The following is a 70,430-nucleotide window of genomic DNA, read 5'->3' on the forward strand; positions in this document are numbered from 1 at the left end:
GCCGTACTCCTAACTACGGTACCAAACTTCACAATTAATCACAAAGCAATACTATTGCCATAAAAATCTTAGTTTAGTCATCAGTTTAAGTGGAGCGGGTATCCATGGCATTTCTTCAATTATGTCCCTATTTTACAAGTAAAAAATTGAGAACCTTTCATAATGTTGCCAAACAAAGACTCAACAACTTACCTGAGACTCCTGTCTCTGCCAGTCTGTCCCTGCCTATCTGTCAGCTCTGCTGTCTGTGTGCCATCTGTTGCCTGCTCTGCTAATGACATCATTGTGAAACATCCATTAGCATTACTTCTTTCTTATGAACATTTATCAACTCGTCTTTGAGATATTAGGCTACTAGATTCTTACTTTGCGTTTTGGTGTACTGAAAAATACTCTGATGTCCGTCTTTTTACTTTTTCTGCCTTTTCTACCTGGCTGGCTGGTCGGTCTAGCTGCACACAACACACATTTACACAACATAGTAACACTTTTCTAATTTTAATATGTTTGTTTCATATTGGCTGGCTTCCAACAATAGCTGAATTTGTAAAGCTGCGAGCACCAACTCCGTTTCTGTGGTGTTTGCTATAATCTTTAAAAAAAAAAGGTGAAATAAAATAATGTAAAAAAGTTACTATTACAATTAGCTTTTAGCTTTTGCAACGAGACCATTAAATATATTTGACAATGGTATAAGAGGAGTGTAAGTTCTGTTCAGTTTGGACTTCAGTTTACGCTAACCTTATCACAGGACTTTAAAGCACTACAGCTGCATGCTGATTTGAATAACTGACGATAGCAAAGATTCCATCTTTGACGACGCCACATTAATGGAATAGGTACTAGCTAGCTTGCTAGTTAATGTTTGCTTTATTTTGCCGCTAGCTCTGCAAATTCAGCTAGTGTGTGAACCCTGCAACATAAAATGTAACATTGCTATGGGCGATTGACTGGATTAACCTCACTCAGTTACGTACATGTGCTTTCAGACAGTAGATACGAACCCTCTATTACCTTGCCAGCTAAAAGAACTGGCAGTGATCAAACCATTGTGAGGCAAAGGGCGGGGTGGTCGCAATCTTTTGAAACTTAAAAAGGCTATTAAGTGTTATAATCAGCACAACTGCTTTCATTGCGTATTATTAATATTATTGAAATTAATAGTTATGTTACAGTGATAGATTGGGGGGAAATCATATTTTCCCCAGGATGGGGGGTCGTGTCCCCCGTCCCCTGGGATTTCCGCTTGACTGAGTGTACAAAACGTTTCCATTATGGACTGACCAGGTGAAAGATATGATCCCTTTTTTGAGGTACGCTGTTAAATCCACTTCAATCAGTGTAGATGAAGGGGAGGAGACAGGTTAAATAACGATTTTTGAGACTTGAGACATGGATTGTGCATGTGTGCCATTGAGAGGGTGAATGGGCAAGACAAAATATTTAAGTGCCTTTGAACGGGGTATGGTAGTCGGTACCAGGCGCACCAGATTGAGTGTGTCAAGAACTGCAATGCGGTTTGGTTTTTCACACTGAACAGTTTTCCGTGTATATGAAGAGAGGTCCACCACCCAAAATACATCCAGCTAATTTGACACAACTGTGGGAAGCATTGGAGTCAACATGGGCCAGCATCCCTGTGGATCCATGCCCTGACAAAATTAAACTGGTGGTGCAATTTAATATTAGGAAGGCATTCCTAATGTTTTGTACACTCAGTGTATGTTGCAGTACCGACACCAACTAGACTAGGGTATTAACCCATTATACTTTGAGCCACAAAAAGGCGAAAGGGGAAAAAAACTATAAATTGTCTTCCATCTAACCCTACACTCATTCAAACCCACCACCCTATTCTACTACTGCTTTACCCCTATCTGGTCCTGCAACGTGATCAAGACAAAGTAGATGATTGTGGACTACAGGAAAAGGCGGACTGAACAGGCCCCCATTAACATCGAAGGGGCTGTAGTGGAGCAGGTCGAGAGTTTCAAGTTACTTGGTGTCCACGTCACCAACGAACTATCATGGTCCAAACACACCAAGACAGTCGTGAAGAGGCCACGACAACACCTTTTCCCCATCAGGAGACATGGCATGGCTCCCRAGATCCTCAAAAAGTTCTACAGCTGCACCATCGAGAGCATCCTGACCGGTTGCATCACCGCCTGGTATGGTAACTGCTCGGCATCTGACCGTAAGGCGCTACAGAGGGTAGTGCGTACGGCCCAGTACATCACTGGGGCCAAGCTTCCTGCCATCCAGGACCTGTATACTAGGCAGTGTCAGAGGAAAGCCCAAAACATTGTCAGAGACTCCGTCACCCACGTCATAGACAGTTTTCTCTGCTAGTGCACGGCAAGCAGTACTGGAGTGCCAAGTCTAGGACCAAAAGGCTCCTTAACAGCTTCTACCCCCAAGCCATAAGACTGCTGAACAATTAATCAAATGGTCACCGGATTATTTACATTGACACCCCGTCCCCAAATTTGTTTTTTATACTGCTGTTATTTGCTGTTTATTATCTATGCATAATTACTTCACCCCTACCTACAAATTACCTCGACTAACCTGTACCCCCGCACATTGACTCGGTACCGGTACCCCCTGTATATAGCCTCGTTATTGTTATATTAGTGTTACTTTTTAATTTTTTTTGTTTATTTGGTAAATATTTTCTTCACTTTCTTGAACTGCACTGTTGGTTAAGTAAGCATTTCACGTTAAGGACTACACATGTTGTATTTGGCGCAGGAGACAAAATAAAGTTTGATTTGATTTGAAATGCATCGGCGATGTCCCCACAGCAGTGGTGGAAAAAGTACTAATGTGATGTGAGTAAAGTCTTTAATCAGGTGAACACCCTCAAGGCCCGATGGTATTCTAGGGTGCTTAGTCAGAGAATGCGCAGAACAGCTGGCAGGCATATTTACTGTAATTTTCAACCTCCTGATATCACAGTCTGTTATCCCCACATTTTAAGATGACCACCATCATTCCTGTTCCCAAGAACTCTAAGGCTTCATGCCACAATGACTACCGCCCTGTAGCACATGAAGTGCTTTGAGAGGCTGGTTATGGCACACATCAACTCCATCATCCTAGACACCATAGACCCACTCCAATTTGTATACTGCCCCAACAGATCCATAGACGACGCAATCTCAATTGCGCTCCACACTGCCCTCACCCACCTAGAATAGATGAATAAGGCTCAGCGTTTAACACCATTGTCCCCTCCACGCTAGTCACCCACGCTAGTCACCAAGCTTAGGACACTGGAACTGAACACCTCCCTCTGCAACTGGATCCTCGATTTCCCGACGAGCCGACCACGCTGTCCCTCAACACGGGGTCCCCACAGGGGTGTGTGCTTAGTCCCCCCCTGTACTCCCTGTTGACCCACAATTGCGTGGCCATGCACAACTCCAACACGATCATCAAGTTTGCTGATGACAGTGGTAGGTCTGATCACCGGCGACGATGAGACAGCCTACAGGGAGGAGGTCGGTGACCTGGCAGTGTGGTGCCGGAACAACAACCTCTCCCTCCCCGTCAGTAAGACCAAGGAGTTGATCATGGACTACAGGAAATGGTGGGGGGTGAGCACGCCCCCATCCACATCGACAGGGCTGCAGTGGAGCGGGTCGAGAGCTTCAAAGTTTGTTGGTGTCCAAATCACTAAAGACTTGAAATGGTCCACACACGCTCAGTCGTGAAGAAGCCGAGGCAGTGCCTCTTCCCTCTCATGAGGTTGAAAAGGTTTGGCATGGGCCCTCAGATCCTCAAAAGCCTTGGACTGTTCTCTCTGCTTCCGCATGGCAAGCGGTACTGGTGCATAAAGTCTGATATCAACAGGCTCCTGAACAGCTTCGTGCCATAAGACTGCTAAATAGCTAACAAAATGGCTACAAGGACAAATATGACCCTTCTGTTTTATTCTTACCACTGTCTCTATGCACACTCACAGGGCCCTACACACTTACACACACAAACTCTCACTCCATCATTTGCACACATACATTTAAACTGACTGTTTTTGTTCTACCTTGTTATTTGTAGTATTACATTGTTATTGATTACTGCATTGCTGGGGTTAGAGCTTGCAGGAAAGGCATTTCACCGTACTTGTCCATGTGACATTAAAATGTGAAACTATCCCCATCCCCTGGATTAACAGAGGTTTGCGCTAAACTAAAGGACAGAGCTACCGCACACAGGGCTATCACAGACAACCCTAAGGCTACAGCTGAGGACAGGAACAAGTACAAGCAGTCCCTTTATGACCTCCGCAGAGTCACCAAACTAGCAAAACAACAATATGGGAATAAGGTGGACTCATATCACAGATGCTCCGACGCCCTACAGTGCATTATGGATTACAAAGTAGGGGCAGAGCCTTCTACTCTGATAATACTTTTATTTCCTTTTTGACCCACATTCAAAAGTGTCACACAAGCATGAAGATGTTGTGGCAATGCCCCGAATTGCGGGAATGCCCCGAATTGTGGACAGCAGTTGCCCACTATTGGAAAGCTCTGCCTGTGGTTAGAAGTTGAAGTCATGTCAAATTTACACTGAACAAAAATAGAATGTAACATGCAACAAATTCAATGATTTTACTGAGTTACAGTTCATATAAGGAAATCAGTCAATTGATATGAATTCACTAGGCCATAATCTATAGATTTCACACGACTGGGAATATGACAATTTGCTTTGGAAAAACCTACGTAGCCAATGTCACTAGGTGAGTGGATGGTAGCAATTAGACTTGTTCTTTACGCGCCTCAAACTTAGCAATCGTGGTTACCTTGAATTAATGAATGTTGATCCGTAGAGTTGACTGTAGCAATCCTTTGTTTCTTGCGTTTTCTGGCATTGGTTTGATTGCGGTAGGAACCGTGATCTCTCCCACCACCCACCATACATTCAAACACCAAGTGTGTTTATAGATCACCTAATGTGTGTTTACCACCACCATTTATCTTCACCTAATGGTCTGGAGTGTAATTGCCCAAATATTACCACAATATAAAGATACACCCAAATTGGCTCCAACACTCCTGCCCCTAATTGCAACCAACAATTACCCAAAATCTTCCTTCACTTCTGTTGGTCAGAGTTCTTCACAGGTCCATCTGTACCCGGTTGGAGTAGACAGATCTTGGTAACAGGTCTGTCCAGTTCTCCTGTTCTAGTTTTCAGTCTCACAGACCGTACCAGACCCTTCTTGTCAGGGTAGGTTTCCAACACCTTTCCCATCAGCCACATACCTCTTGGAGCAGTAGGATCCATGATGACTAGTTCTCTCACAGAAAAACATCTCTTATGTTTGTTCCACTTCTGTCTTTCTTGTAACAATGGTAGGTACTCTTTCACCCATCGTTTCCAGAATAGATTACCCAAGTACTGAACTTGTCTCCACCTCCTTCTGGGGTAGATATCACAGTATTGAAATAGTCCAGGAGCAAGAAGTGGTTTTCCCCTTCAAAAGCATTAGGTGGTTTGGAGTGAGTGCATCAAATCATTTGGATCATCTGAGAGTTTTGTGATGGGACAGTCGTTCAGAATTGCCGCTGCTTCACACAAAATGGTATGAATTTAGTAGAGCACTTTCCTCACTGGACGAATAAGATGCTCCCACACTCCACCATGATGCGAACCAGCAAAACTCTCATCTTCTGTTCACCAACCTTCCCTTGATGACAGTGACAGACCACACAATCAGAAATAACTTTTCTGGAGGCAGAGTTGGAACTTGTGATCCAATACTTCTTTATATGTGTAGATACCGTAACATGTGGTTCCATCCAGCATCTCCCAGCAGCGTGTGTCCATCCAGCATCTCCCAGCAGCGTGTGAATGATCTGTAAGATAAGTTTTGGTACATGTTGATGTTTTGACAATATAACTGGGTGCTTCACCTCTTCAGGCATGGCCCTCTTCCCGAGTCTGCCTCCTACCCTTAACAAGCCATCTTCCAGCATAGTTTGAAGATGTCAGTTTCCTTTTATACCACATGTTCAGTTTTCCAATGCAGATATTTCAGCAGCGAATTGTTCCCTCTGACTGAAACGGATGATTGAGGTTTCAACCCTTGAGAAATCTGTAGTCAATAGTTAACCACCGAATGCAGCTCTGAACACCATCTCAGTTCCTACTTCCACTGACTGTACTTGGGAGTCATCCGCAGAGGGCAGTATTTCTTTACTCTTCTTCTGAGCTCTAGAAGAGCATCTCTGAGTTTAAAAGGCTTTGCAATGACTCCAATCTGAAAAGTAGATTAGTTGCACTCTCAGAGTTCTTCACAACAACAAAGTGTCAGGACCCGGTGCGAGAAACAGTCACTAATAATTGGCAGAACCCAGAAGATGAGGCAGACACAGCAGTACTAGAGATGGTGGTTTAATAAAAAATAGATATCTTCCAAAATACAAAAGAAAATCCACAAAGTGGTAAAAYCAGCAAGGGAAAAAACAAACCTCAAAAGACCAATCCAAAAATACACGAGAACAAAACCAGAGAACCTCTGGAAAATCCAACAAGAGAAAAATGTTCACAAAGGCTGGGGCTGGGTGCTAACATACAAACACTGAGCAAGGAACTAAGGAACACACAGGGTTTAAATACTAACAAGGGAATGACTTACAGGTGCAAACAATAATTAGGGCAAGAAAAACAAAAGGTACAAAAAAGGTGCAAGGGGGACATCTAGTGAACAAAACCAAACAGTCCTGGCCAAAACCTGACACAAAGTTCACCGTCAGGTCACGTTTATCTCTGGATCACCTGATGAGATTGGAGTGGGATCCAAGGCCAGCTTTGGCCATTCTTCCTCTGACTTCTTCCTCTGACTGTCAGACGACAAACTTCTGGAGGCCTCATCAGCAGGATTCTCCTTGATGCTGATATATCTCCACTGAGAGACTTGTGTGGCTTCTCTTATGGCTGCTACTTGGTTTGCCACGAAAGGTGTGAAATAGTCTCTTCTCACTTTCAATGTACTTCAATATTGTCATGCTGTTCATCCAAAAACTTGACTGTCCCAGTTGAAGTGACAACCCTTTCCTCAACATTCTATCAACTCTAACTGCCAACACAGCGGCCGTGAGCTCAAGCCTAGGAATGGTAGTCTGCTTCAAGGGAGAAACCCTCGCTTTTCCCAGCATGAATAAAATATGTACTTGTTTCTTGTTTACCAGCATTAAGATACAGTTCCATAACCATACTTACTGGCATCTGAAAAGTGATGCAATTCTGCATGCTCTGGCTTCCCAAAGTCTTCGGGCTTGATGCACCTTTTCACCTTGAGTTCTGTCACTTTCCCTAAATCCGACATCCATTCTTGCCATTGCTGTGAGACAGATTGGTYTATGTTGTTATCCCAGCTGATGTTCCTGCTACACAACTCCTATAGCAACAGTTTGAGAAAGCGTAAACTGAGATAGAAAGCCCAAGTGGTCGTATATTGAGCTGACCACCGACAAGACGCCACATCTTGTATATGGGCGTTTCAACAAGAGGTCTTGAATTGGAACGTGTCAGTCTCAACACACCAGCGCAATCCCAGAGCCCTTTCCACTGGTAAGTCATCTTTATCCAAACGCAGCTCTCTGGTCGCTTTGGATCTTCTTTCCTCGGGAATAGATGCCAACAACACATGGCTATTGCTAATCCACTTTAGCAGTAAGATCCTTTACCATCTGCATGGCTTCTTCTGAAGGTAGGGATTTCAGACAATCATCCAGAAATAAATGATAAAGCACAGTATCAAACACATCAGTCGCAAAGAGAGTCCTGTTGTCCTCAGCAGTCTTCTTCAGAGCATAGTTTGAGCAGCTTGGTGACGATGTCGCTCCAAACAAATGCACCGGCATCCTGTTCTCCACTGGGTCCTGTGTAAAATTTCCATCAGGCCACCACAAAAAACTTAGAAAGTCTCCGACACTTTCACTTGGTGGAACATGGCTTGTATGTCTGCCATTAAAGCAACAGGTTCCTCTCTGAACCTCGTCAGGACTCCAAGGAGAGTATTTGTGTCGGTCTGAACCTTGTAGCAGTTGGCTGTTCAGGGATGTTCTGCTGAAAAACTGACCCACAGTCAAACACCACTCTCAAGCTTTTCTTTTTGGGTGGTACACGCCATGATGTGGAATTCTTACCATCGTTGTGGTTAAACTAATGATCTGGCACAACCTCAGCATACCCTTTGTAAATAACATCAGTTAGAAAAGCTGTGTATTCTTCATGATACTTCTAATTTCTTTTCAACTTTCTCTTCAAACTCGGCACACAGTGTGTGTTCAACAATACAGTGACTGTTAGGCATGGTGATGTCACTCTTGAACAGCAGGACCATACAGTAATGGTCCTCTTGAAGTGAACTGAACAATCCATCATTTCCTTAAACTTCAGGTCCTCTCTTGATTTCTTCAGTTCTTCCTCTGTGGATTTCTCATTAAAATCATGGTTATATTGTGCCACCAACAACTCTTCTATTGTAATTGTATTTGAAATGTTTTATTGAATATTCGAAACATACAATATACTTGCAGTGAAGCCGCTCAACAACTACATCATACCAGTCATCCAACAGATTCCCATTCAGAGCGACCCACAGAAGCACCCAGGGTCAATGCCATGCTCAAGGGCATGTTGACCGATCTACCACCAGGCAAAAAAAAGTGAACCCGAACCCTCCAAGGTCCCAATACCGTTCCCCAATAGCTGTCCCTCAACCATTCGAGTCCCCTCCCACAGCCCCCCCCCCCCCCCCAGGAAGAAAAATAAAAAACAAAATTCATTCCATTCCCCACCCCCAAGAACCCCCCCCAATGCACCAACAACCAATGAATGAATGAACTAAAGAGAAAAAAAGGAAAAGACAGAAGAAAACAGCAAACAACAATGCACATTTTTTTGATAATAAATTTAAAACAAAGGACATCAAGGACAACTAAAATCATGACAGCAATACCAACTGTATATGTTTGTGTGCATGTCTGGCACTATTACATGTATGTGTGTGTTCTTGTATGTGCTTATTTGAATTAGAGTGTGTGTATATGCATGTGTACAAACACCTGCACGGCATCAGCCTCAGGCAAACCGGCATTAGTTATAAAAACACTGCCTCTTTGTAACGTTCTTCGTCTTCCTCGTCTGAGGTGGAGTAGGAGATATCGGACCAATACGCAGCGTTGTGAGTATTCATATTTATTTTGAATACTTGAAACAAACAAACAAAATAACGAATAAACTAACGAACACAAAACAGTCCCGTATGGTGACCAAACACAGAAACAGGAACAATCACCCACAACCCWCAATACAAAACAGGCTACCTAAATATGGTTCCCAATCAGGGACAACGACAAACACCTGCCTCTGATTGAGAACCATATCAGGCCAAACACATAGAAATAGACAAACTAGACATACAACATAGAATGCCCATTCAGATCACACCCTGACCAAACAAAACATATAAACATACAAAGCAAACTATGGTCAGGGCGTGACACACTTAGTGTCATGCAAATGTACTTTTTATTATGCTTTATTTTGACTTAAAAAAAACAAAAATGATTAAACTTTTATCTTTGACCATCATTCTATCTCCCACACAGCAACTCCACTCCCACTTGTCTCCAATTCCACATACCAACCCTCAGCTTCCCTCAGCCCATCCCATCTATCTCTGCTGGCCACCCACTTTGGGTTTCTACGCAACACATATATTTAAACTATGCTGTGATGTTTAACGTACAATTTCAATCTATCTAATCGAATAGAATCCACAGATTGTGAGTTGAAGATAAATACTTTTACTAAGAGTATTAGTAATTGACTGACCCGGTCTCTCCAGATCTCCTAACAGTACTATTTCTAGGGTCAATTTTAGATCAATGCTATGCATTTTCAGCCATTCCTGAACCTGAGACCAGAAACAGGCTACCTGAGGGCAATACCAAAATAAATGGTCTATTGATTCTGTATCCTCACAACAAAATCTGCAGAGCTTTGATGATTTTATGCCCCAAATATTCAACATTTTGTTGGTGGCAAGAATTTTACATAATCATTTTAGCTGAAAAGCACAAAGTCTTGAATCTCGCGTTGTTTTATATATCAACTCGTACCATGGAATCGGTACATCAAAAATCTCTTCCCAACTATTTTGAAATCTGTATGGCACAGTTGTCAACATCCTGGTCCTCAAATGAAACTGGTATACTTTCCTATTTATGCTATTTTTATTCCTCCGCCAGTTTTGATCCTTTATATTGGGCAGACAGACCAGTTCCCTACCTCCTCCCACTGCCACCTGCCTCCTCTATTTTTAGGGTAATGCTGTAATCAATTGGTTGTACTCTTGGATTGAGCAGACCTTTCTGTACAATTCTGATAACTCCATGAAGGACATAACTTTACCATTCCAATTTACAATATAATTTAAGAACAAAATACCCTTTTCAAACATCTTTCCCATAAATACAGGTATTTTATCAACCATAACATTTGTTGTAATATTTGTTCTATCTTTTCAGGGGGATGAAATTGGAATTGTAGCCAGCTCTGCAATGCTTGTTTGAAAAAGAGAGTTACTTTGAAAAAAGTATAATTTTCAATTAATCGAAAATGAGACATGGCAATCTGCACAAAGGCAAAAAGGCCATTTTTAAACAATGGATGAGCGTTTCTTAGTAATCTACTTGAGAACCATTTAGGGTTCAAATAAAACTTTTGAATGAGTGAAGCTTTTAGAGAGAGGTTTAGTGCTTTTATATTTAATAATCTCAACCCACCCAATTCATATTCATTATATAGATAGGCACGTTTTATTTTGTCTGGTTTAGCGTCCCAGATAAAGCAAAATATTTTTGCTCAAATGATTTGAAAAACAAATCATCATGAGTAGGCAGTGCCATAAGTAAGTGAGTAAACTGAGATATGACTAAGGAGTTAATCAGAGCAATTTTTCCATAAATAGACAGGTATTAACTCTCCATGGTTGCAGGATCTTGTCTAAGTTTTCTATTGAAATTCATTATGGAGAGCTTATTTATATATTTTGTGATATGAATACCGAGTATGTCTACTTCACCATCAGCCCATTTCATAGGTAAACTGCAGGGTAATGTAAAAGTTGTATTTTTTAAGTATCCAATACGTAATATTGTACACTTCATAATTAGGTTTTAGTCCKGAGAGTACAGAAAAGTTATCTTCAATGAGACATTGCAGGGATCTAGCTTGCGGACTTAATATAAAACTTGAGTCATCGGCATACATGGACACCTTTGTTTTTAAGCCTTGGATTTCTAATCCTCTAATGTTGTTATTGGATCTGATTTTAATAGCTAGCATTTCGATGGCCATAACGAATAGATATGGTGACAGCGGACACCCGTGTTTAACTCCTCTTGACAATTCAAAACTCTGAGAAGTAGCCGTTATTTACTATTTTACACCTGGGGTTGCTATACATTATTTTTACCCATTTTATAAGAGAATTACCAAAATTGAAAAAATCCAGGCATTTATAAATAAAATCCAGTCTTACTTTATCAAATGCCTTTTCAAAATCCGCTATAAATACCATTCCTGGCTTCTTATATGTTTCATGATGTTCTATTATTTCTAGTAGTTGTCGTATATTATCTCCAATGTATTGTCCATGTAAAAAAAACCTGTCTGATCAGGATGAACAATACTTGGTAAAACCCTTTTAATTCTGAGTGCTATGCATTTTGCTAGTAGTTTTGCATCACAACATTGAAGTGTAAGGGGCCTCCAGTTTTTAGATAGACTGGGTCTTTATATTTGCCATCTGGGTCATGTTTTAATAATAGAGAAATCAGACCTTCCTGCTGAGTACCTTTACCATGAACTTTTTCAGAATCTTGAGCAGCAGATAAAACAGCAGCAGCGGTAGTAACAAGAGAAGTTACTTTTTTATCCATATCTATTTCAATATAGACTTCTAATGAATCCCTTCCGGAACATGACACGTGATGAAGTAAGGACGTCAGAACTCATAGACAACTCTTCAATTAATTAATCACAAGTACGCCAAAGGATTGAACTTTCAATTGGCTTTGATTGCAATCCACAACAAGCACATTTCCCCCCCATTCCAATATTCAGAATCAAAGGCAATCAGCCCCTGTATTCACTTGCAGCAACCCAGTAGTAACCAAATGTTGTTTCGAACGTAGGCATATACAATAGACAATGAAAAAGGTACTCCCACAGGTTGTATTCTCGTGTCTTGCCTTTGGCTCCATTGGCATTCTACTTTGTGAGTTGGCGTTTTCAAACAATCAATCAATGAAAACGTTTCGGAAGTCCAGTGGTACATTAACATCCAAATCCAATGAACCCCAATCATTTTTTTGGAGAATAGGTCCTTACTTTTGTTGTGACAATTTGCTTCAGAAGAAATTATGATTTCTATATATTAGGTGAGTGAATGGTAGCAATTACACTTGTTCTTTACGCGCCTCAAACTTAGCAATAGTAGGTACCTTGAATTAATTCATTTTGATCCGTAGAGTTGACTGTAGCAATCGTTTGTATCTTGTTTCTTTGCATTGGTTGGATTGCCGTAAGAACCGTGAGCTCTCCCCCAACCAAACACCCACCATACGTTTAAACACCTGTGTGTTTATAGATCACTTGATGTGTGTCTACCACCACCATTTATCTTCACCTAGTGATCTGGAGTGTAATTGCCCAAATATTACCATAATATAAGATACACCCAAATTGGCTCCAACAGATATGTATCTGTTGATCACAGATATCTTTWAAAAAAGTAGGAGCGTGGATCAGAAAACCAATCAGTATCTGGCGTGACCACCATTTGCCTCATGCTGCACGGCACATCTCCTTCACATAGTTGATCAGGCTGTTGATTGTGGCCTGTGGAATGTTGTCCCACTCTTCAATGGCTGTGCGAAGTTGGATATTGGCAGGAACTGGAACACGCTGTTGTACATGTCAGTTCAGAGCATCCCAAACTTGCTCAATGGGTGATGTCTAGTGAGTATGCAGGCCATGGAAGAACTACCGTTCAAAAGTTTGGGGTCACTTAGAAATGTCCTTTTAAAATAACATCAAATTGATCAGAAATACAGTGTAGACAATTAAATAGTACCCACAAAACACCAGTCTCAACGTCAACAGTGAAGAGGCGACTCCAGGATGCTGGCCTTCTAGGCAGAGTTCCTCTGTCCAGTGTCTGTGTTCTTTTCCCATATTAATCTTTTACTTTTATTGGCCAGTCTGAGATATGGCTTTTTCTTTACAACTCTGCCTAGAAGGCCAGCATCCCGGAGTTGCCTCTTCACTGTTGACGTTGAGACTGGTGTTTTGCGTGTACTATTTAATGAAGCTGTCAGTTGAGGACTTGTGGGGCGTCTGTTTCTCACACTAGACACTCTAATGTACCTGTCCTCTTGCTCAGTTTTGCACCGGGGCCTCCCACTCCTCTTTCTATTCTGGTTAGGGCCAGTTTGTGCTGTTCTGTGAAGGGWGTAGTACACAGCGTTGTACGAGATCTTCAGTTTCTTGGCAATTTCTCGCATGGAATAGCCTAAATTTCTCAGAACCAGAATAGACTGACGAGTTTCAGAAGAAAGGTCTTTGTTTCTAGCCGTTTTGAGCCTGTAATCGAACCCACAAATGTTGATGCCCCAGATACTCAACAAGTCTAAAGAAGGCCAGTTTAATTGCTTCTTCAATCAGAACAACAGTTTTCAGCTGTGCTAACATAATTGCAAAAGGGTTTTCTAATGATCAATTAGCCTTTTAAAATGATAAACTTGGATTAGCTAACACAACGTGCCATTGGATCACAGGAGTGATGGTTGCTGATAATGGGCCTCTGTACGCCTATGTCGATATTCCATAAAAATATATATTTTTAAATCTGCCGTTTCCAGCTACAATAGTCATTTACAACATTAACAATGTCTACACTGTATTTCTGATCAATTTGTGTTATTTTAATGTACAAAAAATMTGCTTTTCTTTCAAAATCAAGGACATTTCTAAGTGACCTCAAACTTTTGAACGGTAGTATATATGTTTTTTATATAAATATATACATATTCACAGCTGTAACAATGATAAATGTCCATTGGGGGTGTGGGCAGGGTAAATGTTTGTGGGGGGGGGGGGGGGGACAGGAAGTCCGGGGGGCAGGAGGGGACACAGAGAGCAGGTTGCTGCTAGTGGCTATTCAGCAGCCTGATAGTCTGGGGGTAGAAGCTATTGGCCAATCTGACAGTTCTTGCCATGATACTCGTATACTGCTCGCGTCTGAGTGATTGAAGTGGGGAGAACAGGCCATGGCTCGGGTTGCTGAGGTCCTTGATGATCTTCTTGGCCTTCGTGCTACACCTGGTGTTGTAGGTGTCCTGGAGGGCAGGCAGTGAGCACCCAATGGTGTGTTCGGCTGAGCGTACCACCCTCTGTAGAGCCTTGCGGTCAGAGGCAGTTTCCGTACCAGGCCGTGATGCAGCCCGACAGTATGCTCTCGAWMGTGCTCCTGTAGAACACTGTGAGGGCCCTCGGGGACTGGTCAAATTTCTTCAGCCTCCTGAGGTGGAAGAGTCGCTGCCGTGCCTTCTTCACCACGGTGTTCGTGTGCTTTGACCATTTCAGCTCATCAGATATGTGTACGCCYAGGAACTTGACATTCTTTGACTGTCTCTATGGCGGCCTCGTTGATGAGGGTGGGGACATGCCCAACCTGGTTCCTCCTGAAGTCCACAATCATCTCCTTTGTTTTTCTGACGTTGAGGGAGATGTTGTTTACCTGGCACTGCACCGTCAGAGTGCCTACCTCCTCTCTGTAGGCCGTCTCGTCGTTGTTGGTAATCAGGCCTACTACTGTCGTGTCGTCAGCGAACTTAATGATGGAGTTGGAACTGTGTGAGGCCACGCAGTTCCTGGGGTATACAGGGAGTACAGGAGGAGACTGAGGACGCACCCTTATGGGGACCCGTGTTAAGGATCAGTGTGGAGGAGGTAGTGTTGCCTACCTTCACCACCTGGGGGCGGCCCATCAGGAAGTCCAGGACCCAGTTGCATAGGGAGGAGTTCAGTCCCAGGATCGTGAGTGTAACGATGTGAGCTGAGAGTCGGGAAGCGAGTTCAGGGAGTGAGTGTTTTTAATAAATAAACGCAAAACAAAACAAAACAAGAAACACGAACAACGCACAGACTTAACGCTGGAACAGAAACAATAACACCTGGGGAAGGAACCAAGGGGAGTGACATATATAGGGAAGGAAATCAGGGAGGTGATGTGTGCGCCATAACGAGCTGTCTGGTGACCTAGAAGCTAGAGAGGGAGCCCACGTGACAGTGAGCTTTGTGATGAGCTTATTGAAGACCAAGCTGTAGTCGATGAACAGCATCCTCACATATCAAAGTGTAGGCTATCATTGTCCTCACATACCAAAGTGTAGTCTATCATTGTCTTCCACTCGACTAAAGATGGATTTACTTCATATTTTGCAGACAAACTTTGTGTCTATTGTAATGGGCTTAGTCGTTAATTTACCATTATTAAACTATTACTAGTTATAAACATAGAGCCATTAAATAGAGAGCCGTGAAATAATATGGGACTAAAAAACAATGTCTAGAATTATTATCAGATTAAATGTGGGCTGTAGAGTTATATAACAAGGTGCAGGCAGGCTATTTCGTGTTGATTTACTTTTCATACGTTTATGTTTGGCTATATAGGCTTACTCATTTTATGTGAGTAGGGGGTGTTTATAATGATGGCTTCGTTTGGCATATTAAAGATGATCGTCACTAGTTACCACAGCCACAAAGTCATGAAACCCGTATATTTCAAAAAAATAAATAAAAGTTGATTAATTTAACCACGCTGTGTAACCTTATATCTAACCCTAACCTTAAATTAAGATAAAAAAATCAKATTTAAATAATGAATTATTAAGATATAGCACATTTTCTGACTGTGGTATCTAGGCGAATTCGTGTGCCTAGGAAGGACACACAATGGTAGCCAACGTTGTGGTCCATGGGCGCTCACGCCCGTGACGCAGGCACAGAGAAAGACCTTCGCAGCAGTATAGCAGCATCTTCAGCACCATTGCAGTTCTCATCTAGCTGAACCGCGAGGAAAAGCTTGAGATAATCGACAAGGCTTGTTTTGAGGTAAGATGAATATCATTCATGCATATACGATTCAAATTATTGGATATATTTCGTTTGATTGGATTTATTTGCGTCTGTGTTTTTCACAGCCCGTGTGTTTGTCTTGATACGGAGCCTAGAAAGATAGAGATGCTCTGGAACACTGTTCCGTGAAATCTCACGGGCAGATGTTTTTTTGCGCCCATTTTATAATATAAGCGCAAACATAAGACGTCAGCGAATTGTTATTAGATCAAATMAATAGTTGCACATGCCATGTGTACATTCCTCCTTCGGCATTTTTCTCATTGTTTGCCAGTGGGGCGTTTTTTTCTCGTTGTACACGCCCTCTGCTACGCACAAGTCACGAATTGACACATTTTCTCATATAGGCTTGTCAAAAGCTCTGTTATCATGCACGTTGTAGTGCGATGTGATATGCACATTTGCATTATTGCTCATTGCAACACTAATATGTTGTTTTTATTTATCGTTAATGACTCAAAAATACAGCTCTGGCCTATTGTTTTTGTCATTACTGTGACCCAGCCAAATGATCAAATGCTAATCATTCCATTACAATAGGGATTGAGTAGAATATAGAAATCTGTCAAGTTTGTTGGACCATTTTTTTCTCCTATTTTGCTATCTGAATGTATTTGCCTCCAAAATGTAAACATCTTGTTGACTCATATGAGCACTGTTGCATAAGACTTAGTTGTATAGAGTACTCATTTAATTAAACAAATAATGTGCTCATGCTAATTATACATCACATTTATACCAGGGAAAATGCTGTCTGTGACTGAGACTTCATTCATGAAACACACTACTGTCAGATCAGGGGTAGGAACTAGGAGGAGCAGGGCAACTCAGAGGAGCCGATGATGGCTGCCTTTACTGGACTCTGTTAGCAGTATAGTCATAATAGGTGACAGGTATTGCACTGCACAGGTATAGTTATCTGTCAGTCATCGGACGCTATATCATGGAAACCCTTTGTTTCAACATAATCCTTTTGAGATGTGAGGCAATGTGTTTTATCACCCATTTTGCAGTGGCTATTGATTCAGCAGCAAATCATGGGAAGCAGTAAAGAAAGTATATAATTAACGGAAGAAATAAAAGACATGTAGGAGCTTGTAGGTAAGGTGACAAACTACACAGGGACAGTTGCTCCCAAATCATCCAGGCTATGATATATCTTGGCTATGTATCTGTAACAGTATAACTTTAGTCCGTCCCCTCGCCCATTCCCGGGCTCGAACCAGGGACCCTCTGCACACATCAACAACAGTCACCCACGAAGCGTCGTTACCCATCGCTCCACAAAGGCCGCGGCCTTTGGGGAAACACTACTTCTAGGTTTCAGAGCAAGTGACGTAACTGATTGAAACGCTATTAGCGRGTACCCGCTAACTAGCTAGCCATTTCACATCCGTTACATATCCATCTTATGTATCCATATCCAAACACGACTAGGAATCCCCCTCAATATGATGCAACTGAAGGAAACAGGCAACTCGTAGAGTATCAGGAGGATGGTATCTGCCTGCGTGCGGGTTGTTCATTTGGCTTTGAGTACATGTCTGTATAACAGCAGAATCGGTCTCTGTTAATGAAGTTTCCCGAAGCTTAATGAATACAGCACAGACCACTGTATGGCCTCTGTTTTGCCTCCCTGTTTGCCCCCATAGTGCTTGGGACAATGAGTTGGTAGATTGATACAGTAGCACAGCTGCGCAATAGGATAAGGCTTTTACTGATTGTGTGATGAGCCCTCTCTCTTTCTCCTCTCTCTCTGGACTTCTTTCAAAATCCAAAAGGATTAGCAGAGGCATGGATGGACAATTTAGTCTGTGTATTAGATTACTTGGCAGCTAAATCATTTTACATGTGGTGTGCTCACAGTGCAGTCAGACTTTGGAGGAAGAAACCCTTGGACTTGACTAAAAAGACCCAATGAATACGCTATCATAGATTTTGTTCCCATTTCAATGTTGGGATAAATAGTGGTTCTTGGTTCTGTTCTAAAGGGATGTTTATTAACACATAACTTATTTTCTGACCCTAGATGAGAGTGTGAACATTTATTTTAGGATGGAAATCCAGTCAGGCCTATTAATGTTATAGGCCAAAGGGTCCATTGTGTTGTATATAAAATTGCATTCGGGTTGGCATACTGATACTATAGGGCTTTTACATAGATGTTTTATGGTTTGTTCAGCAGCACTTCAGAAATGAGTGCTACAATGTCCAACACATACTGCACAGTACACGCATCCCTGATTTCTCATAGTCAGGACGGATGTGCGAGATATGCTGCTGCATATATTATTTGGAAAATATAGCTCAGCCCATTAGCTGTCCAGTTCAATGATGGACATTAAGACTTAGCATTAGCATGCACTGAGATGGTACAATAAATTAGCCTGCCTGTTAGTCTGCCTGCTCCCTGAGTCTCCTCATCTCTTGTCAGTAAGTGCAGTTATCAGTGAGTCACTAGTGACCATCTCTCACAGGCCCTAGAGCCAAACATAGAGCCTGTCTGCTCTGAGAGGGGCATCTGCAAGGCATAGACTTGCCAGAGTAGATAGACTGTCATGGGAACAAGACTCTTATAAGCAACTACTTCATGTGACTCTTGGCTGAGTCACAGACGTATGACAACTGTTCAGAGAAACCTGCGATAGAGCTGTTTGTTTTGAAGTGCCACTCAAGGAATGTTTGTCATCCATCATCTTTTCCAGGCCTGGCAACATCTAGCAGAATGACTAAAGAGCAGACTGCTGAGGTGGAGGAGGAGGCCCAGCCTGCCTCTGAGTACCAGAGCCCAGTTCACGAGCCCCGGAAGAGGCCCATGGTCCACCCATCTGCACAGGCCCCCCTCCCCAAAGACTATGGTGGGTCCTAGGCCTCAYGCTCCAGGGGCCGTGTTCACAGGAAGTGTCTCATAGTAGGAGTGATTTTTAGATCATAATGAATACYATTATATGGACAGGGGTGACCTGATCTTAGATCAGCACTTTGGGACGTTTTGTGAATACAGCCCAAGGCCCTTTGTTAATGCTCCCTACTCAACACTGCTTTATATGTAACAGTGGATTTTGGGATCTGGGACGTGTGCTGCTGTAGCCTCGATCCACAAAGAGCCTTTCACCAAGCACAGACCACTGCCTGGTCAAAACAACCTCTGCAGATTCATAGAAACATAATGAAAATAATCAAATAATCAAATGTATATTATCATAAATAAGTGAACAAGGACTTTTATAGCATGTTATTGATTATTTTAGTAGATGGATCTTGGCTTTGGGGCTGTTATATGCAAACAGTATGATACTGCCGGACATATTCCACTCTATGCCAATGAATGTAAGTGTTTTCTGCAGGCTAGCGTGATGTAAAGCTTTTCATTTCAGTTTGCCCACAAGCTTCAATGCATCTATTATGATGGTGTTTTATAAAAAACAAAGTAAGAATGATTGTGTTATTTCAGTGCAATGTTTCCACTTTGATAGGGTTTCAATCTACCTCATGCTGCTTTTAGAAACAGTGCTTTCAGACAGGATGTACAACAGAGAGAACTCCATAAGTTATTAAATAGAGCGGACTAAGAGGCKTACTGAAAAATACAACCCGAAATACAAATTACATTTTTATAAAATAAAAATATGTATGATATTTAATGTCACACATTCAGAATGAGTCAATATGCTGTCTGGACAAGAACGAAAAATAGCAAGAGAGGCACATTTCATACTSCTTTCATGAGGAGGGTAATTCTCTTGTTGGCATTTTCCTTACCATTCCAGTCTTCACATTCTTTGACCCAAATGATCCTGCGTGTCTGGAGATCCTGCTGGATCCGAGCACCACCATCCCAGAGCTTTTCGCCATCATCCGTCAGTGGGTCCCACAGGTCCAGCACAAGATCGACCTCATCGGAAACGAGGTGAGTTACTGCCAGTAAGGACTTTCAGCAGACTACAGGCCTGACTACGGCTCACACAACYCTGGCAGAAACATACAGATATATGTAGAAAGCTGTAGGCCTAGAATAGGGATGGGCAACTTTGATTGGGTGGGGGCAACAAAYAATCTGAACTCATCATGTGGGGCGCAGTGGCTCACGGGTCTGCGTACCCACATTCATACCCACACATGCCGTCAGAGCCGGCCCTAGCCTTTTGGGGGCCTTATGTAAAATTTTGTTGGGGGGGGGGCCTACCTCCGAGCAAAACATTTTGCTTCTCTTGACAGCATTTTCAGTTTTAAAGTACATTTCTTGCAATTCTATACATTTTACCATAGGGTGTAGAGAAAATATTGCAGTTGCAAAGCAAGTTTGCTGCAATTCTACACATTTTGCCATGGGGCGGATAGAATATTTAGCAATTTTATAACTCATTTTATGCCATTCTACTCGTTTTGCCATGGGGCAGAGAGAAAACTGTGCAGTTTTACCACAAATTTCCTGCAATTCTACACATTGTGCCATAGGGTAGAGAGAAATGTTTGCAGTTTTTAGTATGATATCTGAGTGAGAGTGACTAAGAAAATCAGTGGGGGCCCCACGGTCGGTAATTCGGCTATGATTACTACAAGTTTACATAGCTGGCTAGACAAATTTACCAATCTAAAAAATGTTAGCTGACATGGGATAATTGAGTGACTGTCCAACTGATATCTCAGGAGAAAGACTGCTGATGCACAACCAAATTTGTACATTGTGTATTCTAATATTCTAACTCTCAACAACAAGATGAGATCCTGACTGAGTTCCTAAAAACTTGAGTGCTGAGTTTTTTTGTGGAAATTGATCCGCGAGCCTACAAAAGTTGCCCATCCCATCCCGTATCAGTATTGGTGTCAAATCTTCTGAATGTTCCAACGTTGAATTTGGCGTCCCACAAGGCTCAGTGCTTGGAACCATATACTTTTTTTCTTTATTTCTACTGTATATAACAGTCAGATACAGTATATTACTGCATAGTGCACCGAAGATACAGGTCTCCAACCAAAATACAATACACACAGGAAACAAAATACACCATGCTGTCATTAGTTGAAGAGAACATGGAACGGGAGGCTTGGTGGCTTTGGGTTCAGTTGGAGGCATGACTTACAACCCCTTGGGTTACCTTAGCAAAGTTGAGGCTCTACTATTGTGTTTTTTTTTAAACACCTTCTTACTAAGCATGTTGTCATATAAGGTGTAGTTTATGTTTCAGTTGATTRCCTTTATTTTGCTGTTTCTCAGATGAAAGTGCACAGCTTTAGCTCAGGACCAACCATTACTGCAGTGTGAGCAGTGGTAATGTGACCGTGGGAGCGGGAACTCTCATAACCCTGAAGAGGAAGAGTGATGAGGGTGGGATGTGAATCAACATAAAGTATGAATACTTCAAGTTTCAGACTAATTTCCTAATCCTACTGTCTTGGAGAGAGGGAAGATATGCCCCATAAAAACACATGTACACACATACAAATACACACTCTTAGTTAACTCGGTTCACTCTTATTGATGCAGTTTTAGTGTTAGGATTGATCGTAAAGTCAGCCTCAGTTCCTGGGTGTCCCCCGTGACGCCGTGATGGCTGTGATTGATGGCTGAGATAATAGGTCCTTTCCATTACCCCTCCAGGCTCTGCACTAAGACAGACTCTAAATCAGACCAGGCTGTCAGATATGGGCAAAGAACCACTCCGCTGCACTGTCAGTAAACAACCTCAGCCCTCTGGCAAATTTTAGAGTATTTTTATAAACAGAGATGCATTGACTTATCTACAAAAGGCTGTGTAGGTGTAGGCTTTTGCTCCAATCAAAGTTTTAACGCACCTGATTCAACCTAACAAAGTCCTAAATGAAGTTGAATCAGATGTGTATGGCTTTGGCAAGTACAGATTGGCCACCTCTTCTTTACAAACTACTTGGACAGCAAGGATTTCCACCAATATCAGTTACTACTAACCCCAAATTCCTTTTCGACAGTGCTAGCCTCGTGTTAGCACTGCAGCTACGGGGATTCATCTTATAGAATCCATGTTGAATCCATGTTGAATCATGAAAGTGTGCTTGGTGGTGTCCTCGTTAAGCCTCAGGAGAGGACCTGTCTGATAATATCATGTTCCTTCAGTTGGATTACATGTCTCTGTATGAAAAGGCATAATGTCAGTGCTTGAGGAGAGTGTGCTCATTTCGTCTCTCTTGATTGACACTGGTGGATAATGAACTGTCCCGAGATAGTTGCTAGTCTAGTTCAGGAATCAGGATGGGTCCTTTCTCACTTGTCACTCGGCACCCGTCACTGCTGTCTGCTGGCACCAGAGGAAAGAGGTAATTAACTGGAGTTTCACTGCTTCTTCAAATCTTCACCGTTGGGAATATGGCTTTACATAGCACATCTGACACTCAGCAAGACATTGACGGAGGTTATTCGACGTTGTAAAGGATGCCATGAATAGTTTGCTGTTATCTCCTATTGGTACTGTTTCCAATGTACCGAGTACAAGCTTAGATATTCAGTTGAAACAGCATAGTAAATGAATGTCACTTCCAGTAACGACTGCCATCATTTCAATATGTGTCCCTCAAATGTTTTACCTATCCAAAATGGATGCCAGTTCCTCATGTTGATGTATGCTACTCAGCAATGATAGCCTCTGATGAAGTTGCAATGCAGTGAAAATGACCGTAGTGCTTAATTCATGACTCAGCAGGATCTCATGACTCCCCATCATTAGACTTCACAAACATGTGTCGTCTGTGCGAATTGGGTGTGAATGGCTCATCCTGCTAATGTGGCTACGATAAGCACAGGAAGCATCTCTCAGAGAGATGAGAGGCTATGGCCCTGAGGTGGTGTGGTCTGTATGTGTGGTGTGTTCAGTGTTTCAAAAGGCATATGATACTAATGCTCTCTCTGCCTTTCCCCTAGCATCTCTCTCTCTCAGTTCACTGAACAGTTCTTGTCTCCTTTTACAGATCTTGAAGCGTGGTTGCCATGTCAACGACCGTGACGGGCTGACAGACATGACCTTGCTCCACTATAGTTGCAAAGCCGGGGCCCATGGAGTTGGTGAGACTCTCAAACCTTGAACTGATTGTTCATTGCAAGTGTCTGATTTCTCAATAAATCTTTCATAAAATAAAGTGTTTTTAGCCTAAGATTCAATGTAGATTTACTGTAGTTTCCTACCAGTTTTGTCCATCTTGTGACCCCATCCAGGTGACCCTGCCGCTGCCCTCAGGCTGTCCAATCAGCTAATTTCCCTGGGGGCAGACGTCAGTCTCCGCAGCCGCTGGACCAACATGAACGCCCTGCACTACGCAGCCTACTTCGACGTGCCAGAGCTGATTCGCATTCTCCTCAAGGCCTCCAAACCTAGAGGTGAGTAGCATCAACACAACCCATGTAGCCTACCTAGCCAACTAACAACATAGTCTTGTCAGTTCTGGCATGCTCCTGTATGTCTGTGTTCCTCTATGTCCCTCCCCTCCCTAGACTTCCAATCAGAACTAACACTCCATCAAGCCCATACCAGCCTTGACCCAAGGACATTTCATTAACTCCTACATTGATTTCTCATTGCGCCTCCACACTGACCATTGAGTGGGGCTGTTTCATCTCATTGTTATTCTCCTGTCTACGGACCATGTGGCTCAAACATCACACGAGGCTCCTAAGAGAAGAAGTTGGTAACGCTTTCAGAATAAAACAAAGATAATAGCCGTCTTTGGAAATCAAATTCAGATTGATTTGATCTGAACCTGGTTGTACTGTCTCTGTAGTACTGAATTCCACTTGCAGTGACTTCCACCATGGCACAGCCCTGCACATCGCTGCCTCCAACCTGTGTCTGGGATCAGTACAGTGCCTGCTAGAGCATGGAGCCAACCCCACTGTCAGGGTAAGAGCACTATTGACTGTCTAGACCTCTGTTCAGTATGTTTCTTTCTCATAGTAACTAACTACGGACATACAACTGAAGTCGGAAGTTTACATACACCTTAGTCAAATACAGTTAAACTCAGTTTTTCACAATTCCTGACATTTAATCCTAGTAAAAATTCCCTGTCTTCGGTAAGTTAGGATAACCACTTTATTTTAAGAATGTGAAATGTCAGAATAATAGTAGAGAGATTTATTTCAGCTTTTATTTCTTTCATCACATTCCCAGTGGGTCAGAAGTTTACATACACTCAATTAGTATTTGGTAGCATGGCCTTTAAATTGTTTAAACTTGAGTCAAACGTTTAGGTTGCCTTCCACAAGCTTCCCACAATAAGTTGGGTGAATTTTGGCCCATTCCTCCTGACAAAGCAGGTGTAACTGAGTTAGGTTTGTCGGCCTCCTTGCTCACACACGCTTTTTCAGTTCTGCCCACAAATTTTCTATAGGATTGAGGTCAGGGTTTTGTAATGGCCACTCCAATACTTTGACTTTGTTGTCCTTAAGCCATTTTGCTACAACTTTGGAAGTATGCTTGGGATCATTGTACATTTAGAAGACCCATTTGCAACCAAGCTTTAACTTCCTGACTGATGTCTTGAGATGTTGCTTCAATATACAGTATCCACAATTTTCCTCCCTCATGATGCTATCTATTTTGTGAAGTGCCCCAGTCCCTCCTGCAGCAAAGAACCACCACTTCATGATGCTGCCACCCCCGTGCTTCACGGGTTAGGATGGTGTTCTTCGGCTTGCAAGCCTCCCCCCTTCACCTCCAAACATAACGATGGTCATTATGGTCAAACAGTTCTATTTTTGTTTCATCAGACCAGAGGACATTCCTCCAAAAAGTACAATCTTTGTCCCCATGTGCAGTTGCAAACCGTAGTCTGGCTTTTTATGGAGGTTTTGGAGCAGCGGCTTCTTCCTTGCTGAGCGGCCTTTCAGGTTATGTCGATATAGGACTCGTTTTACTGTGGATATAGATACTTTTGTACCTGTTTCTTCCAGAATCTTCACAAGGTCCTTTGCTGTTGTTCTGGGATTGATTTGCACGAAAGCACGTTCATCTCTGAGACAGAACGCGTCTGCTTCCTGAGCGGTATGACGGCTGCGTGGTCCCATGGTGTTTATACTTGCGTACTATTGTTTGTACAGATGAATGTGGTACCTTCAGGCGTTTGGAAATTGCTCCCAAGGATGAACCAGACTTGTGGAGGTCTACAATTTTTTTTCGGAGATCTTGGCTGATTTCTTTTGATTTTCCCATGATGTCATGCAAAGAGGCACTGAGTTTGAAGGTAGGCCTTGAAACATCCACAGGTACACCTCCAATTGGCTCAAATTATGTCAATTAGTCAATCAGAAGCTTCTAAAGCCATGATTTTCAGGAATTTTCCAAGCTGTTTAAAGGCACAGTCAACTCAGTGTTGTTACGTACGCCTCTAGGAAGAGGGAACGCAACACCCTGCTACAACTCAACTCCCTGTGGAGCGAAAGAGGTATGGGACTGTAGGTGCGAGTAAGGATGACAAAGGCAGAGAACTGACCATTTACTGGGAATTTATCCCATCAAAAGGTAATTTTGGGGAAAAGGGGCTGAACGGAACCAAAGCAAATGTCAAAGCCCCCTCTCCTACCTTACCTGCCTACCCACTACTTACCTAACTTAACACCACCTGGTGCGCTAACCAAAATACAGGGGGTGGTKCGCCCAGGTCTTAACTAGTGTGTATAGACAGTAAATACCACGGCTTATGTATGCCCGAGGCCTCTTGCCTCAGCACTCCTTAGGTGCCTTCCCCTTCCCCCCTGGGAACAAAAACATAGGTAAACTATTTCAATAATCATTAACACTGCCTCCTATGGGGAGACACATACCTTAAAAGCTACAAAGTACAAAAAACTGTCTCTTAGCAAAAACCAACACGGGACATACCAAATCTCTCTCCTAACAACAACCAACATAGGACACACTAATCATCTCTCGGCAACAACCAACATAGGACATACCAATCAGCTCTATTCTCTCAGCAACAACTAACATAGTACATACCAAATGTCTTTCTGAGAAACAACCAATATATGATCTAACCCTCAGCTCMTTCTAAGAAACAACCAATACAGGCTATCACCCTCAGCTCTCTCCTAACAAAGGAACACTGGCTTATGTACAGCTGTAATGGGATACAGCTGTATCCTCTGATGAGAGAGCGGGGTCAGCTCCAATTAGCAATGGGGCTGACCAATCAGCTGCTTGGGGGAATTTCAGGAAGCCATCCTGAAACACACACATACAAAAAAACACAACACAGAAACTGGGGTACGTAACAGTGTATGTAAACTTTTGACCCACTGGAATTGTGATACAGTGAGTTATAAGTGAAATAATCTGTCTGTAAACAATTGTTGGAAAAAATACTTGTGTCATGCACAAAGTAGATGTCCTAACCGACTTGCCAAAACTATAGTTAACAAGAAATTTGTGGAGTGGTTGAAAAACAAGTTTTAATGACTCCAACCTAAGTGTATGTAAACTTCTGACTCCAACTGTAAGTGCTGAAATTGAGTATGGCATATACACTCACCGGACAGCTTATTAGGTACACCAACCTGTCCATAAAAATTGATCGCTCCTACAGACAGTGAGTCTTGTGGCCTGCTCTATAAAGCAGGTAGAAAGGTATGGGGGCATTCAGTTACTGTTCGATTGAACGTTAGAACGGGCAAAACGAGTGACAAAAGCGTTACTTTGAGCATGGTATGATCGTCGGTACCGGGATCAGGTATCTGAGAAACGGCCGCCCTCATGGGCTTTTCACACACAACAGTGTCTAGGGTTTACCAACAATGGTGCGTCAATCAAAAAACATCCAGTCAGCCACAGTCCTGTGGGCGAAAACAGCTCACCAATCAAAACAAATGAAATGATATTGGTCACATACACTTTTTTAGCAGATGTTACTGCGGGTGTAGCGAAATGCTTGGGTTCCTAGCTCCAACAGTGCAGTAGTATCTAACAATTATCACAACAATACACACAAATCTAAAAGTTAAAGAATGGAATTAAGAAATATATAAATATTTGATAGAGGAATGTCGGAGTGGCATTGACTAAAATACAGTAGAATAGAATACAGTATATACATATGAGATGAGTAAAGCAGTATGTAATCATTATTAAAGTGGCCAGTGATTCCAAGTCTATGTATATAGGGCAGCAGCCTCTAAGGTGCAGGGTTGTATACCCGGGTGGAAGCCGGCTAGGGATGGCTGGTTAACAGTCTGATGGCCTTGAGATAGAAGCTGTTTTTCAGTCTCTCGGTCCCAGCTTTGATGAAAATGTACTGACCTCGCCTTCTGGATGATAGCGGGGTGAACAGGCCGTGGCTCGTGTGGTTGATGTCCTTGATTAACTTTTTGGCCTTCCTGTGACATCGGGTGCTGTAGGTGTCCTGGTAGTTTGCCCCCGGTGATGCGTTGTGTAGACCGCACCATGCTCTGGAGAGCCCTGTGGTTGAGGGGGGTGCAGTTGCCATACCAGGCGGTGATACAGCCCGACAGGAGGCTCTCAATTGTGTATCTGTAAAAGTTTGTGAGCGTTTTAGGGGCCAAGACAAATTTCTTCAGCCTCCTGAGGTTGAAGAGGCGCTGTTGTGCCTTCCTCACCACACTGTCTGTGTGGGTGGACCATTTCAGATCGTCAGTGATGTGTATATCGAGGAAATTGAAGCTTTCCACCTTCTCCACTGCTGTCCCGTCGATGTGGATAGGGGCTTGCTCCCGCTGCTGTTTCCTGAAGTCCACGATCAGCTCCTTTGTTTTATTGATGTTGAGGGAGAGGTTATTTTCCTGGCACCACTTTCCCAGGGCCCTCACCTCCTCCCTGTAGTCTGTCTCGTCATTGTTGGTAATCAGGCCTACTACTGTTGTGTCGTCTGCAAACTTGATGATTGAGTTGGAGGCGTGTATGGCCACGCAGTCATGGCTGAACAGGGAGTACAGGAGGGGGCTGAGCACGCACCCTTGTGGGGCCCCTGTGTTGAGGATCAGTGAAGTGGAGGTGTTGTTTCCTACATTTACCACCTGGGGGCGGCCCGTCAGGAAGTCYGACCCAGTTGCACAGGGCGGGGTTCAGGGCCTCTAGCTTAATGATGAGCTTGAAGGGTACTATGGTGTTGAATGCTGAGCTATAATCAATGAACAGCGACTCCACTTTGTCTCTGTACAGACGTTTTGCCTGCTTGATTGCCTTACGGAGGGAATAACTACACTGTTTGTATTCAGTCATATTCCCAGTCACCTTGCCATGGTTAAATGTGGTGGTTCTCGCTTTCTATCCACGGTTTCTGGTTTGGGTGGGTTTTAATAGTCACAATGGGTACAACATCTCCTATACACTTGCTGATGAACTCAGTGACCGTATCCGTGTATTTGCCCGGTGTTATTCTCAGAGACTACCCGGAACATATCCCAGTCCACGTGATCAAAACAATCTGGAAGCATGGATTCCGATTGGTCTGACCAGCATTGAATAGGCCTTAGCACGGGTACTGCTCTTTGAGTTTCTGCCTATAGGAAGGGAGGAGCAAAAGGATGAGAGAGGTCGAAGGAGAATAGCAAGAATCGCGCATGCTATACTCTTCGAAAAAAGGCTTCCAAAAGGGTCCTTCGACTGTCCCCATAGGAGAACCCTTTTTGGTTCCAGGTAGAATCCTCTGCAGAAACACAATGGGTTCTACCTGCAACCAAAAAGGGTTGTTCAAAGGGTTCTCCTATGGAGACAGCCGAATAACCCTTTAGGTTCGAGATAGCACTTTTTTTTCTAAGAGTATAACAGGCGGGCAACAAACTGAGAAATAACGCTGCACAACAGTGGTGTGCAGAGCAGCATCTCCGAATGCACAACTCGTCGATCCTTGTCATGGATGGGCTATTGCAGCAGACGAGCACACCGTTTTCCACTCCATCAGCTAAAAACAAGAAGCAGCTCCAGTGGGCACGTGATCACCAACACTGGACAGTTGAGGAGTGGAAAAACATTGCCTAGAAAATGACAGCGAATTCAGTTTACTTGAGTGGCCTGCGCAGTCCCCAGACCTGAACCCAATAGAGCATCTTAGGGATGAGATGGAATGCGCTGTGCGCAGCATGAATGTACCGCCGTCCAATCTGCAGCAACTGTGTGATGCCATAGCGTCAGCATGTACCGACATCCCTATGGAACGTTTCCAACATCTTGTAGAATGCTCAGAATAATTCAGGTTGTTCTGGAGGTAAAGGGGGGCCCAACCCGGTACTAGATGGGTGTACCTAATAAAATAAAAATTGGTTTGACATTAGATAGCGCTGGGGCTAGTTAGGGACCATCAATAAATTACACAATGTAAATGGCACAATATTTTCATGTTGCACATATTTTAGTTGTCTCATTAAATGATTTCAATATTTGTATATGAATTTCTACAATTTATAGTTGGTTAAGACATAGAGATTTGGAGCTATTGGCATTTTCAAATATTGTTCCGTGCACATTGTGTAATTTACTGATGGTCCCTAACAAGCCCCATAGAGCTATCGAATGTCAAACCAAATTGACCATGGACATTATGATCAGGTCTCGTGCAGCTGTTCAACCAAATTGCTGATTACTTGGGTGCTGCCAGCTGTAGGCATGTGGGCAGGATTGAAGTAAACCCAATCCAAGGAAAACTGTTGCAGTTACCTTCATTTCGTGATATACAATCTTTTCCTATCATCTCGCAAATCTCAGTTTTGGACGAGACAAATTATCCTGTTTACACTTTGCAGTCAATTTTGACACTAGAATAAATGTTTCTGGCTCATATCGAAGCCACATAGGCCATTTTCAAAATGGGAAGTTGCTTTCTAGGGGCAGTTGCTCTTTAAAAACACTGTTCAGATAAAAACAGATTCTGTCTGTTTTATGTGGGGATGACTTCTACACAAAACAGTAAAAATATGCCAATTTATTCCTCATGTCTCTTTATCTCTCTCCGTCTCTCTCTCCCTCCATGCTCCTCTGTCTCTCTCTTTCTCTCTCTCTCTCGCTCTGACAGAATGATAAAGGCCAGGGGCCGGCCGAGGTGGTCCCTGACCCCATGGACATGACTCTGGACAAAGCGGAGGCGGCCATGGTGGCCAAGGAGCTGAAGCAGCTGCTGCTGGACTCTGTGCCACTCAGCTGCAACCTGCCCCGTGCCACTCTGCTCAACTACGACAACATCCCTGGCAACCTCATGCTCACCTCCATCGGCCTTAAACTGGGCGACCGTGTGGTGCTGGACGACATGAAGGTGTGTGTGTTTTGTCGGGATTGGGAAGCAAAGGGTGAGAAATGGGAGCCTCAAAGATTTGAAACAGTGACTTTAAATGAACTGCAGAATATTGTGAGCACGTTTATGTGCATGAGACCATTTAAATGGCTTTCAATTATCTTTATCTTTTTTTTTTTTTAAGTGGCCAGTGTGAGGCATTCATCCTATATGGTGGAGCCCTGCTGCTTGTTATACTGTGTTAGAAGAGAACATGTGAATTCTAGCAAACATTTATTCCAACTTGTGTTAACACGTATAGCTCCCCAAAAAATCGAGCAGTGATGAAATTGACATCTCAGCTCTGCACCACCTGAAGCAGGTGGGTAGCCCTTCGACCTGTGTGTCTACTTGCGTAACTGAACACATTTAATTGTGTTTTCAGGTGTATTTCCATGACTGACTGCATTACTGACTGCACTAAATGATGTAGTCTCACTTGATGCATTCATTTGGSATTTACTCTGCATCACTCACTGCAGTGCAAATGCATTGGAAACCAATGTGTGGACTATGTGTATTTTTTTCTGTCTATAATGTGCAGCTGTATTGCACCTCTCACTGTGTTTCAACATACACTACATGACCAAACGTATGTGGACACCTGCTCGTAGAACATCTCATTTCAAAATCACGGGCATTAATATTGGGAGGGTCTCCCCTTTGCTGCTATAACAACCTGAAGAGGTGTCCACACACTTTTGTATATATATAGTGTATGTCCTACTGACCACAACATAACCACTTAAAACATGTTATTGAGTTGAGATGTGTAGACTACTCTACTAACCATAGCCTAGTATGTCAGTAGTCGAGTATGACAGAAAAACCGCAGATCAGTATGCTGCACTGGTCTAGAGAAGTCTGAGTGCTGTGGAGAAGTGTMGTTAACTATTTCATCTTGCCTGGTATTACCTTCAAGAATACAAATCATGTGGTTGTTTTCCCAATGGGCCCCTGTGGCGAGCAACAAGGTTATTTCAATTTGCTAGTAAAAATCCAATATAAACAACAGAGGTGAATGTCAGAGCTGATGTTGAATCCTGGGCCTCACACAGTCTCTCCTCCACAGACGGGCACCCTGCGCTTCTGTGGGACCACGGAGTTCGCCAGTGGCCAGTGGGTGGGGGTGGAGCTGGACGAGCCAGAGGGCAAGAACGATGGAAGTGTGGGAGGGGTGCGTTACTTCATCTGCCCCCCCAAACTGGGTAACCACCTGTTATTGCTTCTACACCTGCATTGCTTGCTGTTTGGGGTTTTAGGCTGGGTTTCTGTACAGCACTTTGATATATCAGCTGATGTAAGAAGGGCTTTATAAATACATTTGATTTGTTATTTCACATAACCATTTTGGGATTTTTTTATTTAATCTATTGTTGAAGTGTGTCAAGATTCCCTTGAGAAAAGAGCAAAGAGAAGACTTGATTTCATAACTTTTGTGTACAGGTAGTTTTCAGAAAAACAGCTGTGGTGAACCTGATTTGAGCTTGCAGCTTTTGTCAGTGTTTTCTCTAATCACTTCTATTGTCCTGAAGGTATCTTTGCTCCAGTGTCAAAAATCGCTAAAGCTGTTGAGAAGGCCCCCTCTGTCACCTCCACACCCAAGACACCCCGCATGGACTTCTCCCGRGTCACTGGAAAGAACAAGAAAGAAAAGAAGGAAATAATGGAGAGAGAGAAAGGTTTGCTTTGACAATGTTAACATGTGTTTCCCATGCCAATATAAAGCCCTTGATTTGAATTGAATTGAAAGGTACAAGAGTCTTCCCATCAAGAGCCATTCCATTCATTCTGATAGGAGCACAGCACCTAAATAACACATGACTCATAGACGTTATAACACATTATTATATATTATGTTAACGAACATTTGATTGATTTTCTCCGTCAGCTCTGAGGAAGAAGTCTATGTCCGTAGCCAGTCTGGACCCAGATGGGGTGAAGGTGGAACTTGGAGACCAGGTGCTGGTTGCTGGTGTGAAGCAGGGAATCATACGCTATTACGGAAAGACAGACTTTGCCCCAGGTAGGTCTGTTGTGAAATAAAGTCACTGCGACAATATTTAAAAGAAATGTTTGACATATGATTAGAAATGTTTAGTCAAGTTTAATGATTGACGATGTGTGTGTGTGTGTGTGTCCAGGTTACTGGTTTGGTGTGGAGCTGGAGAGTCCCACAGGAAAGCATGACGGGTCTGTTTTTGGTGTCCGCTACTTCAACTGCATGCCCAAGTACGGCGTCTTTGCACCCCCATCTCGCGTACAGAGGTAACATAACATCTACTTTAACACCTGGTTCAAAAAAGAACCCGAAAATAAAATAACGTAACAACTTTATTAATAAGAAAGCATTTTACAGTTACCTTGTGTAACCATGCTTATCAGTCATTCTCAGACGGAGAGCTAGACAATATACAACATGCTCTGTTGTGATTTGTAAAGGTTCATTCTGAACAGACTGACCTTCTGGAACAATACTAACTAATGCTGTTAATGATCTCTCAGAATGTGTGGACCAAAGGACGGTCAGAGCGGCGATGGCACGATGGTGAAGAAAGTCCACCAGGTGTCTAGTAAGTCAAATCCATCCAGCCATGTTAGCCAGCGTGCCACGCCACCCCATGTTATGATGTACCTTCTACTCCCATGTCTGCATTCTATCCAAAGATGTTCTTTGTTTATTCTAGTGAACCAGCCAAAGCGTAAATTCAACACGGTGAGGTCACCCAAGGACATCACGTCTGAGAATTCAATGTCAAGGTACAGTCTCCTCTTTTCCTGCCTCTGTTGTCTCTGAGTCAACAAATAGCAGATTAGAAATAAGCTCCTGTTGATGAATGTGTCCACTGACGCAAATCCCTCTCCTCTTCCTCCTGCTCATCCTCTTCCTCAGATTGCTGTTCTGCTGCTGGTTCCCCTGGATGCTGCGTGCTGAGATGCAGTCCTAGCCACACTCTCCTTCCTCCTCCTCAAAAGATCTACTGCTCTCCTCCTCTTAATGTCCATCTTTCATTTGTGCTTTTCTCTGGCTGTTGCTGTCAGAATTACAGTAGTGAACCACCCCCCTCCCCCCTCCACTCTCCATGATCTCAGTCAGTCCTATAGCAAAACCTAGTGCCTTGTATGTTAACTAACATCCTGCATTCCGTTTGTAACACTAATAATGAGACTAAATAATTGTAACTCGAAATCTGGGATACAAACCCTACAAAAGCAATTATCTAATAGATATAATCACTTAGTTTTTGAAAGTTACTCTATTTTGGTGTTGATTGCTTGTCGTTACCAACCCCCCATCAGAAGTTGCCAAAACCCTTTGACCAGTCAGCCAACTTCTTATGCCATGGAGCTTCTACTAGGGAACCTTTTAAATGACTAAGTACATGATGCTGTACTTTATTGTTTTGCTGCTGCTTCATCCTAATTTCCTGTATTTCAGAGGAGACCAAGGGCCTCAAAGTAATACAGGGTCTATCAGTGTGAACAGACTGTAGATGGCCATGCTGCACTAAAGGGATTGGTCCAAAATGTGGATGTGTGAGTCAAATGGTGTTACAAATAAATGTTCACATAAACATGCCTTTTATTGTGAAAAGATGTGACATGAACATATGGTCATGTTCTTCTGATGCCGTATGTTCAAAAGAAAACAGGGTTTKATATTATTCAGGATTCCTACATCCGCTATTTCTTCACTTGCACTCTGAGCATTTTCCCAAATATGCAATTGGAATGATGTATATAATATTAATTTGCTTGTTAATGGGCTTGTGTAAATTGTAATATGCTCACGCGTGATACAAAAACAAGGTTCCTGGTCTCTGGTAGCCTACTAAATTTGTTGACAGAGCCCTGTTAAATACTAGTTACCTGTTTTAGGTAAGGTAATGCTAGCACGTACATATATGTTAATCATAATGTCCCAACTTAATTGCAGAAGGAGAACTTTATCTGCACAGATATCTTCTGTACCCTTGAAAGACAATTTTCTAGCAATGGTTTAAATCGTGGTAATATAGACAGCGCTATTTGTCCATAACTGGGTCAAATAAGACTTTCATAACTTGGTCRTAGGTGTTTATTGCACTTTGAACCAGTTGGTCTCAAATCCAAGTTATGCTAACCAAAATGTCTGCTAACCCCAAAATGTAATGGCAGGTAATGTAAGGGAAAACCACCTAGATTAATATTGTTAAAGCTGTTGCCTTTATTGTGGAGCATGAAGTACCAATAACTTAACTTTTGCTTAACATTAACTTAAACGTAATGTTAGCAAAAAGCTTTATTTTCTCACAGTTAAGTTTTGTTTATAGAAATAGGAAATCTACAAGGGTACCACAATATACTTGTTAAAGGTACGTTTCTTGATTAACCAGTGCCCTCCACCCCATCTCTAGGTTTGTTGTTGCAGCAATAGTGTTTATCTCAGGCTAAATCTGCAGACGGAACACCTGCTAGCTCAGTGCTACCACAGTTTACACCCTCTGTTGGCTATCCTCTCATGCTTCTATCTCCTTCTCTCTCAACGTTAGACTTTGGTAAGTTTGTGAGTGTGAGCATTTGATAAAAATCTGACCGTCTAAACTTGTGTGCGCTTAATGTCAAAACCTATGAGTGTGCATAAAAACAAAAATATTTAACCTGTGTACTTAGCTATGTGGATATGGATAGTGTCTTTGTCTACTCAACACTATGTAAGCACATCATGAGGAGGAGAGAAAACACCTGAACTTGCTCCTGCACTCTTTGAACACCGTTGTGAACATCCTGTATTAACAGCACCGTGAAACAGCAAATAAGACTCATTATCAGGAAGTGTCTCAAAACTCTTGCACCGTGTCGTATTCCGAAATCGCCACTTATCCAATGTGGTACTGAACAATGTGGAACTGAACGCAACAATGTGTGGTTGTTTTGATATCGCTAGTGTACGGTTATGACTAGGTCTGTAAGAGAGCCACAGAACAACAAGGATGCTATGAGGGAGTCAGCTTCAGCTTCATTTGATCTGAATAAGGGATATTAGTATATCCAGTTTGAGAGAAACTCATTCATTACACCTCAAAGTCATGTAATGGGATACATAGGAACCTGTGGCAATTGGAACTTTTCTCCTTTTTTATTCAATTTAATTATGACTATGTCAACACAAAGTGTTGCAAACTTTGTCAGGACAGCTCACTTTGTTAAAATCCTCTGTTAGCCAAATATACTAAAATGACATTGTGTCAATAAGGACAGAGATTCTTTACTATTGTCAGCATTGTTTAGTAGATAAGAAAATCATCCTCGCCTCATACTGAAGTGCTTGATAATGAGTAAGAATACATCACCATGTCTTGTCTTTACTACTTATGTTGGGAAAATGTCATTAGAAATAAGTATAGCAACATTGTTTATATTTACTAAATGGTCGAGTTGAGTAATTGGTTGACTGGCAGATTTAATGCTCAAGTAAAGTGACCAAAATGGTGTAGTTATTGCCTGACCTTTACGCTCTGGTAGCATAATAAGTACCACAATATGCCAGTAGATGTCACTAATGTGTCACTTTGTTATTTTCTCCACAACTAACAACATGACAAGAATCTACATTGATGAGTCCTCCACTCTTCAAATGTTTTGTTTATTCAACATTATGAACATTGATATAATCTTATTAAGTGGTGTACTGTCATTATTWWTTTTTTTAAACATGTTATTCTAAAACTTGATCTCAACAATGGTTAATTTTCTTCATAGACATGTCATAGCAGTTTGTTAAAAATATATTTTGATAATTTCACTAAGTGTACTTTTATTTAGTTTTATAGTGTGTTGGTGTCTGTATCCCAAAACAGGTAAAGGGGGCTGTAATGTTGGATTTATTATAGTGTCAGGAATAATATTCATTGCATGCTCTTTATTTTCTGAAAGTTTCTTTTTCCAACGGTGTATCTCAGCATGAAAATGCTTATAATTACAACTCTGACTATGAATCTATTAAAAGTTGATGTTGTTTTCTACATTTTCTGTTGCTTGCTTTTGTTCTGGGGATATTTGTGAATGGTGAGTAGGCCTAATGGTCTATGAACTCAAGTGAACATAAATTAGTGTAAAGAAAGCAAATGTGCTTGTTATCATCTGAAGAATCATGGGAAGCTGTTTCCCTGGAAGCTGCGGTTGTTAGACTGTTTGCAAATCTCTTTTCGTCGTAGTCAAATCTGGGGATTTGGCCTTGGTGCCGCTCTTCTGCCTCTTTCGGCGCGCACGGCGTTTTTTTCACCATACCTAGAGAAGTCCAGAAAAGAACGTGTAACTTACAGTTTCACAACCACTTTCTAAACAACTTCAAAGTTAAGAGCAAACGTATCCTTCTCTTGCCCTAACGGTTTCATCCGTGAGGCCCGTGTTCCTGGCTAGTTAGGCCCGTCCCTCCACACCAGTGTAAATTAATCTGTTTATTCGAACAGCTGCTCCAATTGTTTGGTCTGGCTGTCCATGAACACCGTGCGCATTCTGCCCCGGTTTCTTTGGTTTCCATCTTGGTGCAAGTAAGTGCACAGAGGCTGAGAGCCTGAGATAAAAAAAAAAAAAAAACATAAAAAAAAAAAAACATGATTAAGTAGTCGCAAGCAAAGAGAGAGAAAGAAAAAACGGTAGGTCTTGAAAAATAGGCCTAATACTTTGTAAAATGTAGCACTACAGTTCAATAGTTTGTGGCCTCGACAGTCAATGTTGTGAAATAATCAAATGTAACACGATATCACCTCTTCCATCGTTGAAAACTCTGTTTTGAGTTGCACTAGAATACAGGTTTATATCTGCATGATGACAATTAAATGATCCATAGCTAAAGTAACTTCTACTATAATCAAACGTGTGTGATATGGTCGGAACCTACAGCATGTGGGCGGTGGTCAGATCCCTCGGCATACCATATTTCCAGTTTCCATTATGTCCTTTTGAGTGTCCGTGCAGAAAGATGCCAGACAACCATCCAAAATGTTGTAAAGATTCAGTTGGATAAGAAGGTCCTTCTTCAGTGCCTAAAATGCGATCGATACTTAAATTTGAGATTTTTGTCGCATCCATGCTCAGAGTTAAAAGTCCCTAAAAAATTGTTAGGTTGGTGCTCAGGGCTACTTTTTGTCTCACCTCTCCAACCAAGGTAACTGTCCTTCAAATGTGCACTTTTATGATGAACCCCAGATTATATACTCCTCCTTGACACTTCAAAAATAAGAGTAGCTGTAAAATGTAACCCCTCATTATTATGCTATTTACATTTCCTTTGTACTAAAGGAAATGCCTAATGACGCATCATGGATTCACCTTTTTTGAAAATGTCCATCTCAAACGGTCCTGGCTCATCATAAAATAACATATATATCTTTGGTTCAAAGGATAATGACTTTGATGCCCTTGAATCAAAGTAATACACGTGATTGCTTGGAATTTGTCTATTGACTGATTAGATAGTACGGTCGAAACGGAGGATACTAACTTTATGGTGCTTCTGGGTTTATGCGTTTTTTAATGTAAAAGTGGATTAACATGTCAATAATGTATGTTAAAATGGTGTCAGACTATAATGTCAGATGTGCTATCAAATTAAATAATAGGCTAGGTTATGTACAGTGCATTTAGGTGTCACTACATACTACAGAGACTTACGGGAAAGAAAGGCCTACTGTTTGTTTTACGCATAGACAGGTTGTACACAGGTTTTACGCGCAAAGGAATATAAATACAGGTGTAGGATCTTAATTTGATCACCCTTTTGCTGGATAACTTGTAGTGTATTTGAGGTTTAAAAGGCTTCTGAAGTTTCTCATTTCCACTTTGAAATGTCATACTTGATTTTCCCTTACGAAAATTGCATCAACCCCTACAAAAATGTCTAATTATAGTGCACATAATAATTCAAATTTCCTGTAGTACCGTTGTTATTTTCCTGCGGTAGCAAACTGGCTCAAATTAAGATCCTACACCTGTAGCCAAGAAAAGACAGTCGCATGAGTGAGTCTTATGATCTTTCATATATGTGGGCTACCCAGGCTTCCATTTTCAACGTCAAAATTATTTTGTGAGCATTCACAGTAGCCTTTTGTTGGCATAGTTATTCATAACCCAGTTATGTATGGCCTTTGTCTGAAATATGTTGCAATTATCTTTGTAACCAGCTGGTGGTGCCCTTTCCTAAAGACTAAAAATGTGTTTGTTTACTTTGTTGATTAGAAGCGTAAGTAGGGCACGAGCACAATCAATTCAGCAAAGCGAAAACACTTCACAACGAGACAAGGAAATAATCAACTACCCGATACTAGCACCCGAATCCTATCCACGAACAACGTTTGTGAAATATTTAATCCCCAAATTGTCGTGTTTGAAACCTTCTTTTGATCGGTGGTGTGAGACGGCACATGTCACTGTTTATGCACTGAACGGATCAAGAGTAATGCGCCTAGCCTACTCCATTCCAGTCAATTACTGGAGCCAATCAGAGATGCTTTGTAAATCCCTACGTAAATAACCGAGTATAGGTTAACGTTTCTATTAGTTTTTTATGTACGTTATTCATATCTGTCCAATAGACTAACATACGATCCGTTTTTTGTACATAGGAGGCAGTGCATCCTCAATCATGAGGGGATACTATATAGGAATATCAATAATATTTGGGAAATTTGTTTTAAAATCATACTGTATCGTTAGGAATACATTATGTATGACCATTCAGACCTTTGACCAAAGGTTTGTTTATGTTCAAAGAAAGATGTGTCTGTTAGAACTCAGTTATGACACAAGTATCCATATGATATTTAGATGGCATACGATCTGTGTAGGTTATATGTAAATCCATGTTTTAGATAAAAGAGGTGTCATCTCAGGCATTTTAGACTTGCAAATGCTGACAGTACTGACAGGACTCAAAAGGGACTAGTGTACAGATCAATCATCCTACTCCCTGTGATCCAACATCAATGTAAAGAAACTCATATGGTCATCAATGAGGGAGATAAGAAACCAGACCATAGCTGGCTCTTTGATGTTAAACTATATGTAAAACTATATGTAACAATGAACTCTAAATGGGAGCGTATGTATAAAAAACAACATTTTGAATGGAGTGATCTGTCTCCCAGTGGCAGTTTAATGTTTAATGAATGGGATTCTATGGTTAACGTAGTCATTTATGTGGTTACATTGTCTTGACAATTGCAGTATGTAACATTGTACATGCTGCCAAAGAAAAGCATATGACAWCCTTGCATGTGAAACCGGACATCATTGCACAAACACAATCAGACAGGAGAAAGCATGTCAGGCCTTTGCTACAAGGATTCATTATTACTACCGAGTACCCTAGTTTCAAGGTACAACCTCTGACAAAATATTACCCTTCAATGTCAATTTACTTCACCTGACTTCCTCTGCCTGCTGTGAATGATTTGGACAAGCATTCACTTAACAAGACTCACGTCATCACTCAGCTTCCTCGTCTGGACACACTGAGAGTTGACTATTCTAGAGTTTTGGGCTTTAACCCAGAAATGACCTCATTCTCATAAAGTCAACCTACGTGAAATACAGAAATAAAATGTGCATATTGTACAATATGTTACCAACAGGGCCAATCTCGTTAAACTGAATAATCAAAATACAGGGAGTCTTTTTCCCCGATGAGATATTATGTCCTCTGCACCAATCAATCAGTCATACATAATGTCTGTTTGCGTGGCAAATTAAGAGACATCTTTGGTCAGCATAAGCATTCCTCCCTGACAAAGCACAGCATTGACATGTTTCAAAAAATAATTGACTCCTCTAAGATTCAATCAGCTTGGAGGCTAACCAAGGCTTCTACTTGCCTTTCTCCCGCTAAGTGTAACGCTAAAATATTTACTCTTGGTTGAGATGAAGACCTGAGCTGACAACTGCAGCTTTTTCCAATGGGAGTAAGAAACTCCCATTGGAGGGTTCATGTTAAAGATATATTTTTTTCTCAGTGTTTATTACTGGGTTTAATTTGTGGAAATGATATCCTCTTGGGGTTATCGAGATGGTGTGACTTGTTCAACTGGCATCTTAAAAACAATCTTAATGCCTGAAGAATAGCTTACATACTGTAAATTGTGTCTCACACTAGTAATAGATATGTAATGGCTCGAAATGATAGTAATTTTCTCATGTTTTAGCTCTACAAATCAATGCCAATGACTTAATCATAATTGATCTTCAATTCGTCACCATACAAGGAATGTGAATATTATGTGAGTATCACATCAAGTATGCATGGAAAAGTAGCTCAATTTGCCAGCCCACTTTACATAATGATTCTGCTTATCAAAGATTCAATGTGCCTACCTACTGTCTGTCTAGTGTAGTTCAGGCTATGTGCAGTAGTAGGCGATACACATGCCCCAAAATTATAATACCATCCACAGCCATTACATAACATTCCATGCTTTAGAGAACTCCTATAGATGTGCTAAGTCTGACAAAGGCAGTAGACAAGTCAGTCACAAAGAGAAGGCTGTGAATTACATTGGAAGGAGCAATCAGCATAAACATGAACAGAATAGGGGCACCATTTCATTCTAGYTTAATAGGCCAGACCAGGTACGGACATTTTGTCCATTAGATGTGGCTTTTATTAAAGGCTGTGTCTCCTGGAAGTACTCTCCATAAATGGAAGGGATCCGCTGTTTGAGTCGCCTTCCTGCTGATGCTGCTGTGAACCCTGGCAGACCTKTGCACTCGTCATGCCTCGCTAAACGACTATCCCACCTACTCTGCCATTGACTGCCTACCTTGCTCAAAACCTATATATTGTTTGCCATGTGAGGCAATGCAGTGTCCACTTTATAATACTAACTGCACATTACATATCTCAATGGAATTAATTAAGTTGGCCACAGAAGACCATTCAAACTAGGTTTCTTCCTTGTGTCTCAAATCAGGTAGAAAAAAGAGTTAACGCACACCGTCCAGTTAGGGCTGTAATCGTCTTCTGTATTGACTACTGAGATGCCATCTCATTCTCTCTGTGAAGCTCTGATGATGAACTTCCTCCCTGCACCCTGTCGAAAGGAAGCCTGTGGCCTCCTCACCAGTGGCCCTTCTCTTTTGTTTCTCCGGAAAGGCCAATTGGTAAGCCCCCTTCCCACTCCATAACATAATTAAAACAGAGAGTATGGAGAGTAAAACCACTCTGATGTATATTTACAGTGTTTTTTGTCATAATTAGCAGAGTGGGTAATCCATTCAGACGTGCTCATTAAGTTATCTCGCATGCCTTGCCTCTCCCCCATCTCCCCTCTCCCCTTGTTAAAAAGAGATTTGACGTTAGCTTCGGTTGGAGAGTGGGAACGCGGTAAGCATATAATCTCTATCTCTCTCACTCACTCCCCCTGTTTCTGCTGAAGCACCAACGAAAACCGTCTGACTGAGTCCTCCTCTAAGACATGAGCTGAGAGAGTGAAGCCATCAATGTAAAAGGCTGAATCTGTCTCTCTCTCAATTCAATTCAAGGGGCTTTATTGGCCTGGGAAACATGTTCACATTGCCAAAGCAAGTGAGGTAGATAATATACAAAAGTGAAATAAACAATGAAATTTAACAGTAAACATTACACTCGCAGACGTTTCAAAAGAAGAAAAACATTACAATCGCTCACTCTGGCATGCTGTGTTCTTGCTCCATACTGAGGCTCTGTAGCCCGTATATGTGACTACAGTGAGGTGAATGTTTGCCTTGCTGATGCCCCTCCTTTGTTTCACTGTAATCAACAACAAAGGGTCTCCTTGGGGGGGGGGGGGGGCTATCTATTAGTACAGCGTGAGTCTGTGCCTTCTCTAATGACACAAATACAATTACAATGCACCCTGAATCTGTATAATACCTATCTTATTTCACTGTCACCTAAAAGCACAGGATCTACTGTAAATCATGGGGTTTATGAGTCACATCTTTATACTAGTCACTCCACTATTTCTGGAGGCCTGAGCCAAATAGATTTACCAAGATATTCTCTGTGTTCAAGACAACTGGGGTGAAAATTATAATATACTCATTTTTTTATTTAACCTTTATTTAACTAGGCAAGTCAGTTAAGTTATACTCATATGAGTATAAAATGACTGCAGCTTAGAATAAAACAATTATACAAGCCACTTCAACCTCTTTTTATACCATCCTTATGTAACTGGCCTACAATATGCCTTCATTTGAATAATTACATATAAGGGGTAGAAGAGCTGTGCACATGGCCTGTATAATACATGTAAACGTCTGCATTTATTAAATTTTATTTAAAATGATCGAGACATCTGTCTTTGATTTTTTTTTGTATCACAGTCTGGAAATAACCTTATGAGTTTTAAAAAATCTATAAGGGAAACTTCAATTGAATTGTCCGCTGTATTTTTCAGTTATGAAAGAATGGATAAGGCAATATTTTTTGATAGATCCTATTTTTGCTTGGGAATTGTCAGTACGTGATACATTCAGGTAGGCGGAAGTTTAATGCAGGTGAGTAGAACGCGAGGGGTGTGGTTTCAAACTACCTGTGACAGGTCAAGTTACCTGCTACATTCATAACGCCGGCGTGCTCTTTCTATAGTTGTTACATTTACAAGAGAATGCAGATCAACTTCACAAATGACATCTTATGGTTGTTTCTTTAAGCGTGCACAAACGTSCCGCCGCATTTCGAATAAGTGTTTGTCATATTTAGGTATCAAGCGAAATGGAGCTTCCAAGTGTCAAGACCTCCCAGCTGTATGAATCCTACCTGTGAATCCAGACGAAGTAGAATCGTAAGTTGCCCGTTTGTTTCACTCTCTCAATGCTATTGGGGCTTTTTGACGTCAACATAGTTTAAACGTTCGAGTAGGTCTATTAAAATGTAAAATTATAACATGTTATTTCATTCTCGTTTTGTTTGGCGAGAGACAAAGTGGGTCATTAACATTGACGAAATTCGAATGTTGTTATTACAAGTTCCAAGAGCAGACAGGAATGGTGTTTATCTCAGGTAGTACTAACTTGTAGGTCTAAAGTGTCATTTCCACTTAAATTGTTTTCAAAAGGAACCGGTTACTGTCTGGCTGCTGTACTATGAAACTACAGTATGCATGACTCATTTTTACAAGTGAATTCCCTGTCATGCCCTGAGGTTATTACTTTTTGAGGATGTGGCATCAATAGCTTTACTGCTGGACCTACAACTCCTAGTGGAACCAAATACTCCTCAGCCATCTAATTTTCACTGAAAATTGTGCTCTTTTCACAAGGTCTGCACATCTATCACTCCCGTGTTTAATAACTAAATTGTAATTACTTTGCCACTATGGTCTATTTATTGCCTTTCCTCCCTAATCTTACCTCATTTCCTCACACTGTATGTAGATTTTTTCTATTGTGTTATTGACTGTACGTTTGTTTATTCCGTGTGTAACTCTGTGTTGTTGTTTGTGTCGCACTGCTTTTGCTTTATCTTGGCCAGGTCGCAGTTGTGAATGAGAACTTGTTCTCAACTAGCCTACCTGGTTAAATAAAGGTGAAATAAAAATAGGTAGAGTACTTTTACACAACAAATTGCACATCACTTTTGCGGGCCGATGTCTAAACCTTGTAATGCCAGTGACCTAAAGCAAATTTCTATAGGCCTAATGGGAATCGCAGTGTATCTTCACAGCCCTTTGACAGTCCTTTTTTCATTAGTGACCAGCAATTAGATAAAATGATTCTGCTCCTTTGAGCAGTGCTTGACCTGAAGAAATTGGTGTCGGCTAATTAACTACTGAATCAGTCAGCAACATCCCTCAGACAAGTGCRAGGCCCTGGACCAGAAAGCTGACAACGGGCTGTCTGTGAAACCCAACTCATGAGTTTGTGAGCAGACGTCTATCAGGATATCTTAGATAGCTATTTAATTTACTATCCCTGACCTAGAGATAAAGGGTGTAAGGACATTAATCAGAAGGAGAATTGCAGGCCTTTCTCATTTCGGTATTGATATGATACCCTCTCATCATTGAAGGTTACAGATCTCTTAATCACAAAATGTCCCCTCTTCAGGGGCTCAGCTCCTGAAGAATATCATCTGGCAGTAGAGTATCACTCCAAGCTCCCTACATGGAGCTGAGAGGGAAAATAAACAGATCAAGGATTTCTCAACTGGATTCAGGGTCGGATTCATTTACCTGCTGCTCTCCTATAACCAAAAATGTATGGTATAACAGGGACTCTAAAGTATTGTGATTTATTTTGGTTTCTGTCCAGACATCCATTTTGATTAAGTCTATCTGTCCGTCTATGCCCCTCTTGCAGACGTCCATCGCAGGCCCCTAAATGGTTTCCAGGAAGTTTTTTTTAATTTAATTTTTATTCCAGTCAATTTCCGTTGCATTCATTAGCTTGCTCTTTTAGTTATTTAGCCAAACACATTTAATTATGTTCATTTCCCCTGATAATGTCTAATAAATGAATTGTAGGACACAAGGAACATTGCGAACCACTGAGTCTAATTGAGTGCTCCAGCCCTCTAAGAATTGAGTTCCATTCCCATATCCTATATGGCATTGTGTGTGGCTGCATGATGGTCACCCTAAAGAGAGGTGCGGTCACTAACGGAGGAATGTGCTCTGCATTTGGACAAAGATGACCCCCCCCCCCCCAAAAGCCATTGTACTCTCCACTCTTCAGTCCTGGGTTCTCTTGTGTGACTGGGGTTATTCTCTCTCTCCTCTTAGCGATAGTATAGCTATGATATCCAGAGCACCAGTTTCCCATGCCTGATCAAGCACAACATTAGATACAGCCCTCATTAAAYGAGATTTTATCTGACACCAAACATAATCTGTGTAACCTAAAGTGTKCTTGACCACACAATCTCTTCCTGTTCCCGGGCCAAGCCTCTTGTTCCATTGTGTTCACGTAATTTCTCTGTTTTCTGTCTTTGTTGTCTTGTACTCATCACCTACTTTAGGCGTTTTATACAGACACTTGAAATCTAAAGACTGAGGTATTGCTGTTGGAAACATGGGGTCGGATTTCACCAACGTAGCATTGTTTCCAAACACACCTTTTTAGTAAATATTGGTAGGGAAGGCTCAGTAATTCTAGCAGCCTATGAAATATGAGAAAGCTTTTGTAGTGTATTTGATGTTTAACCACGTTTTTTTTATTAGAGTGCAGTAGTGTTACAAACTAATATTTGTCTTTCAGTCACTGAGGGCTGAATACTACAGTCTCGGTACTACAGTACACAACTCACTCACTCTATCACCCTTTCTCCTATCTGTCCCTCTGTCTTTCAATCAGTGTTTCTCTCCTTTCTCTCTTATTCTGCTTCGCCCTCCATTTTGTCTCTGCCATTTCTTTCTCGTTCTCCCTCAATTAATGCAGAGACTTAGTTGGAGGGTGAAAAAGTTTCCATCGAGGGTCACCAGATCTCTCCTCTGGACCTGCTCCTTTCCTCTCCCACAACTGACTGTTTTAAGTGTTCTGATCTTGGATCAGTTCAGGGGTGACTAACGGTGAGTTTCTCTCCCTGGCTGCCTCTTTCTCTGTGCAGATGGAGGGATAGATCAGGTGTCCCAGGCCTGTCTTCCGCACTCCATCCGGACAGCAGAAAGGCACATTTGTTCACTTTGAGTCTTTTGTGCTCCCGAGACAATGGCCGCAGTCTCTGGGCCATTGGGGTGAGGGGAGCGAGTTTGAGGGGGATGGGTTGGGAGCAGTTGAAGACGTGGCACTGCGCTCCATTTTCTCTGCTCCTCACTGGCTGTTCCACCGGATGTCCCCCACGGCTGCTGCTCCTCAATTGGCTGTCCCACCGGATGTCCCCCACGGCTGCTGCTCCTCACTGGCGTGTCCCACCGGAGTCCCCCACGCTGCTGCTCCTCACTGGCTGTCCCACCGGATGTCCCCCACGGCTGCTGCTCCTCACTGGCTGTCCCACCGGATGTCCCCCACGGCTGCTGCTCCTCACTCTGCCCGCGGTATGGCACAGAAGGGAGTGGTCGGACATGCTGCAAAAGAGACGGGCACTGTAAACGTGTCGATAGGCATGCTAACTGTTGGGATGAGAATAGATCAAGGTGTATTTGTTAAGATGTCATTATTTCATCTATGGTGACGTGCACAGTTGTCACTTTTCACAAATAGTATGTTATGTTTCCAATGGCTCTGTACTTGCTATTTGTTTAATTTTGCCTACTGTGCCTAGTCCTTTCGACTGAACTGCATTCGCCCTCCGTGTTGTTGAAGTACTGAACTAGTTGGCATGGACTAAAAAGTGCTGAAGTCAAAGTTAKGTTTTGTTGAGCAAGACTAACTACGTGGTCACTGGTGGTGCTGTAGAGCCCATCTAATAGTATCCAGGCAGATAAATGTGATTCATGCAGCGGTGTGGTGCCTCGGTCTGTTCAGCCCTGAGCCTCTGCTCCAGGCATGGGAGCTGCATACCAATAGCTGTTTTTTTTTTTGGGGGGGGGGGGGGTTTCCACCTTCAGAAGAGGAGGAGAGGAGCTGCCTTCACACACCCGTACAAAGAATGACCTGTCCCAGCTGCTTATAAACTTTGTGTCCACCGCAAGTCAGACGGCTAAAAGGATGCAATTGCCAATTAATTATTGTCCCCGAACGCTGTCCCGCTAAGAACATGTAGCCAGCAGTACGTGACCTGGAGGTTGAGTCAATATTTAGGCAAATGACAGTTGATACTTTCTGTCAAAGACTGAATAGCAGACTGACTCCGCAGGTTAACAATRCTCTTTTCKCTGGTAATGTTCCTGCTTCACGCTCCCAGCCTGTCCGTCAGGTGGTCCAGGATGCTKCKGGTGTCAGCTGACGAAGCATCCATCAAGGAAATGTCAGCGGCCAATCACGCTTTAATGGCTGTGTTGACGCTGTCATTAATTTTCATGTGTCTCGCGCAGCAGGGCTCGTCTGGGCAATCGTTGGCTGATGACGTCAACAGCTCACCTTTTGTCTGAGCCGGAGAGGTATAGTTTTGTTTCTTCCATAGCAGACAGCAGTTTCACTGTTTGGGTTCATTCAGCTCTCTCACTTATTCAAATGCTGGTATTGTTATGGAAAACTATCAATATGCATCTGCTTTGCCCCTCTACACCCCTACCACGACAGTAATATGACTCATGCACATTGTGGGCGTAAGCTGACATTAGTTTACTTGTCATATCTCTATTCATGTATTCATGGGCAGGTAGTTACTCTAGTCTGCAGAAATGGTGACTTGACATCCAGTGTCTTAGGACTGTACTATATACACAGATGGCCTTTGCCATACTGTAAAGAGGAAGGTTTTAACAGAGTAAATGTAATGTCATTGAGAAGTAGCCTATTTATTGGGACTGTATCATCACCTGCAGCCAGAGAAGCCCCCTGCCCTTTGTGCTGTCTAGAGGGGGACTGAAACCTAACCATGACATTTTTTTTTTATGGAGGGCGTATATGATACAGGCATGTATGTCTCGAAACCTGAGCTTCTGACCCGAGTCCCCATGGAATTACATGTTACTCAACTACTGGCTGTCAGCTTCCATCATATACTGCAACCCTAACCCCCTCACACACACACACACACACTACTCAACACTGGAGAATTGATTAACCTCTCACCATAGATCTGGAGCCTCGTTGCCGCCCAGCCCTCTCTCCCTCCCAGCCTGCAGAAATTACGAGTGCCCTTTAGAAGCTGTGACACATGCGTGTTCCATTATACTCCAGAATGGACTGAGCTCCTCTAACAGGTACAAAAGTAATAAAACTGCTTTCGATTTTTAACTCCCATCGCCTCGAGGCCCAATCCAGTGACTCCTTGCCCTCTTTCAATGGAGCAGTCAGCCACACACGCTTATGAATGTTGAGATGCGACTGACTGACGCTGCTCTCTCGAGTAAAAAGAAAAGGACGTTTCATGGTGTTCATATTTAACCAATGGCTGGCAGCCATTTTGAAAGCCCTGCGTTCTCTTCTATCTGAATATGAAGAGGAGAAGATGACCGTTGATAAATCTGTCTGATTGGTAGTGTTATTCCCTGTCTCACTCTGGATGATTAGTCAAAGGGCAGAGGTCAACCTCAGGCCAGTCATTGCGGCAGCAGTCTGCTGTGCCGGATTATCAAGTGTGACATTAGTCCGGAGAGGTCCGTTGACTTGCCGATGATTAACAATAAGCCCCCGGTACCAGAGTAGCCAACCTTCCTTGGCATATTCAGCAGGTAAGGGACCGGGGGAAATCTATTTGGCATTTTCTTATACCAGGGCCCCAGTTGTGCCCTCGTAACTCTTCCGGGCAGTGTGAAGAAGTGGTTTATCGGCCTCCAAGGCTGAGGGAATTCTTAAAGAGCCTACAGGCTACTTCCACAATCTGGATTTCTATTTAACTGCATAAAAAAAAAAGAACTGCCATGGAAAAGAACACTCCTGTGTTAATTTATTATGAAGTGTTAAGTCTCCATGGCATCTCAATCAAGTTGTTTACGGGACATTTTGATTGACAACACTAGTAATGTGAGCAGATTGGGTTGGCATAACGCAGTGGTAACCATGTCAACCTTGTGTTCCCTGTTTCATGTCACCGTAAGATAAGCAATATTTACTTTTGGGTCATATAATCATCCCCTTCCATTTTATTGATGTTGTCCATAACTGTATCACACATGATAGTAGTTCAGACTCCACCGACAGCCTGGTCTCACATCTGCCCTACATAAACTTTTTCCTGGCAGTCTCTGTGACCTATGGACTTCAGTTTAGTCATTAGTTGTGGGCATGTCACTGTCTGAGAGGTTGGCTCAAATGGAGAGTTTCTCACAGCTTTGTGCCACACAAATGAACCAACTGAGAACCACGTAAGAAGTTTGCCAAGAGTTCAAACTTGATAGTGAAATCTCTGCACTGACTAAAGAACTTCTGCAATCCTGACTGTTCCTCAAGAGGATATGAAAGGAATACTAAGTATAGACAGGTGAGCGTCCATCGACCCAAAAGTGGGATTGCAGATTGCCAGTGATGTGTATTGGAAACATCCTCCACACTGTTCTACTTCCCCTGGAAGGAGCTGTCATTCCTTTCACATAGCAACATGCCTTCCGCCCTGAAGCATGGCAACATGGAAATGAGTTATGAATGACAATGAGAAGACTGCATCAAAAAGTATCCTCAGTAGCTAATGAATGCAAAAAATAAATGTTTAAATCGGTGGTATTCAAATGTTGTTGTTTTTCGCAGGGACCCCATATTTTTCCCCCAATAATTATTTGCGATCCCACCCAAAATTGAATGACAAATTTACATTTTTACATCAACAAATAACCAACAATTGATTACATCAAAATGAYAGAAACCAATAAATACAATTATCTTTCTCAAAAAACATTTGTTCCATACAATGATCTGTACTCGTAAGGTTTTGTTTTTGAAGTAAGTTCCCCCTGTGATGCTACTAGGGGTCACAACCCCGACTTTGAATATCACTGCTCTAAATGGTATTTAGATAAACATGAGTCTTTTTGCCAATCTTTTCTGTTTATAATTCACGATCAAAGATCTGACAGCCTCAGAAACCTGTGCCCACTCTGAAACGTTATCTGACAGGCTGCTGCCCAATGTGCCGTCAATCACTGAATAAAAGCGAGAGAAAGAAGGAAAGAGAAACTATTATACTATACTGTAGAGATGACAGACAAAACCAGGATTAAACAGACCGGGCCTACAATCAGGATTAAACAGACCGGCCTGCATGAATCAAATCAAATGTTATTGGTCACATGCAGATGTTATTGCGAGTGTAGTGAAATGCTTGTGCTTCTAGTTCCGACAGTGCAGCAATATCTAACATGTAATCTAACAGTTCCACAACAACTACCTAATACACACAAATCTAAGTAAAGGATAGGCAAGATTATATAAAATACAGTGTATATACATATGAGATGAGTAATGCAAGATATGTAAACATTATTAAAATGACTAGTGATCCATTTATTGAAGTGGCCAATGATTTCAAGTCTATGTAGGCAGTGGCGGTTCTGGGGGGGGGCAGTGCCCCTGTGACAACAATTTTGGACCCCCTTGTGGCCCCCCTAAATGTGGAGTATGAAATCATTTTTACATAACTAATTTTTGCTATCGTTCTTTTTTTACATCCGTTATTAGACAGTGGCAACGATTATGAACATGGTATTTTGCCTGCTAATGCCTGCAATGCAGTGAAGAAAACGATGACAACAATAACGTCTAATGTAACTGGCCCCTCTGAATGTACAACTGGCCCAGCTGCCCCCCCCCCCCCCCCCCCAGTTGAAATGGTCTGAACCGCCACTGTATGTAAGCAGCAGCGTCTGTGTTAGTGATGGGTGTTTAACAGTCGGGGGTATGGCCTTGAGATGGAAGCTGTTTTTCAGTCTCTCGGTCCCAGCTTTGATGCACCTGTACTAACCTCAACTTCTGGATGGTAGCGGGGTGAACAGGCAGTGGCTCGGGTGGTTGTTGTCTTTGATCTTTTTGGCCTACCTGTGACATCGGGTGCTGTAGGTGTCCTGGAGGGCAGGTAGTTTGCCCCCGGTGATGTGTTGTGTAGACCGCACCACCCTCTGGAGAGCCTTGCGGTTGTGGGTGGTGCAGTTGCTGTACCAGGTGGTAATGCAGCCCTACAGGATGCTCTCAATTGTGTATCTGTAAAAGTTTGAGGGTTTTAGGTGACAAGCCACATTTCGTCAGCCTCCTGAGGTTGAAGCGGTGCTGTTGCGCCTTCACCACACTGTCTGTGTGAGTGGACCATTTCAATTTGTCTGTGACATGTACGCCGAGGAACTTAAAACTATCCACCTTCTCCACTGCTGTCCCGTCGATGTGGATAGGGGGGTGCTCCCTCTGCTGTTTCATGAGGTCCACGATCATCTCCAATGTTTTGTTGACATTGAGTGAGAGGTTGGTTTGCAGACACTATACTCCGAGTGCCCTCACCACCTCCCTGTAGGCTATCTTGTTGTTCGTAATCAGGCCTGCAACTGTTGTCGTCTGCAAACTTGATGATTGAGTTGGAGGCGTGCATGGCCACGCAGTCGTGTGAACAGGGAGTACAGGAACGGGCTGAGCACGCACCCTTGTGGGGCCCCAGTGTTAAGGATCAGTGAAGTGGTTGTGTTTCCTACATTCACCACCTGGGGGCGGCCCGTCAGGAAGTCCAAGACCCAATTGCACAGGGTGGGGTTGAGACCCATGGCCTCTAGCTTAATGATGAGCTTGGAGGGTACTATGGTGTTGAATTCTGAGCTATAGTCAATGAACAGCATTCTTACATAGTTATTCCTCTTGTCCAGATGGGGTAGGGGAGTGTGCAGTACGATGGTGATTGCATCGTCTGTGGATCTATTGAAGCGGGTCTCGGGTGTCAGGTAAGGTAGAGGTGATATGATCCTTAACTAGACTCTCTGCACTTCATGATGATGAAGTGAGTGCTACGGGGCGYTAGTCCTGTAGTTCACTTGCCTTTTTGGGTTGCGGAACAGTGGTGGCCATCTTGAAGCATGTCCATCAACACACCAGCCAGCTGGTCTGCGCCGGCAGCCTTGCAAGGGTTAACACGCTTAAATGTCTTAGTCACGTCGGCCACAGAGGAGAGACCACAGTCCTTGGTAGCGGGCCGTGTCGGTGGCACTGTATTATCCTCAAAGCGGGCAAAGAAGGTGTTTAGTTTGTCTGGAAGCGTGACGTGGCTGGTTTTCTTTTTGTAGTCCGTGATTGTTTGTAGACCCTGCCACATACGTCTCGTGTCTGAGCCGTTGAATTGCAACATTTTCTGTTGACATTTCACTTGTTTGATGGCCTTGCGGAGAGAATAACTACACTGTTTGTATTCTGCCATATTCCCAGTCACCTTGCCATGGTTAAATGCGGTGGCTCGCGCTTTCAGTTCTGCGTGAATGCCGCCATCTATCCACGGTTTCTGGTTAGGGTAGGTTTTAATAGTCACGGTGGGTACAACATCTCCTATGCACTGACCAGACAAGTGCATGTTTCAGACTGCTTTAATTACACACCCTCAGCTTTTGTTGTATGATTTTCTAAAGGCAGGCAGAAATGGTTAATGTCAACATTGATGGGACCGAAGGACTACTCTTTACTGTTTTCATTTCCTATCCAACAGTCTGTAATGTGAAAACGTCCTCTGTTTTCAGCTCCTAACCCCTTTTTAGAATGGTCTGAACTGCTGAGTCATAATTCATAAGAGGGATTGCTACTACAAAACGATTAGATGGCCCAGAAAATTACCTCTTGGCCATTCGGGTAGTTGCCTCACTTTGGGAGGCATTCAGCTACGCGCCATCTGCGCTGTCTCTCTCAATTCCTGGGCAGTCATTCAGAACTCTGTATGTAATTACTTATATGAATAACCCTGATGGGTTAACTCAGGTGCTCACCCAACACTGAGTGCTCCAAGACATCCCACCCTTGATTTTCTTTTTTTCCAAAGATCGCACTTTTTTACGGAGTGCATTGAAAAGCATGTAGGGTCCATCTGATAACATACTATAGACATTGTTACTGTGAAAAATGCTTTCAAATGAATTGCATTGAGTATATGTGTTGTAATTGTCACCTCATTTCGGAGTGTTGTAATGCAGCGACACTTTCCCACCCCAAACAGGTGGAGCTGCCCAGGTGACAGGTGGAGCCCAAGATGCCTGTGGAGGTGCCACTCTCAGCCGGTAGTCATGGACAACATTGTCCCTGCAGCACAGGAAGTGACATAATGTCGGAAGAGGTTGAACGMCGAGTCGCTACCCAGTCTGTGAACAGCCCCTTGCGATTGGACCTGATCCTAGAGCACACTGAGCCCCTACTTTCCGAGTCCCACTTCCTGCCTCTACTAGATATCAGTGAGGAGCCCCAAGACTGRCTGCCACTGGGAAACTGCTTGATCCAAGATGGAAGCCTGTCTCTGGATGGATGTGTCCAGTGAGTGTGTATCAGAAAAATCCCKTTTCTCAACTCCTCAACACATTAGTTTTCTCTTCTGACCCCTATGGGGTTTTCTCAAGTGTATTTGCTGATTTGAAGGATTAAGACCTAATTAACGTGGACAGTTAATTAATGGATAGTAGATTATATTGATCAACAGGGCGATTCTGCAGTCTCTCCTAGCAGTGAACCATACTACCCTAATCGATGTGCTTTTCTGTTTACCAGTCTGACCTTTGTTTGTTTTATCTCGCAAAGGTTGGAAAGAAAATGGGTGCTATGGCATGAGTTCATGAAGGAGTGCTCCTCTCTCTGCGACTGGCTCCAATTGGCTGAGAAGTCTGCCGACTCCCCGAGATCTGCCCATGTGCTCTTTGTCACTGCCAAGGAGGAGCTCAAGAAATTTGAGGTAAAAAGAGACTAGATTAGGCCGTCTAATGTCCATCTAAAGCCCCATGTTGGTGGTGTTATTACAGCACTGTTTTGTTCACCTGTATAATAGAACAACAAGTCTCTATCTAAACCCCCAGTTGTTGTGCTCTCCCCTCCCAGAGCCTGAGGACCCAGGCTGGGGCTCGGCTGGTGCAGCTGGACAGTCTGACCCTTAGGAACAGGACCCTGACCAGGCTCTTTGATGGGGCCATGCGGTCACGCCTGCTGGGCATGGCCAAGGACTGTGGTCAGCGCTGGGACCGCCTACATGGAACCATTGAGAGTGTCTGCCGCAGACTCAAGGTAAGAGGTGCAAGATACCCCCTTRCGCCATCACACAGATGTCTAAGGCAGTGTATATAGGGGACATTTATTTTTTGCGCTACATCCAACCCCCCTCGCTTCACATGCTCTCTTTCCTACCCTGTCTTCTCCTGCACCTCCCCCAGCACTGTGTGTCCCAGCGGGAGGAGTTTGATGGCCAGAGGGAGGAGATGGCTGTGTGGCTTGCTGACATGGACCTTAGGCTGACCGAGGTGGAGCACTTCTCTGGAAGGGACACCTGTYWKAAGATGCGGGAGCTGCAGGTAAAGGACATGGCRTAGGACTGTACTGGACAGGACTGACCAGCCAAGTAATCTAACCACGCAATCAGCGGTCCTCACTTGTGCCTAACATAATTTTGCATSTACTTTACCTGGTAATTTATCTGTAATTCCCATTAACTGTCCCTGACTTGCTGCTACCTGATGCCAGTACCAGGCCTTTCCCCTGGTAAATGTTTCCTCTCTGATTTAACTGTGCTGTGTGTATGGCCTCAGAGCTTCCAGGAGGCAGTGGGGGAGAATGCGGGGCGTCTGAACTGTCTCCTGGAGCGGGGTGAGGCGCTAATCCAGAGGAGCGAGCCAGAGGACGCCCAAGATATCGAGGCGGGGCTGCAGGAGCTGCTGCTCTACTGTGCCCAAGTATTTGAGGGAGTGGGCCATCTGCACACACGCCTGCTCAGCATGAGACTGGTATGGTCTGCTTAACCTGTATCTTTAACTGCACCTGCCACTCTAAGACCCTGCTCTTCTAAGCTTCTGTCCGCTGTTCTGAAAGGCATATATGGGTTAAAGGAAGSTAGTGAAGACAAGCGAGGTGACTTTTGGGTTGMGAAATATGTCAATTTCTCTCTTGGCTCTGAACAGCTGTTCCAAGCCAAATGCTGAGAACAACTCTACCATTATTGTGTTTTTATAGCATCCTTATAGTTATTACCTTCCACTTACACCTCCTCCTTTGCTCCCTCCTCTCCATGTCAGGTGTATGAGGATGACTGGGTACTGACTCAAGCCTCTGACTCCGGCTGTCCGTCTGAGATCCTGTTGGAGCAGGATGGTGTGTTTGAGAAGGGCAGTGCCCCAGACCAGCGGAACCCCACCAACCTGGACCACATGGTGCTGGAGTGGGACCCCTCCGTCGACATCGGGGGCCCCGTCTCCCAATACGACGTTGGCTTGTCATATTTCAGCGCCCACACAGGTAGCCAATGAAATAATTTACTATGGATTAAAATGAAAAGTTTATGACGCTTATAGAATAATCCACGTGTTCTATCCTCAAACATTGGGATACCATGAGAACATTTTAAATGATTAACGCCGTCATTGTTTTCGATGTGCGTTGGTGAGGCTTGGCACCAGATTTGAGGTGTGCTTGTGTCATTCAAACAGATCGAGAGAAGCCATTGGCAAGAGATGGTGTGAAGAGGCGGAGTTACCTCAGCTCCATAGGCTCTCAGTCTGATCTAAATAACAGCGCAGCAGAGTACATGGTGAGTAGCTCCTCCTACTGATTTTGTATTCTGGCGCTCCGCTCGGCCACTGTTCCCTTAGGCTCAGAGGCACACGCAGGTCAACATGTTTTTGCAATATTATCAGGAATGTAAACTTGTGTTCAACCGGCAAAGGAATTTGGTGTATACTGAAGTATGCGCATCCGCTTGTCAGGGTGAAACAAATGATCCATTGAAATTATGATGAGGCACAATGTTGTTCTTCAATTTGATTAACAAGGAGTTATTGTGTGTGTGTGTGAGAGAGAGGTGGAGAATGTGTGTGTGTGTGAGAGAGAGGTGGAGAATGTGTGTGTGTGAGAAAACAATCTTAGTGCTCTGTTTCCAGTTAACCCTAAAGCCAATACTTCCATTATCACCGGTGTCAGTAGGGAGAAGTTTTGTTTTGCTGGTGTGACTAATATAATACTGATTGTGTTGCACTGCTGTTGAACTCAAACCAAAACCCATTGGAATTAATAGTGGAAGATACATTAGTGTAGGACTGATTTTTAGCATCTGATTAAGCCAGCAATATAAAGACATCAAAGCCTCTGAGGATTTTGCATATTAAAGCAGAAAACCTCACTGAAATGTGTTAGTTCATTCCAGGTAAAATTACACAATCTATCCTCATTTGTCGCTGGTGTTTCCAGAGGCCGGAGAGGAGGTTTGAGTATGCAGGTCCAGAGGTGTTCTCACCTCCCACTACCCAGAGTGTCAGAGATGACAGACCTCTACTCTCTGGCTGCTGGATGACCTCCACGCCCGACGGACCCTACCCGGAGCCTGTGACCTTTGACCCTGCTCGCATCAGCGCTTGGCTGGGACAGACGCATGGACACACCGTCCCCTCTAGGGTCCCCTCGGTCCAACAGCGCAGAGCCTGCTCCAAGGCAGTCCAGACCGACAGTACTGGGAAGGTATGCCTTAAACCCAGTAAAACTCCTCTGCCTTTTCAAGACTGATCTAGTGTGCCCTCTGACCCATAATATCGCCTCCAAATTAGAATTCATTGTCATCTCAGTTTATTGGTGGAAATAATGACTTAGACAGAAACCCTCTGATCCTTTGAGGACATTCGACTTTGCCCACACCCAAAAAATTATAGCCGCTGCAGTCTGAAATTAGTAAAGTTGGAGGAATGAGCTGCTAGCAACAGTAGCCTTCATTGAGCAGCGTACTGCATCACATGAGAATCTTCACGTGTGTGTGTAGCTTTCTGGAACAGCTGAGAGATGTGCCCTGGAGCCTCCACAAGACTCCTGACCGTCCACACTGATTAGATTCTGCTTATTTTCCTCTTTACTAGCATTGGTCCAGAGAGGGGCATGTATAGTGAGACATACACACAAAGGTGTTTGGTTCTATGCAGACCTGCTTCGTGGAAAAGGATCACTTTTTTTTTCTTTTTTTTTTACACTATGACTAGCTCTAGGAATCGACTTTCCTTTTCAATATTTGCAAAAATGCATGGAGAATTCAGTGGCATCACGAAGTGAATATCCATAGAATCATCCACACTCAGTGTTTTGTGTCATTGCATGCAGCTTTAAATTCATTGCCCACTATTTTGGGAGTCTCACATCGCCTACAAAGAGTATCCTATACCTCGTCTCCCTCGTAAACAAAACAATAAAATTGAGATTTATAAATGTATCGGTGTAGCAGAGGCCACGTTTTAAGTGTCAACAGAACAGAAACAGCCCAGGAACATTTCCCTTCTGTTCTTTTGGGAGGGTGCTTTTTTCTTTCTAATTAAGCTGTCTGAAGCCCAGCCTGACTAAAGCATTCTGTTCGCCAGAGGGGGACACGTCCATAAGAAAGTGAATCGCTGTGCTGATGGAAAGCCTGATTTCACTGCAAAGCCTCAAACCTTGCAGAGTAACCATTTCCAATTCAAAGGGGCTCTTGTAATTTCTTTGCGCTCGTGGCTTAATTGGCAGCTTTACAGGGACGGCGGAACGTTCTAGCGTTAACTGGATTTTTTTATGTCTGTAATTGCAGACGAGCGAATAAAGACACACCATAGGCCACGAGCGGTCGTCAGAACCCAGTGAGTGGATAGAGGGAGAGGGGCAGACGAGGGGCTGGTGGTTTGGTCCCATGAGAGAGAGGGGGGGGGGGGGGGTGCGCGGAAACCTCATTGGACCACATCTCGACATCTCTTTTAATTTACAATTGGCCTTTGTTGCATAGAAACACTGCATGTAGAATGAGTCTAGCCTGTGCCGTAACCCAAACTGCTCTGTGTATGTGTGTCAGTGTGCTGGTTGCTCTGAGGGAAGCCACAGTTTTGGGTACAACAATGTACTGAAGATGGCAGGTTGTATGCATGCAGATCACACTAAAAGTAAAAACCTTTGCCAGCTGCCTTGTAAAAAGTTGTATAGGCCTACAGAGCAGAGGTCAAAATGAATGCATCCCCTGTCGGGTTGTGTGTGTGTATACACAATCCCTCTCTCTGTTGATTCCTCTGTTTCTCTGCCAGTCTCCAGAGGAAGAGCTGCACTGCAATGCCTCATGGGAGGTGGTCCATAGTGAGCAACTGTGAGTAAAGTCTTATTCACGTGTAAACTTTGGCTGCCTTTAAACAGGAAGACCAATTCTGATCTTTTGCCCAATTATTTGTATTTTGACCAATCAGATCTTTTGCCAATAATTGTGCAAAATATCAGCATTGTTCTGCCTGTGTAAACGCAGCCTATATGTTTTAATATTCAATGCTTTGGTTCAACTTATATTACTGTACTATCATAGTTTTTACTTATTATACGTAGATGCACTCAAATAGGCTTAACTTTCATAACTACAACACTGCAAGTACCCGTCGTGACATTTGATATTCCACTCAACACCAATTAGAAGAAGATAGCAAATCTCACTCCATGTGATTTATTGACATTATAAACAGCACACACTCCCAGTCCCCAAGGTCAATAACAACCTCTGACTTGAACGATGCTGAGACTTTGTAATTCTATCACGCTCCTTCTATCCATTTCCTTCCTCCTCTAGGCCAAATGAGTGCCCTGACAGACAAACCCAGTGCAGCTCGTGGCCCCTGCGGGCACTAAAGACTCTGAGGAGCCTAGTGTTCCTGGTCGTCCTGCTGGCTGTGTTCCTAGCCCTGCTGGTCTGGCCCACAACACTCCTCATGGACTTAGAGTGCCACCGCTCCAACTCCTTTGCCCGCACCTTCCAACTGGCCCTGAGCTACGTCAACGGGCCCCCGCCAACCTGAGGGACAAAAGTGTCCCAGAAGGTGGTCACATCAAATCCGTGGTGAGCCCTGAACACACCTTATTCAGGGGGGACAGTCCCAGAATGCCTTTCCATTTCAAAACCATGAGTAAGGCATTAACAAGGAGGCCGCATGAGAAAAGAGAGAAATTAAGAACTATTAGGCCCAATAAAAATGTGGCCTTGGTATTTATTATCTGAATCCCTCCACCATCCTGCTGGCAGAAGTAGCTCATCTCTAATGGCATTCATAATGTCTTACTATGCCAGGGTAGCACTTTTGTTGATTGGTCTGTCATGATGGATTTGTAACTTATTTATGTGGTGATTATAATCTATATGGACGACTTAATGACGGCAAATACTTTGAGCAATTCTCTTTTGGGCATTTGAAATGATCTGTATATCAATATTTATTATGTCAAAGCTAGAGAGAGCTTTCGATTTATTCTGCACTCTATATTGCAAGCGCTTGGGACTATTGGTTCTATCTGCATTTTTGTCCAAATTGAGTTATTGATCAAGCCTTGTTCTGTTTAATGTTCTCTACCTATATAGTACTCTAAACACCCCAATCTTGTTAAATTCAAAAGAATACAAGACAAACATTGCTGACACCTTTCAAACCATTGAGAGTTTGGAACTTTGAAGCCAATTATCTCAGAATCATCTTTTTGCAGGTAATCGTTAGTCCCAAGCTCTCGATTTCACATGGGGTTTCTGCAAATGAATGATACTGAATGCCCGAGCTCGGATTTACTAGGGCGACTTGCAGAGATGACCCATTTGTAGGTCAATGGGATAGGTGACCTGGCTAATGCACTTAGGATAAATTAGCACTCCTTTTGTGCTGCTGCTGTGCGTGTGTGTGTGACCTTGTTTGCATGTGCGTGGGTCGTTAATTTAAACTCAATGAATTTCTTTTACATCTGCTGCGATGCCAACAGGGTCCAGCTGGAAAACAATCAGGCAAAAAGCCAACGCATCTGAGGCCAGTGATTACAGTGTAAGCCTCTAAACATACTGTATGGGTTATGTAGTAGTTTATGGTCAATGCTTATGTTTTGACATAGTGGATGCAATCCTGGATCTCATCCATATGTCACAAATGTAATGTCAGTCTTAAGAAGTGAATGGATAAAAACTCCATAATATTATGTGAGGTACATGCACCTCATCTGAAAATGTTGGAATATGTTTGCCTTATGCTTGTAGGTGTGTGTGTTTGTTTGTGGGGGAGTGTTTGCACGGAGTTTTGATTCTTGTCCGTCCAGTGTGTATCGGCGTGGAAATGTAGTGAAGTGTAACAAATCAGATTTCTTCAAATCAGATTCCTCAGCTTCTTGCATTTCATGGATGATTTTTAAACTTCCCCTTTATACAGTAAAGGATTCCTGTTTTTTTTTTTTTATATATGTGGAGTTCAAGATCTGTACATGCGTCATGAAATTAAAGAACAGTGTGAGAACAAGCAGAGGGGTATAGATCTATTTTTCTTCTACTCTGTAATGTGTGTGTGTGTGTGTGTGTGGAATGGTATGTCGTGTGATTCTGATTTCGCCATAGTGCGACGGCCTGCAAGTATCTGGGCTAGTGGGTGAACTGAAAGGGGGTTTTGTACTGGTGCATGCAAAAAATGCACCCAAGAATGTTATAAATTCAATTAGTACGCAAATAAGTGAATGTCGGAAGAATTTGAAGATGACCTTTCCATGGCTGGCCCGTGAAAGGGAATTCTGATGCATAGGGTCAGGGAATCAGGATTGTGTGGCTAAAGAGGAGACATAGTCTTGACTAACAGGGCCACTCAGTTCACCCATGCTAATGAGGCAAATTGTGATGTTTTCAATCTATGCCTTTTTGGTTGTTTTGTCCTGTTTTCCCAATGACTCGTAAGAGGGGGAGTTGATATAGAGAACAAATTGCTGGTTTGTGTGTGTTTGGCACAACTGTTAACAATATAATTTAGGACCTGTGTAAAGACGGAAGGGCACGGCACGCTAGATTGGACTCTGGACCGAGATATACTGCCGGGTATCTGGTGCCACCGGCCAAATGACTGTAAAAACGGAAACAAGTAAATGCTGCTATTTTCCCTTCAAGGACTAGCATTGCGGGCCCAGTGTCTCCTCAGGCGGCTGAGTAAATGAGACTTGTCCCCCGAGACATTCTGATTAAACAGACCTTTCCAGCTGACTTCTGATGTACTTATCAGAGGCACTGACACTGTGGTGTACTGTTTGCACAGCAAGTGTGCATACTGTAAAAGCCAGTGTGAAGAATGTCTGCTTTATTCCCCTGGATTTATCCCTGAATCCTTCTCTAACTGTACACTACTGGCCAATGTTTTTAGGCCAATCTAGTAAAAGCTGAGATGAAAGGAACTTATTTTTTTTTCTGTGTGGATATGGTTCTCTGCAGCAAAGTGATTTGTTTTCTATATTCCTGCTAAAGCACCAGCAATATACTTCACAGCCCCGGAGCCTATAGAAGAAAAAAAAAAATATATATATATATATACACACACACACACACAGTGGGGAGAACAAGTATTTGATACACTGCCGATTTTACAGGTTTTCCTACTTACAAAGCATGTAGAGGTCTGTAATTTTTATCATAGGTACACTTCAACTGTGAGAGACGGAATCTAAAACAAAAATCCAGAAAATCACATTTGTATGATTTTAAGTAATTAATTTGCATTTTATTGCATGACATAAGTATTTGATACATCAGAAAAGCAGAACTTAATATTTGGTACAGAAACCTTTGTTTGCAATTACAGAGATCATACGTTTCCTGTAGTTCTTGACCAGGTTTGCACATACTGCAGCAGGGATTTTGGCCCACTCCTCCATACATACCTTCTCCAGATCCTTCGGGTTTCGGGGCTGTCGCTGGGCAATACGGACTTTCAGCTCCCTCCAAAGATTTTCTATTGGGTTCAGGTCCTTGAGATGCTTCTTACGGAGCCACTCCTTAGTTGCCCTGGCTGTGTGTTTCGGGTCGTTGTCATGCTGGAAGACCCAGCCACGACCCATCTTCAATGCTCTTAKTGAGGGAAGGAGGTTGTTGGCCAAGATCTCGCGATACATGGCTCCATCCTTCCCTCAATACGGTGCAGTCGTCCTGTCCCCTTTGCAGAAAAGCATCCCCAAAAAATGATGTTTCCACCTCCATGCTTCACGGTTGGGATGGTGTGCTTGTGGTTGTACTCATCCTTCTTCTTCCTCCAAACACGGCGAGTGGAGTTCAGACCAAAAAGCTCTATATTTGTCTCATCAGACCACATGACCTTCTCCCATTCCTCCTCTGGATCATCCAGATGGTCATTGGCAAACTTCAGACGGGCCTGGACATGCGCTGGCTTGAGCAGGGGGACCTTGCGTGCGATGCAGGGTTTTAATCCATGACGGCGTAGTGTGTTACTAATGCTTTTCTTTGAGACTGTGGTCCCAGCTCTCTTCAGGTCATTGACCAGGTCCTGCCATGTAGTTCTGGGCTGATCCCTCACCTTCCTCATGATCATTGATGCCCCACGAGGTGAGATCTTGCATGGAGCCCCAGACCGAGGGTGATTGACCGTCATCTGGAACTTCTTCCATTTTCTAATAATTGCACCAACAGTTGTTGCCTTCTCACCAAGCTGCTTGCCTATGGTCCTGTAGCCCATCCCAGCCTTGTGCAGGTCTACAATTTTATCCCTGATGTCCTTACACAGCTCTCTGGTCTTGGCCATTGTGGAGAGGTTGGGGTCTGTTTGATTGAGTGTGTGGACAGTTGTCTTTTATACAGGTAACAAGTTCAAACGGGTGCAGTTAATACAGGTAATGAGTGGAGAACAGGAGGGCTTCTTAAAGAAAAACTAACAGGTCTGTGAGAGCCGGAATTCTTACTGGTTGGTAGGTGATCAAATACTTACGTCATGCAATAAAATGCAAATGAATTACTTAAAATTCATACAATGTGATTTTCTGGATTTTTGTTTTAGATTCTGTCTCTCACAGTTGAAGTGTACCTATGATAAAAATTACAGACCTCTACATGCTTTGTAAGTAGGAAAACCTGCAAAATCGGCAGTGTATCAAATACTTGTTCTCCCCACTGTGTGTGTGTGTGTGTGTGTGTGTGTGTATGTATGTATATATATGTATATACTGCTCTCAAAAAAATAAAGGGAACACTTAAACAACACAATGTAACTCCAAGTCAATCACACTTCTGTGAAATCAAACTGTCCACTTAGAAGCAACACTGATTGACAATAAATTTCACATGCTGTTGTGCAAATGGAATAGACAACAGGTGGAAATTATAGGCAATTAGCAAGACACCCCCAATAAAGGAGTGGTTCTTCAGGTGGTGACCACAGACCACTTCTCAGTTCCTATGCTCCTGGCTGATGTTTTGATCACTTTTGAATGCTGCGGGTGCTTTCACTCTATTGGTAGCATGAGACGGAGTCTACAACCCACACAAGTGGCTCAGGTAGTGCAGCTCATCCAGGATGGCACATCAATGCGAGCTGTGGCAAGAAGGTTTGCTGTGTCTGTCAGCGTAGTGTCCAGAGCATGGAGGCGCTACCAGGAGACAGGCCATACATCAGGAGACGTGGAAGAGGCCGTAGGAGGGCAACAACCAGCAGCAAGACCGCTACCCCGCCTTGTGCAAGGAGGATCAGAGGAGCACTGCCAGAGCCCTGCAAAATGACTCCAGCAGGCCACAAATGTGCATGTGTCTGCTCAAACGGTCAGAAACAGACTCCATGAGGGTGGTATGAGGCCCGACGTCCCCAGGTGGGGGTTGTGCTTAGAGCCCAACACCATGCAGGACGTTTGGCAATGCCAGAGAACACCAAGATTGGCAAATTCACCACTGGCGCCCTGTGCTCTTCACAGATGAAAGCAGGTTCACACTGAGCACGTGTGACAGACGTGACAGAGTCTGAAGACGCCGTGGAGAACGTTCTTGCTGCCTGCAACATCCTCCAGCATGACCGGTTTGGCGGTGGGTCAGTCATGGTGTGGGGTGGCATTTCTTTGGGGGCCGCACAGCCCTCCATGTGTTCGCCAGAGGTAGCCTGACTGCCATTAGGTACCAATAGAATCCTCAGACCCCTTGTGAGACCATATGCTGGTGCGGTTGGCCCTGGGTTCCTCCTAATGCAAGACAATGCTAGACCTCATGTGGCTGGAGTGTGTCAGCAGTTCCTGCAAGAGAAAGGCATTGATGCTATGGACTGGCCCGCCCGTTCCCCAGACCTGAATCCAATTGAGCACATCTGGGACATCATGTCTCGCTCCATCCACCAAAGCCACATTGCACCACAGACTGTCCAGGAGTTGGCGGATGCTTTAGTCAAGGTCTGGGAGGAGATCCCTCAGGAGACCATGCGCCACCTCATCAGGAGCATGCCCAGGCGTTGTAGGGAGGTCATATAGGCACGTGGAGGCCACACACACTACTGAGCCTCATTTTTACTTGTTTTAAGGACATTACATCAAAGTTGGATCAGCCTGTAGTGTGGTTTTCCACTTTAATTTTGAGTGTGACTCCAAATCCAGACCTCCATGGGTTGATAAATTTGATTTCCATTGATAATTTTTGTGTGATTTTGTTGTCAGCACATTCAACTATGTAAAGAAAAAAGTATTTAATAAGAATATTTCATTCATTCAGATCTAGGATGTGTTATTTTAGTGTTCCCTTTATTTTTTTGAGTAGTATATACTGTATATATATATATATATATATCACAAAAGTGAGTACACCCCTCACATTTTTGTAAATATTTGAGTATATCTTTTCATGTGACAACACTGAAGAAATGGCACTTTGCTACAATGTAAAGTAGTGAGTGTACAGCTTGTATAACAGTGTAAATTTGCTGTCCCCTCAAAATAACTCAACACCCAGCCATTAATGTCTAAACCGCTGGCAACAAAAGTGAGTACACCCCTAAGTGAAAATGTCCAAATTGGGCCCAATTAGTCATTTTCCCTCCCCGGTGTCATGTGACTCATTAGTGTTACAAGGTCTCAGGTGTGAATGGGGAGCAGGTGTGTTAAATTTGGTGTCATCGCTCTCACACTCCCTCATACTGACTGGTCACTGGAAGTTCAACATGGCACCTCATGACAAAGAACTCTGAGGATCTGAAAAAAATAATTGTTGCTCTACATAAAGATGGCCTGGGCTATAAGAAGATTGCCAAAACCCTGAAACTGAGCTGCAGCACGGTGGCCAAGACCATACAGCGGTTTAACTGGACAGGTTCCACTCAGAACAGGCCTCGCCATGGTCGACCAAAGAAGTTGAGTGCACGTGCTCAGCGTCATATCCAGAGGTTGTCTTTGGGACATAGACTTATGAATGCTGCCAGCATTGCTGCAGAGGTTGAAGGGGTGGGGGGTCAGCCTGTCAGTGCTCAGACCATACGCCGTACACTGCATCAAATTGGTCTGCATGGCTGTCGTCCCAGAAGGAAGCCTCTTCTAAAGATGATACACAAGAAAGCCCGCAAACAGTTTGCTGAAGACAAGCAGACTAAGGACATGGATTACTGGAACCATGTCCTGTGGTCTGATGAGACCAAGATAAACGTATTTGGTTCAGATGGTGTCAAGCATGTGTGGCGGCAACCAGGTGAGGAGTACAAAGACAAGTGTGTCTTGCCTACAGTCAAGCATGGTGGTGGGAGTGTCATGGTCTGGGGCTGCATGAGTGCTGCCGGCACTGGGGAGCTACAGTTCATTGGGATAACCATGAATGCCAACATGTACTGTGACATACTGAAGCAGAGCATGATCCCCTCCCTTCGGAGACTGGGCCGCAGGGCAGAGTAGTGCAAGGTCTCTAACATCCACCAGCTCCGTGATGTCGTCATGGAGGAGTGGAAGAGGACTCCAGTGGCAACCTGTGAAGCTCTGGTGAACTCCATGCCCAAGAGGGTTAAGGCAGTGCTGGAAAATGATGGTGGCCACACAAAATATTGACACTTTGGGCCCAATTTGGACATTTTCACTTAGGGGTGTACTCACTTTTGTTGCCAGCGGTTTAGACATTAATGGCTGTGTGTTGAGTTATTTTGAGGGGACAGCAKATTTACACTGTTATACAAGCTGTACACTCACTACTTTACATTGTAGCAAAGTGRRATTTCTTCAGTGTTGTCACATGAAAAGATATACTCAAATATTTACAAAAATGTGAGGGGTGTACTCACTTTTGTGATATACTATATATATATATATATATATATTATGAGCTAGCCTGACTAACGTCAGTTACCATCGCCAACTGAGTTTTGAGATGGCTCCTGAGAAGGACTGCTATGATCAGGCTAACTATTGAAGTTTGGACTCCAGAAGGAGCAACTGACCTTGCAGAAAGAAAGTGCATAGATAGACAGTACTACAAGTCTCTGCGCTCAATAGGGGCCTTGCCTGAAGTGTTCCCACTATAAATCACAAGTTATACAGTATCTTACCTCTACTTAAGAGAAGCAAAAAATGTATGTTATTGTGAAGCTGATCTCTTACTGCTCTCTTGAATAAGCTGGCCAAAATTCCAACAGAGCTCTAACAAGGAGGAGTTAGCACTGTAAATAAGAAAAACAAGTTAATTGAATCACAAACCAAACTGCACAAGCCCTTGGGCTTGTAATCCTTTACTTTGTAATCCTTTACTTTACTCCATCCTTTGCCTTGAATTTTATGTCTGATTAAATTGTCAGCTATAAAAGTATCATAACTTTCTCATATCACATATTTAAATGTTGCGTATTTATCATATAAAGAGTATGTGTACATGTAAAAAAATAATAATAATAATAATAATAATAATATGGAGGGGAGTGAGTGTCATGCCGAAGCAGGTGTCGTGCTGGCTCACTTGGCTAGTTGTCAGGATTAGAGGTCGACCGATTATGATTTTTCAACGCCGATACCGATTATTGGAGGACCAAAAAGGCCGATACCGATTCATCTGGCCAATATTTATTTTWTTTTTTTWTTTATTTTTGTAATAATGACAATTGCAACAATACTGAATGAACACTTATTTTAACTTAATATAATACATCAATAAAATCAATTTAGCCTCAAATAAATTTGGTTTAAATAATGCAAAAACAAAGTGTTGGGGAAGAAAGTAAAAGTGCAATATGTGCCATGTAAGAAAGTTAACGTTTAAGTTCCTTGCTCAGAACATGAGAACATATGAAAGCTGGTGGTTCCTTTTAACATGAGTCTTCAATATTTCCAGGTAAGACGTTTTAGGTTGTAGTTATTATAGGAATTATAGGACTATTTCTCTACCATTTGTATTTCATTAACCTTTGACTATTGGATGTTCTTATAGGCACTTTAGTATTGCCAGTGTAACAGTATAGCTTCCGTCCCTCTCCTCGCTCCTACCTGGGCTCGAACCAGGAACACATCAACAACCACCACCCTCGAAACAGCATTACCCATGCAGAGCAAGGGGAACAACCACTCCAAGTCTCAGAGCGAGTGACGTTTGAAACGCTTTTAGCGCGCACCCTGCTAACTAGCTAGCCATTTCACATCGGTTACACCAGCCTAATCTCGGGAGTTGATAGGCTTGAAGTCATAAACAGTGCAATGCTTGAAGAACAACGAAGAGCTGCTGGCAAAACGCACGAAAGTGCTGTTTGAATGAATGCTTACGAGCCTGCTGCTGCCTACCACCGCTCAGTCAGACTGCCCTATCAAATCATAGACTTAGTTATAACATAATAACACACAGATATGAGCCTTAGGTCATTAATATGGTCGAATCCGGAAACTATCATCTCGAAAACAAGACATTTATTCTTTCAGTGAATTACGGAACCGTTCCGTATTTTATCTAACGGGTGGCATCCAAAAATCTAAATATTCCTGTTATATTGCACAACCTTCAATGTTATGTCATAATTACGTAAAATTCGGGCAAATTAGGCGGCCCAAACTGTTGCATATACACTGACTCTGCGTGCAATAAACGCAAGAGAAGTGACACAATTTCACCTGGTTAATATTGCCTGCTAACCTGGATTTCTTTTAGCTAAATATGCAGGTTTAAAAATGATATACTTCTGTGGATTGATTTTAAGAAAGGCATTGATGTTTATGATTAGGTACACATTGGAGCAACGATACGCACCGCATCAATAAATGCAACGCAGGACACACTAGATAAACTAGTAATATCATCAACCATGTGTAGTTAACTAGTGATTATGATTGATTGATTGTTTTGTGTAAGATAAGTTTAATGCTAGTTAGCATCTTACCTTGGCTTACTGCATTCGCGTAACAGGCAGGCTCCTCGTGGAGTGCAATGTAATCAGGTGGATAGAGCGTTGGACTAGTTAACTGTAAGGTTGCAAGATTGAATCCCCCGAGCTGAATGGGGAAAAGTCTGTCGTTCTGCCCCTGAACGAGGCAGTTAACCCACCGTTCCTAGGCTGTCATTGAAAATAAGAATGTGTTCTTAACTGACTTGCCTAGTTAAACAAAGATTAAATAAAGGTGTAAAAAAAAAAAATCGGGCAAATCGCTGTCTAAAAATACAATTTCCGATTGTTATGAAAACTTGAAATCAGCCCTAATTAATCAGCCATTCCGATTATTCGGTCGACCTCTAGTCAGGATATTTAGTGAGAGTAACTCCTTCATCCTGCTTTCTGCACTACACCCAGTGGTGGAAAAAAAGTACTCAATTGTCATACTTGCGTAAAAGTAAAGATACCTTAATAGAAAATGACTCAAGTGAAAGTCATCCAGTAAAATACTACTTAAGTCTAAAAGTATGTGGTTTTAAATATACAGTGGGGCAAAAAAGTATTTAGTCAGCCACCAATTGTGCAAGTTCTCCCACTTAAAAAGATGAGAGGCCTGTAATTTTCATCATAGGTACACTTCAACTATGACAGACAAAATGAGAAGAAAAAAATCTAACTATGACAGACAAAATGAGAAATAAAAACCAGAAAATCACATTTGTAGAGATTTTTAATGAATTATTTGCAAATTATGGTGGAAAATAAGTATTTGGTCAATAGCAAAAGTTTCTCAATACTTTGTATATACCCTTTGTTGGCAATGACAAGAGTCAAACGTTTCTGTAAGTCTTCACAACTTTTTCACACACTGTTGCTGATTTTGGCCCATTCCTCCATGCAGATCTTCTCTAGAGCAGTGATGTTTTGGGGCTGCGCTGGGCAACACAGACTTTCAACCGCTCCAAAATTTTCTATGGGGTTGAGATCCTGGAGACTGGCTAGGCCACGCCAGGACCTGAAATGCTTCTTACGAACCACTCCTTCGTGCCCGGGCGGTGTGTTTGGGATCATTGTCATGCTGAAAGACCCAGCCACGTTTCATCTTCAATGCCCTTGCTGATGGAAGGAGGTTTCATCAATCTCACGATACATGGCCCCATTTATTCTTCCTTTACACGGATCAGTCGTCCTGGTTCCCTTTGCAGAAAAACAGCCCCAGAGCATGATGTTTCCACCCCCATGCTTCACAGTAGGTATGGTGTTCTTTTGGATGCAACTCAGCATTCTTGGTCCTCCAAACACGACGAGTTTGAGTTTTTACCAAAAAGTTATATTTGGGTTTCATCTGACCATATGACATTCTCTCAATCTTCTTCTGGATCATCAAAATGCTCTCTAGCAAACTTCAGACGGGCCTGGACATGTACTGGCTTAAGCAGGGACACGTCTGGCACTGCAGGATTTGAGTCCCTGGCGGCGTAGTGTGTTACTGATGTAGGCTTGTTACTTGGTCCCAGCTCTCTGCAGGTCATTCCACTAGGTCCTCCCGTGTGGTTCTGGGATTTTTTGCTCAACGTCTTGTTTGATCATTTTGACCCCACGGGGTGAGATCTTGGCGTGGAGCCCCAGATCGAGGGAGATTATCAGTGGTCTTGTATGTCTTCCATTCCTAATAATTGCTCCAACAGTTATTTCTTCAAACCAAGCTGCTTACTATTGCAGATCAGTCTTCCCAGCCTGGTGCAGGTCTACAATTTTGTCTTCTGGTGTCTTTGACAGCTCTTTTGTCTTGGCCATAGTGGAGTTTGGAGGGGACTGTTTGAGGTTGTGGACAGGTGTTTATACTGATAACAAGTTTCAAACAGGTGCCATTTAATACAGTTAATGAGTGGAGGACAGAGGAGCCTCTTAAAGAAGAAGTTACAGGTCTGTGAGAGCCAGAAATCTTGCTTGTTGTAGGTGACCCAAATACTTATTTTCCACTATAATTTGCAAATAAATTCATAAAAAATCCTACAATGTGATTTTCTGGATTTTTTTTCGTCATTTGTCTGTCATAGGTGAAGTGTACCTATATGAAAATTACAGCCTCTCAATCTTTTTAAGTGGGAGAAACTTGACAATGGTGGCTGACTAAATACTTTTTTGCCCCAACTGTATATTTAAAACCACATACTTTTAGACTTA

At 42.9% G+C, this 70,430-nt stretch overlaps 2 protein-coding genes and 1 long non-coding RNA gene across 11 annotated transcripts; 2 read left to right on the plus strand and 1 right to left on the minus strand.

Annotated features, from left to right (window-relative positions):
* Nucleotides 1–16,106: 16,106 nt before the first annotated feature.
* On the plus strand, nucleotides 16,107–36,482 carry LOC111949426 (CAP-Gly domain-containing linker protein 3). 2 transcript variants are annotated; one of them, XM_023966572.2, is made up of 15 exons: nucleotides 16,107–16,209; nucleotides 18,939–19,091; nucleotides 20,004–20,143; nucleotides 23,176–23,269; nucleotides 23,420–23,581; nucleotides 23,983–24,101; nucleotides 30,223–30,459; nucleotides 30,740–30,799; nucleotides 31,550–31,685; nucleotides 32,013–32,159; nucleotides 32,369–32,503; nucleotides 32,622–32,745; nucleotides 32,983–33,050; nucleotides 33,165–33,237; nucleotides 33,371–36,482. In XM_023966572.2, exons 2-15 carry the CDS (start codon nucleotides 18,959–18,961, stop codon nucleotides 33,423–33,425), a joined length of 1,683 nt encoding a protein of 560 aa, XP_023822340.1. In that variant the 5' UTR covers nucleotides 16,107–16,209; nucleotides 18,939–18,958; the 3' UTR covers nucleotides 33,426–36,482. The 2 variants fall into 2 exon arrangements, with proteins under 2 accessions (XP_023822340.1, XP_023822341.1); XM_023966573.2 differs by lacking the exon at nucleotides 30,740–30,799.
* Nucleotides 32,690–40,818, minus strand: LOC139022795 (uncharacterized). 3 transcript variants are annotated; one of them, XR_011473835.1, is made up of 3 exons: nucleotides 37,361–37,922; nucleotides 32,941–37,033; nucleotides 32,690–32,769 (listed from the first exon to the last, which is right to left on the minus strand). It is a non-coding gene; the product is annotated as an uncharacterized lncRNA (long non-coding RNA). The 3 variants fall into 3 exon arrangements; XR_011473836.1 differs by lacking the exon at nucleotides 32,690–32,769 and having other exon boundaries at nucleotides 36,068–36,747; nucleotides 36,841–37,033; nucleotides 37,361–40,788; XR_011473834.1 differs by lacking the exon at nucleotides 32,690–32,769 and having other exon boundaries at nucleotides 36,068–37,033; nucleotides 37,361–40,818.
* Nucleotides 40,819–42,971: 2,153 nt separating this feature from the next.
* On the plus strand, nucleotides 42,972–60,423 carry LOC111949427 (uncharacterized). Of its 6 annotated transcripts, none has more exons than XM_023966575.2 (12): nucleotides 42,972–42,993; nucleotides 43,199–43,280; nucleotides 53,147–53,457; nucleotides 53,719–53,869; nucleotides 54,013–54,195; nucleotides 54,342–54,479; nucleotides 54,714–54,908; nucleotides 55,197–55,416; nucleotides 55,608–55,708; nucleotides 56,365–56,631; nucleotides 58,200–58,258; nucleotides 58,727–60,423. In XM_023966575.2, the coding sequence occupies exons 3-12, from the start codon at nucleotides 53,180–53,182 to the stop codon at nucleotides 58,950–58,952; spliced, it is 1,818 nt and encodes a 605-aa protein (XP_023822343.1). In that variant the 5' UTR covers nucleotides 42,972–42,993; nucleotides 43,199–43,280; nucleotides 53,147–53,179; the 3' UTR covers nucleotides 58,953–60,423. The 6 variants fall into 6 exon arrangements, with proteins under 6 accessions (XP_023822343.1, XP_023822342.1, XP_023822348.1 ...); XM_023966577.1 differs by lacking the exons at nucleotides 42,972–42,993; nucleotides 43,199–43,280 and adding exons at nucleotides 47,387–47,474; nucleotides 48,117–48,242; XM_023966574.2 differs by lacking the exon at nucleotides 42,972–42,993 and having other exon boundaries at nucleotides 43,009–43,280.
* Nucleotides 60,424–70,430: the final 10,007 nt, after the last annotated feature.

Source organism: Salvelinus sp. IW2-2015, linkage group LG22 (assembly GCF_002910315.2).
Source record: "Salvelinus sp. IW2-2015 linkage group LG22, ASM291031v2, whole genome shotgun sequence".
Lineage (NCBI taxonomy): Eukaryota > Metazoa > Chordata > Actinopteri > Salmoniformes > Salmonidae > Salvelinus > Salvelinus sp. IW2-2015.